At 36.6% G+C, this 60,948-nt stretch overlaps 9 protein-coding genes and 1 non-coding gene across 12 annotated transcripts; 7 read left to right on the forward strand and 3 right to left on the reverse strand.

Moving 5' to 3' along the window:
- Positions 1-1,791: 1,791 nt before the first annotated feature.
- On the forward strand, positions 1,792-2,444 carry LOC130715764 (classical arabinogalactan protein 1-like). Its single transcript, XM_057565885.1, has one exon. The coding sequence runs from the start codon at positions 1,883-1,885 to the stop codon at positions 2,300-2,302; it is 420 nt and encodes a 139-aa protein (XP_057421868.1). The 5' UTR covers positions 1,792-1,882; the 3' UTR covers positions 2,303-2,444.
- Positions 2,445-5,669: 3,225 nt separating this feature from the next.
- LOC130715830 (classical arabinogalactan protein 1-like) lies at positions 5,670-6,319 on the forward strand. Its single transcript, XM_057565956.1, has one exon. The coding sequence runs from the start codon at positions 5,758-5,760 to the stop codon at positions 6,148-6,150; it is 393 nt and encodes a 130-aa protein (XP_057421939.1). The 5' UTR covers positions 5,670-5,757; the 3' UTR covers positions 6,151-6,319.
- Positions 6,320-7,921: 1,602 nt separating this feature from the next.
- Positions 7,922-9,835, reverse strand: LOC130716254 (uncharacterized). The gene is made up of 5 exons (XM_057566462.1): positions 9,485-9,835; positions 9,319-9,387; positions 8,636-8,715; positions 8,358-8,560; positions 7,922-8,246 (listed from the first exon to the last, which is right to left on the reverse strand). Exons 1-5 carry the CDS (start codon positions 9,685-9,687, stop codon positions 8,154-8,156), a joined length of 648 nt encoding a protein of 215 aa, XP_057422445.1. The 5' UTR covers positions 9,688-9,835; the 3' UTR covers positions 7,922-8,153.
- Positions 9,836-14,228: 4,393 nt separating this feature from the next.
- LOC130714895 (RING-H2 finger protein ATL52-like) lies at positions 14,229-15,819 on the forward strand. The gene has a single exon (XM_057564868.1). It carries the CDS (start codon positions 14,386-14,388, stop codon positions 15,463-15,465), a length of 1,080 nt encoding a protein of 359 aa, XP_057420851.1. The 5' UTR covers positions 14,229-14,385; the 3' UTR covers positions 15,466-15,819.
- Positions 15,820-18,469: 2,650 nt separating this feature from the next.
- Positions 18,470-21,355, forward strand: LOC130715580 (2-oxoglutarate-dependent dioxygenase 19-like). The gene is made up of 3 exons (XM_057565697.1): positions 18,470-19,166; positions 20,184-20,511; positions 20,919-21,355. The coding sequence occupies exons 1-3, from the start codon at positions 18,661-18,663 to the stop codon at positions 21,162-21,164; spliced, it is 1,080 nt and encodes a 359-aa protein (XP_057421680.1). The 5' UTR covers positions 18,470-18,660; the 3' UTR covers positions 21,165-21,355.
- Positions 21,356-29,829: 8,474 nt separating this feature from the next.
- Positions 29,830-33,726, forward strand: LOC130716246 (root phototropism protein 3). Its single transcript, XM_057566452.1, has 4 exons — positions 29,830-30,322; positions 30,499-30,568; positions 30,695-32,005; positions 32,898-33,726. Exons 1-4 carry the CDS (start codon positions 30,210-30,212, stop codon positions 33,447-33,449), a joined length of 2,046 nt encoding a protein of 681 aa, XP_057422435.1. The 5' UTR covers positions 29,830-30,209; the 3' UTR covers positions 33,450-33,726.
- A 1,372-nt stretch (positions 33,727-35,098) lies between these two features.
- Positions 35,099-39,081, reverse strand: LOC130716249 (transcription factor bHLH143-like). Of its 2 annotated transcripts, XM_057566455.1 has the most exons (5): positions 38,915-39,081; positions 38,045-38,260; positions 37,685-37,843; positions 37,304-37,460; positions 35,099-37,071 (listed from the first exon to the last, which is right to left on the reverse strand). In XM_057566455.1, exon 5 carries the CDS (start codon positions 37,055-37,057, stop codon positions 35,999-36,001), a length of 1,059 nt encoding a protein of 352 aa, XP_057422438.1. In that variant the 5' UTR covers positions 37,058-37,071; positions 37,304-37,460; positions 37,685-37,843; positions 38,045-38,260; positions 38,915-39,081; the 3' UTR covers positions 35,099-35,998. The 2 variants fall into 2 exon arrangements, with proteins under 2 accessions (XP_057422438.1, XP_057422437.1); XM_057566454.1 differs by having other exon boundaries at positions 37,685-38,260.
- A 1,871-nt stretch (positions 39,082-40,952) lies between these two features.
- On the forward strand, positions 40,953-43,003 carry LOC130716248 (uncharacterized). The gene has a single exon (XM_057566453.1). The coding sequence runs from the start codon at positions 41,425-41,427 to the stop codon at positions 42,577-42,579; it is 1,155 nt and encodes a 384-aa protein (XP_057422436.1). The 5' UTR covers positions 40,953-41,424; the 3' UTR covers positions 42,580-43,003.
- Positions 43,004-43,371: 368 nt separating this feature from the next.
- LOC130716245 (5-oxoprolinase 1) lies at positions 43,372-48,117 on the reverse strand. 2 transcript variants are annotated; one of them, XM_057566450.1, is made up of 2 exons: positions 48,024-48,117; positions 43,372-47,404 (listed from the first exon to the last, which is right to left on the reverse strand). In XM_057566450.1, the coding sequence occupies exon 2, from the start codon at positions 47,377-47,379 to the stop codon at positions 43,579-43,581; it is 3,801 nt and encodes a 1,266-aa protein (XP_057422433.1). In that variant the 5' UTR covers positions 47,380-47,404; positions 48,024-48,117; the 3' UTR covers positions 43,372-43,578. The 2 variants fall into 2 exon arrangements, with proteins under 2 accessions (XP_057422433.1, XP_057422434.1); XM_057566451.1 differs by having other exon boundaries at positions 47,995-48,114.
- Positions 48,118-49,797: 1,680 nt separating this feature from the next.
- TRNAH-GUG (transfer RNA histidin (anticodon GUG)) lies at positions 49,798-49,869 on the forward strand. Its single transcript has one exon. It is a non-coding gene; the product is annotated as a tRNA-His (tRNA).
- The last annotated feature ends 11,079 nt before the right edge of the window (positions 49,870-60,948 follow it).

Below are 60,948 nucleotides of genomic sequence, written 5' to 3' on the forward strand. Positions count from 1 at the left end.
TATTTTCTATTATTATTTATATGGAAATTGCTTGCTGTTAATATATATTTTCTATGCATTTTTTTAAAAAAAAATTGAATCTTTTATTAATTGATATTTAGATTTTTAAAAAGAGTTTAATGGATATGCACTGACAGTGTAAAATAGTTTTACATAGACATCCAATTGAATTCCTGCAAATCAGAAAATATCTTATTCTTTTAATTAAAATTAAAGTCAAATGTAATTATCTCTTCTATGTGGCATGCTTTGATTGGATGACTGTGTAAAACTATTTTACACTGTCAGTACATATCCATTAAACTCTTTTAAAAACTTATATCTTAAGAAAACAATCGTTTTGTCAACAAGATATTATATTTTGTTAATTTTTAGGCTTAATTGCACTTTTCGTCCCTCATCTATACCTCTTGTGCAAATTTGGTCCCCTTTGTTTAAAATGAGCAATTTTGGTACATCAAAGAATAGGATGTGACAATTAGGTCCGCCGTTAGCTTCCGTCCAATTTTAAACGGAATATTCTTATTGAGATTTTTTTTATTACACCACCATAACACATCAGCAAATAAAATAAAATAAAATAAAATAAAATAAAATAAATAAAACAAATTAAATAAAGAATGAAATTAAACGTATTGAACCCTAATCCCAATTTTCCCCAGCCACCATCACTCTCAACTCCCTTGAATCCTCCATCATCCACAACCAACATTTTCCTCCACCTTCGAGCATCTTCATCGTCCTCCCCTTCATCTTCACACACGTAGAGAGACAAATCCAGATCGAGAGAATCGGTGGTGCGTCTCCAAATAGAGAGAAAATGTCGGTGCTTCTCCAGATCGAGAGAAAGGGAAGCGGGGAAAGGGTGGACGCACAACAAGGAGAGAGACTTGATGCGAGCTTTGATGGTGTTGGTGAAGATGGTGCGGTGCGTGATGCCATGGCCAAGGAGCGGTTCTGTCAACGACGACCATGGTCTGAACCTCGACTGTGGGCTGGATCGAGGTTGCGCGGCGGTGACAAAAGTATGCTCTGCGGCGAAAGTTGGTGGCTGAGATGAGATTAGGGCCTCTGTTCTTTATGGTATGTTGGAATTTATGTTGTGGTTCCAGAATTTATGTTATGGGTTTGAATCAGATGCAATTTCAGATTGGAATTTGTGGTGGTGAAAAGTTTTGCAGCAGGGCTTAGTGGTGGAGAAGAAAGAGGTGATATGCAGAGGATTGCTTTGGGTTTATTGTTTGGATCAGCAAGGATAAGTTGAAAGGTTTTTGTTGTTGATTAATTCCAGATGAAGATGGAGGTTTTTTTTTTTGAACGTATGAAGATGGAGGTTGATTAGATTAATAATTTGATTACGATTAAAGTTAAATAAATTTTGATTTTTTTGATTTTTAAATTTTAATTACTTTTATGTTGTATTACGTGGAGTCCTAGTGGCATCTAAGTGGCAAAATGTGTCAGGGCCACGTTATGAATGAGCGCCACGTATGAAAAATCTGTTAGGAATTGAACGGAATCTAACGGAAGGATCAAATTGTCACAAATTGATCTTTGATGTACCAAAATTGCTCCTTTTAAATAAAAGGGACCAAAATTGCACAAGAGGCATAGATGAGGGACGAAAAGTGCAATTAAGCCTAATTTTTAAAAAGTAATTGATATACGAAAATTACACCGTTGGATTCACCCAAGAATATTACTTTCAACCATCAACGGCTCTTAACAACTCATCATTGTACCTGGAAATCTCATCTTCACGCGGTTATGCTTCTTCTATAAATACCCTTCCAAACCCTCTCTTTCTCTTCACCACTGCAACATATTCTCAAATCCCAAACCCTAACAATTCACTATACTTCTCACTTTCTCTCAATCTACAATGGCTAGATCCAGCGCTGTTTTCATGCTATTGGCCGCATTGTTGGTGAGCTCCGCCGTGGCTCAATCTCCGGCCTCTTCACCGGCTTCGTCTCCGACCAAGACACCCGTTGCCGCTTCCCCGAGGAAATCCCTGTCTCCCTCGCCAGCAGTTTCTCCATCCGCTCAGACACCGTCTGCATCTCCTCCTACTCCGGTTGAGAGCGGTCCTTCTCCTTCTCCGGCCACCGTCGACTCTCCTCCATCTCCTCCTCCGGCTTCCTCTGAGTCACCCGCTGATGCTCCTGCTGTCACTCCCTCATCCATCTCATCTCCTCCATCTGAAGCACCAGCACCGTCTCAAAACGGCGCCGCTTTGAATAGATTCAGTGTCGCTGGATCTGCTGCTGTCGTTGTTTTCGCTGCGGCTTTGTTGATGTAGAGAGAATTGCGGGATCTCGATTCTACTTTTTTGTTTTGTTGCTATTTAATTTCTGGTTGTGATTATTCATTCATTCGATTATTTTGTGTATTCTGATTATCATTATTATTATGAGTGAGATGATACATTTTGGTTCCGATTATTCTTGTCTTTGAAATTATTCTGCCTTACTCTTTGAGTCCTGAAAGCGGATGAATTTTTGATGTTTGGTTTGGTGGAAAATTGAAGGGGACAATTTTGATACAACGGTAGACTAGTTCATAGATTGTTTGTTTCCAGTTACCTAATATCATTCATACTAGTAATAAATTTATTGTAATATTATAATAAGAATATTATTTCCAGGTATTATTTAATGTAGATGATAATGATTGTGAAATTGAGAAGATTATTAATTTAATTAGAGTTGGAAAAATCTTTTACAACTGAAATTAGAAATGGTGAGTGCAAATAGGCAAAGCCCGTGGGAATTCAAGGAGGTATCTTCTAGGGTTGTCCCTTTGTTGGATTTGGTCGGCCCGGGGCAAAATACACGGTTTTATCGGGTGAACATAAAAATATACAAAGGGTCCAGCACTACGTGGACTCCTCAACCTGTTTGCATAACGGGCAAAACACCTCTTTCCCATCTTGGATCACATGTCTTCTCCTGGGGGGAATAGACTTATAGAATGGTAGAGACAAATAGAGCTTTTGCACATTTTCATTAATCCATGAACAGGATCTATATAGACGCAAAGTCTTGATCCTATCAACTTGGAAAACATGTTTTCTTTAGGTCCTGCCACCACACCCGAAGCCTTTGAGGAGAATTATTTTGCTCCACAAATCCTCTCCCAACTGATCCAAGCAATCTTTGCATTCACATGCTCTCCATAAGAAGTTTCCCATAATCTAGGGACAATTCTATATAAATCCTACCAGAGTTTTGAAGATAGAGAGAAAGAAAAGAGGAATGGTGGAGAGGACGCTCTTGACAAGGCAGATTCTAGGGTCCGGCTATTGTGCACAAGTGAAATGGTTAGGTACGGTGCATAAGGAAAAAGGAATGTAAGCATTGTAAAATTGCATAATTCGTTTGTAGTCCCTATGGGCTTTAAAGGTTTTAATATGGACCCAAGTCTTTGTATCTTTTAATTTCAAGGTGCCTGACAAAGAATCAAAGTGTAGGTATTAAACCTGTGTAGAGACTGGAGCTTTAACACCATCTACCACCGTATAATTCTGGGTAATGAACAATTTCTGGGTAATGAATAAATAATGGGTAATGATTAAATCCCGGTTAGTGAATAGTTTCTGGTAAATAATTAATGGGTCATGATTAATTTGTAGTTGTTTATTGTGAAGGTTGGCCCAATAGGGTGATTGTTGACCTTAGAGTGCTTGACTTGAGGTCTCAGATGAAGGTTATTGCGTCTCTAAGCTTCGTGGTGGCGTAATCTAGGGACAATTCTATATAAATCCTACCAGAGTTTTGAAGATAGAGAGAAAGAAAAGAGGAATGGTGGAGAGGACGCTCTTGACAAGGCAGATTCTATCCTCGAAGGAAAGGTTTTTGTTTTTTCTTGTTGCAAGTCTTCTCTTAACTCTACGAAAGACATGTTCCCAAAAGGATACTCAGTGTGGATTGCGTCCATTCTCTCAAGATAAGTGAAAGGGATAAATGTGATTCTACAGTCCAATATGGAAGCAAAACTCTGAGATTGACATCCTCCACAACCACTTAAATTAATTTTCTCTTGAAGAAATTCAATTTCAAACTTGACTTCAATTTGAAGGATCTTAGAATACATTTCAAAGTTACAACATTTTGCACATAAGCTTCCTTGATAAAAAGTGTACGTATCATCCGCAAAGTGAAGCATAGAGACCCCACTTCCCCTTCCCTTCCAACTCTGAAACATGTGAATTTATTGAGATCCATCACCCTCTTAAGAAGACCATTGAAGCCCTCAACCGCAACAAGGAAAAGAAAAGGTGTCATAAGGTCTACTTGCCGAAGGCCTTTCCACATTTTGAATTTTGGGCTTGGACTACAATTGATTAAGACAAAAACAAAATTAGACTCCAAACAACCCCTAATCCAACTAACCCATTTGTTTTAGAAGTTCATCATTTGGAGCATGTAGATGAGGAAGTCCCACTTGACGGAATCTAAAGCATTCTCATAATCCACCTTGAAGACTAACAACTATTGAAGATAGAGGTAGGCAAGTAGCAGATGAATTCTAAGAAGTTTGTCTTCTATCTTTTTGCAAAGCCAATCTTAACAACTTTCCTTAAAAAAAAAACGTATTTTATAGATGTTGTTGAAACATAAAGTGCTAGAACAAGACGTATAAATATAATATACTACGGGTGGCAATATAAGTTGGCGGTGTGGGGCGGACCCAACCCGCCAAAATGAAGGTTGGGTTGGGCTAGCCCACTTTTAACATTTGGATTCAGAGTCTCAACCCAACCCATATTTTGGCGGACCGGCGGGTTGGCGGGCTAACCCACAGAGAAAATATAGTGAAATAAAATAGGTTGTGCAATGAACAATGTTTAGAAATATTTTACGTTTTGTATGTTGACACATGTAGAAATTAGAATCATTAGAATTTTGTACTTATTATTTATCTCTAAAGGTTTTGAGCTCAACAAGAAAGTCTCACCAATAGCAATATTGAACAAATATTTGCCATGAGTTGCTATTAAAAACGGTAATTATAATCTTAGTATTAACTATCAAGTATAAGTGTCAATGACGTTCACCAAATTATTGGTAAATGCCCAATAAAAATAAACTTAATTGGAAATCATGGGTAGTAAATGGTAAAGTAGAAAAAAAAATTCAACTTCTCGTGTGTTGTCGTGGCCATCATCTCGTGCCATACATCATTAATTATTGTATTTCTAAGTATATATCATTTGAAAATTTTCAAACTTTTTTATGAGCACTCTTTTTTAAAGGACGATTAAAAACCTAAGTTGTATGTCCCCGAATGATAGTTCAAATGGTAAAAAATATGAGAGATATGAATTGGGTGATGAGATCTAGAGATCAATCATTAGAGAGCACAATTTATCTTTCTAAAGTAAAAAAAACCTAAGTTGTATTTGTTTTTTTTTTTTTTAAGATTTAATAAACGCGTACAAGATATGCTATCTAGATTATATGATAAGTTTTGTACCAGAGGAATATTATGATTATTATATTTTTCTCTCTATAGTATACGCGTATCATTGATAGAACAAATCTCTACCGTTTGATTGACCCCTGATAACACTTTCAACACATCAACGGCTCGTAACAACTCATGATGGTCCCTGGAAACCTCGTCGTTTTCTTCACGCGGTTACGCCTTCTTCTATAAATACCCTTCCAAACCCTCAACTTTTCATCACCGCTTCCTCATTCTCAATTCATAAACCCTAACAATTCATTACTTCTCACTTTCTCTCAATCCACAATGGCTTCCTCCACCGCTGTTTTCATGCTATTGGCCGCATTGTTGGTCAGCTCCGCCGTTGCTCAATCTCCGGCGTCTTCACCGGCTTTGTCTCCGACCAAGACACCTGTGGCTGCTTCCCCGAGGAAATCTCTATCTCCCTCGCCAGCGGTTTCTCCATCTGCTCAGACACCGGCGGCATCTCCTCCTACTCCGGTGGAGAGCGGTCCTTCTCCTTCTCCGGCCACCGTCAACTCTCCTCCGGCTTCCTCTGATGCTCCTGCTGTTACTCCCTCATCTATCTCATCTCCTCCATCTGAAGCCCAATCACCGTCTCAAAACGGCGCCGCTTTGAACAGATTCTCTGTTGCTGGATCTGCTGCCGTGGTTTTCGCTGCTGTTTTGTTGATGTAGAGAGAGAGAGAGAATTATGCAGGGTTTTTTCTTCTTTAGTTGATAGGGATCCTTAACTTTTTGTTGCTACTTTCTGCGGTTTGATAATGATTCATTCATTCTATTATTTTGTGTATTCTGATTATTATTATCATTTTTATGAATGAGATACATTTTGTTTCTTTTTAAATTCTGTTAGTTTTTTTCCTTAATTCCAGTTATTAGGTTTTTGTTTTTAATTTTCTCTTACTATTTCTGGACATTGAAATTGTTCCCATGGAGATCCCAATTTTGTGAAATTCATAAGATTATTAATTTAATGATTTAGAAAATTCGTATCTTGAGTCAAAGTAACAATTGTACATGGGGTAATCCTGGTATTCTCGTATCTTGAGCTTACTTTTGAGTTCAGACTTCAGAGTTCTCACAAATGGTTATATGTTGTTGGAGACTTTTCATTATAACCCTTATTATAAGTGGAATATATGGGCAATGCTTACCTTTTAAGGTTGCTTTTGAATTGAGGGTTTGAGTTAAGGTCTTACAAATTTTAATATGAAATTTATTTTTAGGTAAATTTTATGGTACCTGCATTTCTTTAGGGTGTGATACCCACAATAGATTAATGACATGTTTGAATTGAAAGTATAATTCTAATGGGAGATTCCCTAATACCTATCTAATCGACACCATTAATTTTAAAGTACATTATTGAGAAAATACAATTGCTGACTCATGTGATACACGATTAATCTGAAGTAAGGTATCATTGATTTTATATGAGAACATAATCCTCACCTACTTGATTGCTTTTGGTTGAATTAATTTAGGTTTCACTGAGCAAAATGTGTTGAAACTAAATGGGGACAATTTATACAATTTGAAGGCTAGTTCTTAAGGTTTCTTTCTTTATCGGTGTGACGGTGTGAATTTTAATTTCTCATCACCTTTACTATTGTACAATAAAGTATTAGATGAATTATTGATGTTAGGTTTAGGGTTATAGGCTTGCAGTACAAAGCCTAACAAAAGCTTAAGAGCACATGTCTAAAGCTAAGTGCAAGGCACGACATGTGCTGCTACCATCATAACGAAAGGGCTGTCCCTCGCTTTACGCCAGACACCCCAGGTTCCTTTGCAAATTTTGCCCCATACCCGTTGGGTGCTTTTGTGAAATAAAATAAAACTAGATAACTATTTTAAAGTATTTACAACTGTATTTTTCGAAGCATAAAATAAAATATTTACAGCTGTTAATTTCAAAAATTTATTTAGATGATAGAGAAAAAATTTAAAAATAATGATTGGTTAAAGAAATTTGCATTAACAAGAAAAAAATGTTGGTTATGTTCTGATTTTTAGATGAGACATTTTCTTTATTTTTTTTTACCAATGATATATACACACCTCATTTTCTAAACACTTCATTTCCACTCATTTTTATTTCTATCTCTCTCCTTTTATCATCCCCTCTAGGCGTCGAGACTTGTAAAAGTCATCGAGAATCTTTGTGAATCTCGAGGGGATCTCTTCTAGGAGAGTAGAGAGGAGAGATCCCTGAAAGATGTCTAGACTTGTAAAGGTCGTTGCTAGATCTTTGTTAGATCTCGATGTGATCTCTGCTAAGAAATTCTTGGAAGACGTCGAGACTTATAAAAGTTATTACGAGATTGTTGTCATGTCTCAAGGGGATCTATACAACCATTCAATAAAAAACAAAAAAAATAGACAATGGCATAAATGTGAGAGAATAAAAACAAAAATAACGAAAGAAAAAATTGAAAGAAGGAAATAAAAAATAAAAAATCCTTTACAATTACAAGTTTCGTACAAAAGTCAAAAGGTATCTATTGCTTTTCTTTTTTATCTATTGCTTTGAGTAGTCAACACTAAATTAAAACAATCTGGCAAACAATTTACAAGCAACACAGATTGACACTACAGAAAATTAACACGCATTGTAAGTACAGAAATACAATCAATCAATGAATGACGTACAAGAAAAGTAATTGTATTTTTTGGCATCAGTTCTTTCCATGTTGTTTCTTCACAATCTTCTCAATTACAGGTTCAACAAAGGATTCTAAACCATCCAGGTCATTCTTGAGCTCTTCAACCTGTGATTCATTGATCAAGTCAATCAAAATAGAAGCAAACATTAATCTGCTATGACTTGGTAATTAGTAGAGGTAAATGGTAATTAATTCATTAGTAGTAATGTTCAGTACCTTGTGTATAAACTCTTCTGTTTGTTGTGCACCATGAGCAGCATGTTCTGATGCACGTTCTAGCACCAAAGCTGCATTATGTAGATTACTATCTTTTGGAAACATCTCTGCCACATCTTCAGATACCTTCTCTGCTACCATTGCCACTTTTTCTACTACTTTTGCCACTTCTTCAACCTCTTCAACCACAACCTCTGCCTCTTCTGAAAAAAAGTTTTGATCCCAGTTAAGAAAGTAGCCATTTTTTTTAAGAAAAAAAGATTGTGTATGCAATGTACCTTCTATCATCTGAAATTTTTGCCAATATTTCCAGAAAGGTAGCACGAGAGAAAGTACCGAGCCCAAAACCCATCTTAGCCTGGATGTTAGTCATGATTAAATTCTCTTTAAATGTTTTCATAGTTATAACTTCCATTAATTAATTTAATGATATTCTCAACTGTCCAAGGTCCATTATTTGTAAGTGAATTTTGCAAAGAGTCTTGCATCAATGACTTAGTGTGTGTTTGGATACTAGTTGAACAATGTGAACTGACTTTTATTTTAACCATAAAGATCTATGTTCATTGGTTTTGATGTGCATGCTAAGCTAACATATCGGATTTTACAATTGTGTCAAAGAATTTCCAAACATAGCGTGAATGAATGTTTGAGCTTTGGAGCCTTAGATTTCAAATAAGCAAAACTTGGAAGGAAGATTTTTAGCTCCATTTTGTTTAAGGGAGTGCAATTTGAAATCTAATTTAGGCTATGTTTTGGCATCTGTTGGCATCGGTGCAAACAGACGTTAGCACTCACTTTAAGATAAAAGTGAACATAACTCTTTTTATGGATTGTGACGAAAGTCAGCTCACGTTTCAAATGGAAAGATCAGATTGTTTCTCAAATGTTGTGTTTGATTAATCCACATTAGTAAATGCAACCTCCAATAATAAAAGTAGTAAAGGATGTTCTTTCATACCAAGAAGGGAATGTGAACATTGTAGAAGCAGGGCCTTCAGGTTGAACCTTGGCATTCTTTACTCCACAACTACATATTGAAAACAATTTTCAGCATGTAAACTCACTAATCAAATTGGAATTGATTGAAGATCATGATCGAATATCAAATGAATGTACATAGTTACCTATTTGCGTTAGTGCTCTTATTGCTATTGGTGCTAAATAATTGCATTCTAGGATACATCCAATAACGACGTTCCACCCTAGCTGCTGACACAATTGGACTATTTCTTTTTAGTCCACCATAGCTTGATTGGAATCTGCTGACTCGAACTACATCAACAACAGTTCTGAATTTCATAGTTAGCCATGAACCTCTAGTTGGCATATTGAATAGATTTTCAATTTAATTCCTCACAAAGCTGGAATGACAAAAGAGATGATCGATCCTTGCCAGAGTTGCATTTTAATTTAAAAGAACAAGTTCAATTATATAGATTCCTCAACTTCCAATTGACATTAACGTGTGGGATTTGGTTACACTTGTTGGCTTATAACACCCGGAAGAAAGCACTGAAATGAATAAAAAAAGTAGGCCAAAGTGTGGAAAATAATAACAGGGCAATACTTTGGATATGAATTTGGTTACTCCAAGCAAAATCATGACCTAAACATAGCAAGCGTATGCTTAGTGTAGGAAAAGTTATGCGTGTTCCTTGAAAGTTAAACCATATAGCTTTGAAGGCAAAGCTTGTGGGATTTCTTTCTCCTTTCTGACTTATTTTGCTTGCTGAAAGTTTGCTTTTTTATTTGGTTAAGCCTTTTTGGTCATCTTGATCCTTAAATATGCAATAAAAACATGATAGAGGGTTCAATACATGTTTTGAGCTTGGAAAGAAATATAGCAAGCCTTGATTTGGAGTTTGCATCATCTACTTCCTCTGCAACACACAAATAACTATAATTTTTTAAACTTAATAATGTGTTTTTTTATTTTGATTGATCTTAACCACTATTGTAAAAATAATAACTGTGATTGTGCACGAGAGAGCTGTAGATTGTAGAGAACATGTGCTGTAGAGGAACCAAATTCCTTGACTTGTGGAATGTAAGTGTCACTCTTTCCTTGTCATTTATTTGAACAATTTGTAGTTAAATTTGAACTTTCAACCTAAAATAGAACATTGAGAAAAAGATATTTTCTTGGTGATTTTCATCAATTCTGGATTGGGCTAAGTTCTATAGGAATTATGAAGATAATGTGGTATTGATGTAAAGCACTTTTGTTTTACAATTAAACTCCATTTCTCTTCTTGTTTTCCAAAAAAAGTAAGTTCTATAGGAATTATGAAAATAATGGTATTGTAAGTTTTCTTCACTATATATACCTATTTTCAGGGCAACCAACTTTTCATGTTTGGTCAAAGGTGATTTGATTCATGCACTAAGGCAGCCAAATGTCATTTACAACAACTAAACTAAATAGAGGAAGATAAAGTTCACAAAAATACAATACTATAATGCTTACAAATAAATCACTACAATAAAAAACATGCTTACTCACGAATTATTACTATTAGAAAAGATATACCACATTAAAAGACCTCTTTAATCTGATTTGGCATCAGATTAATGTCTCTAGAGAATTTTCTCGTATCAAGTCCAATGCCTTTTCTTCACTATATCCATTTCCAAGGCATTGTCAATACTGTTAGATCTATTGCGGTAGAGGTAAACTGAGATCACGAGAGATGTTTTCTCAACTTATAAAACTTAAACCCAAATCAAAAGGATAAAACATATATGTGCAAGGTTGTTAATCTCTAGAGATTACCTAATCACGAGGAGAGGATGTAATCTCGTAACGTAACGTAATCTCGTAAGAGATTACCCCATGCAAAATTAATACTTTTAAACTCATAATAATGACGAAGTCACACTAATAGGACTAAAAATTATCCAAATTATCCAACAACCACAGTTAAAACCATGCATAAAATTATCAAATATCCAAATCTAAGGTACGTAAGTCGTAACAAACTGACAAACATCAATACAAATTATGATAAATGTAAAACAAGAACAAATAGGTTACTAGAAGTTATGTGAGTGGAACGAACAGTGATTGTGAATGCAAGAATGAGGATTGATTTTGTTAAAAACCTTAAATTGGTGGGTCAAATGTCCGAAATGCCCATGTACTACTCATTTTTTGATATTTCAGATCAAGTAAACTAATCTCGTAATCTCGTGGTAATCTCGTGATATTACAAGAGATTAAGAGATATATCTCTAGAGATCACCTGAGAGATGAAAAAATAGTTATTATCCCTTGCTGATCTCGTTTTTTGTACCTGATATCGTAATCTCGTAAGAGATTAAGAGATATTTCTAGAAATTAACAACAATGTATATGTGATCAGTTAATTAAGTTTATTAAATACATTATATTTTTATTCTTAACTGATATACAACTACGTTATTATTCTTTACTCATAAAGTTGCATATCTTTCTCATGTTGTGACAAGTATGAGCTTCCAAATCAAATGAAATCAACAAGTCCTCTTTTATTATTTTTTTCATTTTTCAAATCAACCCTACCTCGAATTGTAATTTGTTTGGCTTAGCAAGGCCTGATAAGTTAACAACCTTAATTATCATTTTAAGATGGTCGATTCCTGCCTTTTTCTGGATAATAAGTTGGGCTGGCGACGTGAGCCCAAATACACCGACACTGGCCGCCACGAAAGTGACATGGAAGCCAAACAATCGTAAAAGTCAAAACACCAACACGTAGAAGATTAGGATAACACAAAAAATAATCAATTGTTTAACGAACCATGGAATTAAATAACACTAGCTGTGCGAACCACTAACCTTATAAACGTATGATTAAGTAAATTAGTTTAGATTTTTGTGTTTGCTGCTATGAGCAAAATTGACAAATAAAAAAAAGCTAAGCTAGACTTCTTCTATTTCTACCCGAATGATAGCTTAATACCTGGTAATTAAGAACTATGGGACATATGAGTTGGGTATGGGAAGTCCAGAGATCAATTTCTAGATGACAATTTATATTTCAGATATACCAAAAAATAGACTCATATATGAAGCAAGCAATAACAACAAATCTTGAAAAATAAGAGACCATTGAAAGAAACCTACTGGTGAATCAAACATTGTTGGCCAGGCCATACAGAGCGAAGCTCTGGCTTCAATTGGGCCCCCCGCAAGTGGTCGGTGGGATTGGTCCCCCAGGATTAGTCAGTCCAATGGGCTGGATTACCTGAGTTATCAAAAAAAAAAAGAGACCATTGAAAGAAACAATATGCCTGTGTAATCACAAAGCAACTAAAAAATTAGCATAGAATTTTGTCTCCCAACGAATGTGCTTGAAGGAAATACGTCAGGTGCGCATAGCTATATAAGTAACATCTTCCAAAACATCAAACAAGGGCGAAGACATGGCTGACGCCTCAAGCAAACAAATGACTTCCAATGAAACACTCTCATATATCACCCTACGAGAGTTGTCCCAAGCCAACATCAACACATGCTTTAAGGCCAAAAGGTTAGCATGAAGAGGGTAAGTCCATGAAAAAAGTTGAAAAACCCACCACCCAATCACAAGAGGAATTGCGAATAACGCCACCAATACCCATCAAGCTTGAGCAAATGCAATCACCAACATTTAGCTTAACAAGAGCCCTAGTGGGGACCAAACAAGGTGTAAAAGCCAACTAGAAGGAGTAACATGTACTATTCGGGAAAGTTTCACATTCCTTCATCGAAGAAGAAATGTTGTGCAAACAACATCAACCAACCACAAGGAATCAACAAAGATGGCATTGTTTCTTTAACGCCAAATCTATCAAATAATGAGCACACACCTCCGATGCTCTAAATGATGAATTAGAAAGGCAAGCCAAGTTCGCAGGTTACAATGCAAAGATGTTGCAGATGTAGGAACACTACACCTGGACCGGATTTTGCAGGCATGAGAGCAATCATGAGTAATGGAGAGCTGTTTCATGGTTTCCCGAGCACCGATTGCATAAGGGAGAAGCGACATGAGATCATACATGTCTGTGATTATTTGTAGGAAGCGCATCATGAAAGAGCAACAAAAGAAGCAATTTAATTTTCTTACCCTTTAAGATGTCAAACCTGCTCAAAACATACTGGCTTAGATATGATATTGCTATATTGCTTATTCACTTGAAGATAGTTAGATAATCTAAATAAAGTAACAAAGATGGATAGATGAAAAGAAAACACACAAAAAATGTGATAGTTAATGTAAACAACATAAAATGAAAGCGAATGTGACAAAAATTACCAAGGATGTTCAAGAGTTCAATTGATTCAGGCTTACGTAAAATGTAATTCGAGATGATCAAATTTAATTGGTTTGGTTCAGTTACTCAACAAATTTTAGACCAAATCAAATTGATAAAGTTGAAAATCGATTTGATTTGGTTCGAGTTACCATATCATTTTTGTATATAAAGTTTTGAATTTTATATCACTACAAGTAGAGAGTTCATTGTTGTTTATCAAATGAATTAAAGAGAGTTCATTGTTGTTTATCAAATGAATTAAAGGGATATGCACCGTCAGTATTTTACACAGTCATCAAATTGAATTCCGCCACATCGTAAAATATATCTTTATTTAAATTGAAATTTAAAATGAAAGTTATTATTCTTCATACGTAACATGTTATGATTGGTTGTCAGTGTAAAACTGTTTTACACTGACCGTGCATATCCATTAAACTCAAATCAAAATTCAACCGATTAATCAAACAAACGTGAACCAACCAATTACATTAATCTGGTATGGATCATAGGCTCAACCCATTGTCTCCTCTAAAAATCACTATTTACATGCCCAACAAATCATGATTAAGAAAATGAAACATACTTTTCCTACCCCTTCATCTTCACCATGGTACAAAGTCAAACTCTCAACCTCACCTCACCTACCCAAATATTCATCCAATCCCCACCTCTTACTTCTTCAACTCCCATGCTCTTTTGATCATTCCCCTCTTCCCCTTCACCCCCTTCACCCTTCTCCGATATGGGACTTCATCACAGAAGGCTGTTGTCACCTAACGACAACTGTGAACTCATCTGCAATGAGGAAGAAAAGTCTTGTTCATCAAACTGCCAAGATTGCATCAAAAACTGCCTTGAACTTTCATCTTCTCTGAGTCAAACCAAGCACAAAACCTCCACCTACTTGATCATCGGTTTCTCAATCGTGGCTGCAGTTTTCTTCGCCATGTGCTGCTATGCTATCTACGTCAAGTTCATCTCCCCATGGAACAGGAGGAGGAGGAGGAGAAGAACAACAACCTTAGCACTGCAACAAACAGAGGAATCTTTCACCGACGAGGAACATGGTCCTGTGGTTGACCAGGATCACCATATCTGGTTCATACGCACCACCGGTCTGCAACAATCGATTATCAGTGCAATCACGGTTTGTGAGTACAAGAAAGGTGAGGGGTTGGTTGAAGGAACTGATTGCTCTGTTTGCTTGAGCGAGTTTGAAGAAGGTGAGAATCTCAGGCTTTTGCCTAAGTGTAACCATGCTTTTCATTTGATTTGTATTGATACTTGGCTGAGATCGCATACCAATTGCCCCATGTGTCGTGCTCCGATTGTTGCAAATCCTGCTATGGTTTCATCTATGGAGGTTGATATTTTGGGTGAGAATTCTGTGGAAAGTGGTGTTCATGGGGGAGAGAACAGTGGTGGTGGTGGTGGTGGTGGTGAGAGGTTGAGGAATGTTGGAAATGAGGAAGAAGAAGAAGGGGAAGGTGGTGGAGATGGGAGGAGGAGGAGGAGCAGGGTATGTGAAAGTGGGAGGTTAGGTTCTGAGCTGGTGAATGTGCTGCCTAGGAGATCAGTGTCTCTTGATTCTGCTTCTGCTGCTAAGATCAATCTTGCTCTTACTAATGTTTTATCAGTGCAATCTCGTGGGAATTCAAAGAGGGTTTCTGGGAATGGGAATTCTTCTTCTTCTAGGGGAAGTAATCTGCAGCAGAGTGCGCCTTGTTCGATGAAGAGGTCGCGATCCTACAATGGTAAGCATCTGCTATCCTGGTATAGCCGCAGCCAGAAAAAGCCAAATGCTCCTCCAAGAAGCTTTTGAGATTCCTCTTGGCTCTTTATGTAGAGCCAGTTTGGATGCGGATCAAAGAACACTCATTGGAGCTTATTCAGTGCTTCTTTGCTAGTAGATAAACTTCAATAAGTATTGTTTAGTCCTTATCCAATCAGGATGGTAATGTATTTCTAACTCTCTACAAGTTGAGGGTTTGAAAGATTTCTGTTTGAATCAAATAAGTTATGCGATGATGAAGTTTATCTAGCAAAGTAAAAGTTCACACTTCACAAACACACTGAAGATTGCCCTTGATAAGTTTTGCTCAGAAGGTGCCATAGCATCAAAATGCATGTATAGCTTTTCCTCATCTTAAGTCAATGGATTGCTGAATTTATGTTATGGGCACCTACCTTCTATATATTTTTAGGGGCTTCTTATCTAAACTACTGATAGTTTGTTTGAATCAGGAGTGAAGAACACTTATTATAGCTTATCTTCTAAAATAACACTAGATAAGTTCCAATAAATGTTCATTGCTCTGCATCCAAATGAGTTCTTGATCACACATTCTATATTATTATCCACTTGTTAATCTTTGTGTGGAATTTTATTTACTGTTTTTTATCATAGACCAGAGCTCTAATTAGAATTATCAGCAGAACGTGCCTATTTTAGTTAAAAGGGTATAAAATCCAAGTGTTCCTCTAGAAAGCTTTAGTTTGTCTTATTATGTCAGGTTATAATTACATGTGAACTGAATTAGAAATGGTTTAAATGTCTCTAATGGCTTTATGTTGCCTCTGTAACTATATTTAGAAAGTCGAGAGTTTCAGAGTTTTCTGTTATGTGAAGTGTTGTGGTAAGAGACTACTTAACCTGAGTAAGGACTTATGGATGTATTAAAGGGATGCTTGTTGGACCACTTCTATGTGGAAGGACTCTGTCTTCTTGTCTGAGTAGGTACTAGAGGTGGGTACTTAGATACTCAAGTCAATAAAACTAAAGGAGACATAAAATTTAGGGTTAGAATGTAGTGTGAATCAGAGGAGTGCCGAGGAGTGCCTTCTGATGTGTACTTATACACTAATGGTGTAACAAACCTAGAATGAGTCATGCAAAGATATGATAGAGGTATGTTAAAATATAACATATACTTTCCGGTAATAGTAGATAACACATTGATTTAGGAATCCTATTATCATAAGCGTAGGACGTTGTCAATATTGGACTAAAGTTTATGGACTAATCATTTTATTCCATAACAATTGTCCTCCGGTCCAAGTATCCTAGGCATTAGGATGCTAGGAATGTCAAAATCTGAGTAGTTTCCACTCCAAAGAAATTAGATGCTTGGTCTTCCCCATGTCGTATACTCATGATTCGAGATGAGTTTAAGAGCTTCAAGGCATGTGTCATGATGATATGAGACGAACTCACACTGCATGAGGTTGTTCCTTTTGTATTGACGCCTTGTCTGAGATCACCTAGGATGGGAAGATGTGTGTCTTGTCATGGTTTGATCGCTGATTGAGTAAGCAAGCGTTGTGAACTTTGGATTAGTGATGATTGATTCGATGTGATTCTCTCAAGGTGGCGCAACGATGAGTTGCAGAGTGCGAAATATCGTCTTTGCCCTCACTTGGAAAGTGAACTACTGCTTTTGTCCCTGTCTCGTTGCCTTTAAATCACGAATTTGGGCGTCATTTTGCCTTCTTATTTTTGCCTTCTTGGACAAGGATCTGCCTCAAGAGACCTCTGATGCAGGACGCGTGAATCGCTTCTTGCTAAGAATTTAATTTTTTTTTTAATTTGGTAAGTTCTCCATTCTTCTCGTTGTTTTCCTTTTTTATTGCATACTTGCATGTTAGGATGCAGCGAAAGTTGGGAACTTTACATTGTGCCTCATGGGTTGTTTCACTGTCGCGTCACACTACAAAAAAAACATTGATTGCCAATGGCGAGAAGCCGTCGATAATCACTTAAAATAGTCGATAAGAAAAATTTACCGACGACTGACCGGTGACAAAAAAATCGAGTGATATTGAGTTCGTCGATAGTTTTGGAAAACAGTCGGTTACCAACGACCAATACGGTTGTCAATGATGTCAATAATCTTAGTATATTTTTTATTGAAAGAAAGTAACGTCTTATGTTGGGAATGATATGTTAGTTTACTGAAATGGTCTACATGTATGACAATATGGAAAAAAAAAACTTAAAATGTGATCAAATATATTTGCAAGGGAATACTAACCGAGTCTATCAAAAGAGATTCATGCTCCATAAGTCATGGATGAGATATTTCATGATGACGAAAGTATTTCATCATTCATAAGTGTTGTTTGAACCTCAAGCCTAAAAAATCAGTGTAGCATGTAAGAAAAAGTGCATAATTGGATATATGGTAGAAAGTTGAACGAAGTTCAAATCATAGTGGATGGTTATACAAAATTACTTAGGCTTAATTGCAACTTTGGTCCCTAACGTTTACCAATTCCACGATTTTAGTCCCCCCACCTAATTTAATTACACGGATAGTCCCTGACTTAGTTGGTCATCTGCAACGTTGGTCCTACCATTTATTTGTTAATGGAGAAGGTTTACGTGGATGGTCACTTAGCTGATGTGGAAGTCGAATTGGAGAGAGAAAGAGAATAGCAACTGATTCAATCTTCTTCCTTGTCTCCAGGGACTCATTCATTCTTTATCTCTTCCCTTTTCGCTTAATCTGAAGCTTCGAAACATTTTTCTCACGGTGCTCTGTTTTTTAAGGAGGAAGAGGGTAGAAGATGACCGTTGCAGGTCTCACGTGCAACTCGCATGCTTCCCTCTCTCTTCAGTCCTTCTTTCTCTCCAATTGGACATCCACGTAGGCCTCCTCCGTTAACAAATAAACGACAGGACCAACGTTGCAGACAACCAGCAAAGTCAGGGACCATCCGTGTAATTAAATTAGGTGGGGGACTAAAATTGTGAAATTGGTAAATGTCAGGACCAAAGTTGCAATTAAGCCAATTAGTTATGTCCATTTGCCTCATAGTCTATCCCAACATTCACAAAGTTATCAAATCTAACTCGCACTCTTCATTTTCACTAACCAATGAAGAGATAGCTGGTGGCTATCTTGACTGTAGACACCTTTCAGATAATCATGAACCGAGTAAGGAACAGAGCACAAAAGAAGAGGCACTTACTTATATTGTTCACTCCCCCCTCTCTTTTCATTGCACACTTTCTCTAATGGCTTCAACCGTTGGCCAAAACTCCAACATGAGAATCAAATTCACAAGCGTGAAAGCACTAGCTGAATCACCAGACCTCACCTCAATTCCACCTTCATACACCTTCACCACCAACCGTGATGATGAAACAGTGGCAGCAGACCCAGGTGATGATGATCCAATCCCAGCCATTGATTATTCCCTTCTGGTCCACGGAACACCAGATCAACGGCTCAGGACCATCCATGATATGGGCAAGGCTTGTGAGAAATGGGGACTCTTCATGCTGGTAAATCATTCTGTGTCAAAGAGCCTTGTGGAGAAGATGGTTGATGAGGTTTTTGCTTTTTTCAATCTTAGAGAGGAGGAGAAGCAGGAGTATGCAGGTAATAAGGATGTGATGGAGCCTATAAGGTATGGCACCAGCTTCAATGTTGCAATGGACAAAGTCTTGTTCTGGAGGGATTTCCTTAAGATTGTGGTGCATCCAGAATTTCACTCACCAGACAAACCACTTGGGTTCAGGTTTTTGCTGCTTCTCCTACACTTTTTCATGTGTCTCTAAAAATTTGTTTTGACAAGTTAATATAAAATTTGAAAGGTTTTCATATTCATATAAATTAAATTAGTGGTGATTCATAGACCGCTCTACAATGCCAAAGCCCAATCACTCTCAACATCCATTTTTAAGATGACATTTGACCGTCCTTAACTTTTCACGGTGTGACAAATAGAAAAAACTATCATAAAAGTGAGTGTTAGGAGTGGTCGCCACTAATGAGTGGTAGATCAATCTTTTTCAAAATTAAATTGAGGGCATTCTAATAAGTACTAGTTGTTTGGATAAATTTAGGAAAACTTGGAGAAGTTTAATAATTATACTTTTATAATGTGACACTAATCATCAAATAAAGTTTTATATCTTGTAGAACTAAATGCTTAGAGTTTTTTTAAACATAAATGCTTAGATCAATTGATGTAAGATTGGGCTATACTAATTTAAACAGATGTCTTATACTCGGATCTCTATAAATCCAATTGTATATTTTATAGTGAGAGTTTTGCAAGAATAGAAATGCATGCGCTAGGTAAATTTGTACTAATTATATTTGACTTTAAAATTCATGTGATAAAGGGGAATTTGAAACTTGATTTTATATTAAAAACTACCTATTCAACGGGTGCTGATTGCAGTGGTAAAAGGTGAATGTTTGAATCCTAGGTCGAGAGTTCGATTTGGGAGACTTTTAACCTTTACCGCACTCGGGTCGGAATTGCTAGAGCAATTTAACAAAAACAAAAACTACAAAGTGAAATAAACTAGTATTTTCAGAATTTTTAACTTTATACTCAACTCAATAAATACATTGCCCATTAAACTTTACCCAAACATAGGCTAAAGGTTCATGTGCTAGATTTATGGCTGTTAGTGGTAGTTAAAGGTAGAGAGAAACAAACAAAAAGTGTATGAAGTGTTAATTAACTAACCATTAGGCCTACATATTTTGTATGCTAAGTACTTTACTTGTTTTATTGTTGAAGGGAAACATCAGTAGAGTACTGCAGAAGAACATGGAAAGTGGGAAAGGAACTACTCAGAGGAATATCAGAAAGCTTAGGATTGGAAGTCAACTACATAGACAGAAAAATGAACCTGGATTCTGGTTTGCAAATGCTGGCAGCAAATTTGTACCCCCCTTGTCCTCAGCCTGAGCTTGCAATGGGAATGCCCCCACATTCTGATCACGGCCTCTTGAACCTCTTCATTCAGAACGGAGTTAGTGGCCTTCAAGTTCTTCACAATGGCAAGTGGATCAATGTTAGTTCCACTCCAAACTGCTTCTTAGTTCTTGTATCTGATCACCTTGAGGTACACAACAATTCCTTGTTGCTTATCCATTTTGTTTCTTTTCTAACCGGTACAAGTTAAAAGAAGTCTCACATGAGTGGGATGAAGAGTAAAGCTATAATTTATAACTGTGAAGGGTTGGAAGCCCAATTTCCACAAGGTATTTGACTATTTGGACTACACCACACCATCCAGCACCTACAATATCATTTTGGGCCCACAGGCTTCCGGCCCAACACTAACTACAAATGGTGATCTGATTTCTATTGTATAAAATTTTTTAACCAGCTTATTTTTTCTTAAAATCAATGTCACCTATAAACTATTCATATAAATTTCTCCTAAGAATTGATTTGGACTTTAAAATCAATTATAGAAGGATTTATGAACATGTCAATAACCCTGTGCCCTCCTTGTTTCTGCAATAGATTGTGAGCAATGGAAAGTACAAAAGTGTGATGCATCGAGCACTTGTTAGCAACAAAGCTACAAGAATGTCTTTGGCAACAGTTATTGCACCATCCTTGGACACTGTAATTGAACCAGCTTCAGAGCTGCTAGACAATCAGAGCAATCCAGCAGCATATGTTGGCATGAGACATAGAGATTACATGGAACTTCAACGAAGCAACCAGCTTTATGGGAAGTCTGTGCTGAACAAAGTTAAAATATGAATGATCATCTTAAGTGTGGCCTTTGAGTAGTTATATGCAAGGAACTTAAGGTTGGTGACAAAGTAAAATAAAGTTAGTTTGGGATTAAGCCTTCTTCGAAAATAAAAACTTCAAAACTTTGTAAAATACAGTTAACTTACAAAGTTTTCTGCTAGCAATACGCATCTAATATGCATCTTACAGTTTTCTGCCCTCTCTCTAAAATTAAACTTTTTTTTTTTCGAAAAAGCTCTCTAAATTAAACTTATATAGTTGATTTTTTTTTGGTCAATTATATAGTTGAATTTGAATGAGAACTTGTGTCATGGTTCAATTTATCAGCCATGGTCTCATTTGTGGCTCGGTATAAGATGAACAATATCAAGTTTCTCTCAAGGTGGGTTTTGCATCATTGGTGTGAGTTCAGGGCCACCAATCATTGAGAGGTTTCATGGGCTTTAGGAAGATGGGCCGGTTTGCTTTGAGGAGGCTGTGGTTATGAGGCACAATGAGGGTGACATGTCAAGGATGGAGTGCTGTTTCCGTTCGGCTATCTCTATTGAATGAACTTTGAACCTTTGACCAAAAAAAAAAAATTGGAAATTAATGTTTTCACTTAGAAGTCAGTTGGGTGAGCTGTGAAGTTTTAGGTGTCTCATGATTTTGGGGGTTTTTACTTCATGTTTTAGGGCGTGTTTGTTTCTCAGTTCGGGCATTCAAAAATATTTTCGGGTCTTATGTAACTTTGTGCCACTATGTTTGGCAAATTAAAAACCACATTCACCCAACCCACTTTTAGCCTCAAACCAACTTTCATCTCAACTCTCCAAAGTGTCACTTATACATTCATCCAACATACTTTCAAACTCAAACTCTATTTTGAAATAAAAGTATCCAAACATAAATCACATTTACAACCAACTCACTTTGATTCAAACTTTGTTTTGCAAACCCACATTCACTCAAACTCTGTTTTGCAAACTGAAATTCAAACACACTTAGCTGTTTGTATCAGCTTGAATGTGCATATGCTTTGTACTTAATTGTTTTATCTGGTTGCATTGCGATATTGCACTTTTGAGATTTATTCCCGACCGCATGATGTAAGTGCCGCTAGGTGAACCCTAAGATATTAGTCCAATCATCCTTGACAAATAAAAGGGCAGAGAAATGATAGAGAAATAATGGAGATGTATATGATCTAATTAGGTGCAAGTTAGTTGTTAAGTTTGTTGTTGGACTTTAAAACTACCCCTACAGTTCTTGATTGTGTAAAATGTCGGTTAAGTTAGTCACTGCAATGAGACATAAAATTGGTCAAGGACTAACTTAACAAACATTTTACACAATCAAGTACTGAAAAAACTATTTTCTTTTTCTTAGAAATGAACTTGCCAGCGTCCAACACTTTCAGAGATCAACTTGACCATTCACTTAAATACAATTGTGATCACTCAGAAACTTTTGATGTTATGGGCGCAATAATTATTGTTCTCAACAGCAAATATCCTTCTATTTTTCAATGCTGATTTAGACCACGTCAAGAAAAAAAAGCTGGCCAAATCTTTTTAGTCCTTTATGTGTTCGTCACACAATGGCAACCATTTATCCGATGCAATGATTCCTAAGCAAAGGCAGCCTCACATAGGTTAATTTCTTGAGATGACTCCATCTTACAAAGAATTTGGTTGCTTTCATTTTCAGTTATTTCATGTGTACGTGTAGTGTAGCAGAGTGATGCACCCTTTTCAAAACTAAATGCATGTGCAACTCTTTTTTGGTGCCTCAGGAAAGAGCAGAACATAAAAGGGAAGTCCATTAATATCCATCCCAATGCTGCTATATATAAATACAAATTTCAGTAATTGGAGTGTGAATCTTCGACAGAAAAGTGAGTACAACGCATTGAAATGGGTTTGTCTAACTCCTACATTCTTTTGTGTCTTTGATCTTTTCAGAATCCACCACCACCAAAGATGGACCCAAATAATTCATTGCGAATTGAATGATTGATGAACTATTATTCGAATTTCACACCAATTCATGATATCTAGAGAGTACAGTGTGTGCATTATATTGGATGGGCCTTGAGTGAATAAACAAGAAATGGAGAGGACACGTTCCAATTTGGAGGTTGCAGTGAAGGGATCAATGCATCATGCTTGGCCAATCCCCAACACCCAATGGGCATAGGCACGTGCGGAAAAAGTTGGAGCCTGCGAGGCATAAGTTGTTGGTTTGAGTCCCTCTCTCCATGTTAGTTTGAGTCCCTCTCTCGATCTCGTAATTTTACAATGGTCAAGGGTAATATTAATTCTTAATTTTGTAAGCGAGTTTAACTTTAATCCTTAGACGGAAAAGTGATGTCAAACGGTAGTTATTTTTTTATTTATTGGCTATTTTTTTACCTTCATTAGACGTTATTTTTTCGCCGAATGACTAAAATCAAACGTGCTTATAAAATTATGGTATAATTAGACCATTACCCTTTTACAAATTTAGACCCATGTTTTTAAATTTTTATAAAGCAAAATTAATTTTCAGTTTTACAAATGCAATTTTAGTTTTTTGTGGTTTTCAATTTGAAAAAAGTTGATGTCAACTTTGTAATTCCACAATTATCAACTTTATTAATTCACGACAGTGGGGGGTAGAGACGACATAATAATGGAGGGGCCAGGTAGCAGTGGCGGTAGATGTCGATGTTAACTAGTGGCGACGACAGTGGCAATGAAAAGTGGTGGCAACGACGACAGTGGTGGTGGTAGTGGAGGTGGTGGAGCGAGTGATGGTGAAAGTGGTTGTGGTGACGATGAAGATGGTGGTGGTGAATGTTACCTGGTGGCGACAACGATCGTGGCAAGGGCAACAACGATGGTGGAGGTGATAATGACAATTGTGAAAGGGTGGTGTTGGCGGTGGTGCAGGTGGAAGTGATGGTGTAAAATGGTGGTGGTGGTTGTGGTGGCAGTGGAAGTGGTAGCAGACTAGTAGTAGTGTTGGTGGTAGTGGCGTTAGTGGAGATGGTGGGGTGGTGTCAGAGGTGATGATAGTGGTGGAGGGTGGTGCTTGCAAGTGGACGCGGGAGGTGAAGTTGGTGGCGGTGGTGGAGGCGACAGTGATGGTGAAGGGTGGTGGTGATTTTACATGTTATTGAAACTAAAAATCATAATCACAAAACCACATTTTGTGATTTTAAATATTGGGCTAAAATCGTTTTGAAATACAAAAAAAAAAAATTCAACTTCATTTTTGTCGAACACGTTTTGTTTTCAAATTTACATTTTAAATCCCAAATTATCCACCCCGAACAAGACCTGAACTATCCATCATGATGAGATGCTTTTATGTGAGAACATGAGAATAAATTACGACCGTTAAATCTAATCATGAATGGTCAAGATTAAAACATCAAATAAGATCTAACGGCCATAATTTATTCTCACACTCTCATATAAAGATCATTTTTCTCAAGATAAATTCCATACCTTTGGGTTATCTATTGTGAGAGAAATTTAATGCAATATCAAGTTTCACCATTCAAATGTGATTTTTAAGAAAGGATATATGTATCTCCAAAGAATACATACGTTTTGGGATTTGCCTCTATAAATATAGGAAGGGTCATTTGTACAAACACAACACAATCGATCATTCAATCAAACTACAAATTTTTCACATTTATCTTTATCTTTTACATTCATGCCTTTACCTTTTAGCTTTTAAGTTTCTTTATAGTCTTTCATCCATTTATCATTTCAGCCATTTATTTATACAACTTTTTGCCATTTGCTTTTAGTCGTTTAAGCTTTTATCTATATGTTTCCCCTTACTTTAGTTTAATATCCTTTGCAACCGATACAAACTTCTCAATGACGATCACTAAAGGCTTTTTAGAGTTTCTTAAAAACCTGCATTGAGGAACAAAGTCTCTTTCCTCAAGTAATCACTTGATTATAGAATCGTTCTGTTGATTCCTCTCAGCAACCCACACCACTACCTAATCTAATTTATTTTTAAACAAACACATCACATTGCATATGACATATATCCCTTATGATCGAGTTATCTCTTCACATTTTTCTCTAGTAATCTACACTCGTAAAAGCAATCAAGCAAGCTATATACAAGATACATGGGACCCGAAATAGATTTGACATCAATGTAGTGTTTTTATTTTTAATTAATGAGAATACGTCCAACCTCTAGGATAGGTCGAAGGACCTCAATTATGTCTGCACTGAATGCCAGTAGACCACAATCCTTCATAAGATAGATAGTACAAGCTCATCAATCTCACAGCTACCATTTTGTTTGTTCTTCTGATCGTAGTTAGTGCCATGGATAATATTTTTCGTTAAAAATAACAGTTGCATAAATTAAGAAAAAAAAATTATAAAACTGTAAAGGTGTGTAGTTTTTAGTTTCCCAAATTTTCCCACAATTGGCGATGATGAAACTAATACCCTCAATGCTTGGAAATTATATTAAGTAGATATACATTTGCTAAAAAATATTTATATTTTACTATATATAAAGGTATGTATTAATATGTATACATATGATTAGTAGAAGTAGAACTCATATTCTTAATATTTCTCACATAAATTTCAATTAATTAACAAAAAATTGTTGAATAAAAATTGACTCTTGCTAGTTTTTTTCAGAGATAAAAGTGTCTAACATCGATCCTTTGATTCCTTTCCACATACTAAAAAATAATAATAAATCAATCATTTTTGTGTGTGAAGCCTGATTTCTTTATCGAAAAAATGCTATTAGCTACTCATTTAGTAGAAATCAATGAGTCCACTAGAATATAAAAAATAATCCGCTATAACTTGATTTATTTATATGGTTTCATTTTCAATTAGGTAGGAACTACATCATACATAATTTCAACTAAAAAAAGTAATGTTGGAAAAAACAATATTATGAGTGTTGGTATCTTCCTCTTGTAAAAAAAAAATTGATGGTAGTCCTTCTATTTTTTTTATTAAATTCCCTCTTAGTAAAGTGTTTTAAAGGCATTTGTTTTTCTTTTAATCAATGAAATACAAATTACACAACAATGCAAGTAAGAAACGAATTCAACTCAGCATGCGATAAACGCCATCTGTGAAGATCAATCAGGCAACCTAAACTCAATAGAGGTAATTTATCAGCACACACATTAGCTTCTCTCCGGATATAGTGAAAAAAGACAAGCCAAGAACGGACAGAAATATCCAAAAACATTTGTTTAAACAAAGAAATATAGTATAAAATATAATATTTAATTATTAAATATGTTATTGGTCCTTGAAAAAAAGGGATGAATTGGATTTAATCCTTTTAAACTTTTTTTTAGCTTTTAGTCCCAACATTAGTGAAATGGGTGAAATTAGTCCTCGACTCATTTTTTGGTGGTTTAAACTGCCACTAAAATTTGAAATAAAGAATTTGTAACGGTTAAAAATCGTCGCTAATACAAAAAAAACACCACAAATAATACGACAATGACTAACTCCACATATTTCAATAATATGGGGATTAAAAGCTTTAATTTTTTTAAAGAGACCAAATTCAATTCACCCTATTTTAGAAGGTTTAAAAACATATTTACCCCTTAATTTTTTATTCTTAAATCTTCAAAAAGTGTTCTAATTAAACACATTTCTACATTACAAAGGACATAGGCAGCACGCGTATGCTGTATAGAGCATTATATTCTTTCCTGAAATATCAGTGAGCTAGAAAGAAATTGCATTGTTCTCTGGGAGGAGGGGGTGGGAAGTGGGGGCAGAGAGCACTAAGGACAACAACCAGGTAGAATACAAACGTAAGGAGACAAATTCAGAACTGTTTTGCTGGGATTTGGAACAACAAATTAACATTCAAGTACAGTAGTATTAGACCCAAAAGAGACATGCATGTATAGTGATTCATCCATCGTTTTCAGAAGGATAAGATTTGAAGCTTGCTTTGTTGGACGTCCCAGATTTGTACAAAGATTATATAACTTTTGTTGTAATAAAGTTCAACAATTTCTTTTGCTAAAAGGTAACAAATTTGAAACCTCAACTTTTCCTTATAACTTCTACTGTAAGTCAGCTTAAAAAAAAACTTCTACTGTAAGTCTAACACTCCATTACCACGAGTCTGTTTGGATACGGATTTAATGAAGGTTTATCTATTAAAAAATGCACAAAATTAATCTTAATAAGTGTTGTTTAGTTTTAGCCCTTAAATGCAAAATAATAGTGTGTGATTTTGGTCCCTATTGTCAAGGTCAACAAATGGACTAAAACAACCAAAAGACTATTACTTTATAGGGACTGAAACAACAAATTAACCCATAAAAACTCTTCTCCTTCATCTTCCAATCACATAAAAAAAAAATCATTCTCCTTCTTCATCATCATCATCTTCTTCTTCCTATCGTCATCACACCAAACCAACAAAACCCTCACTCAAACAACCAACATCAATGCAATACCATCACCCAAATAGTGAACCACCAAGTTTCGGTATCAAATCCGTACCATATGTCTCTATCCTCATCGACCCAATTGTTCCCCATGCCAGCAATCTGAGGCCCCAATTGGCCGCACACGGTTAAATATTCACTCCTTTCAATATTGTTGCGACTGAATTTCCTTCCGTTTGTCTTTCTCCTTTACGCTCAATTTTTTTCTTCTATTTTAATTTCTATGTGACGGCACCACAAGTCCAAAGAGATTGGAGGAGAAGACATCGCTCATTCGTTTGATTTCTTTCTCAAATATGGTGTTAAAGTCCCTTCTTTTGCTTTGTGATTTGTAAATTTATCTATTCAGTAATTTCACTTCCATCTTCATGGGTTTTGGTATACATGTTGAGATAGATTTGTGCTAAGCTTAAACTTCTCAAACGACACATATTTCACAATTTAACATGTTGTTTGATGATGGTAGTGCATTGATGTTGGTCGTTTGGGTGAGGGTTTTGTGGTGGTTTAGTGTGATGATGATCGGAAGAAGATGAAGGTAAAGAATTTTTCTGGGTGTGATTGAAAGAAAAAGATGAAGGAGAATAGTTTTTTCTAGGTTAATTAATTTATTCAACCTAATTCAACTATATTTGATTATAATTTGTTGATAAAATATGACATGACACCTAAGAGTTTTCAATCCCTATAAATAAAAGGATTTTTTTGGTTTTTGTCCCTCCATTAGTCACATCAGTGTTTTTGTATGAACCTTAATGGTATGGACCAAAGTCATTCTATTATTTTATATTTAAAGGCTAAAAAAAAGAAAAACTTATAGGGCCAAAACCTAAAAAAAAAAAAAACCACTATTTTATAGGAATTTCAAACATTTTTTAATACTGAGCCTATTAATTGGTTTGAGTTGTTCATACTTAAATAAATGTCCAGTGAAAATATCATTGTCAAAGAAAGCACTTTTCAATCATCAATTTCCGTTACATGGTGAACCTTTATTCAAAATCCCATAATCCTACTCCAATTATTCATTTGCTCTCTCCAAGTGTACCCTGCAATGGATACAGGCTCATACAGCATGTGCAAGAGTTTGGTATAAGCTGAAGGCTGTGAAAGTGCCAATTGTATACGTTAGTTATATAATCAGAGGAGAGAACACGTAGCAACTCATTTTACCTCCCATCCACTGGCCCCATATTTTCCTTTTCAAGGGGTAAAATCCCATTTTTCTCCCTCCCACTTGTTTTCAGAACATGGTTATAGGATGTGTTTCAGTAAAGTGAACACTAGTTGAATCAAGCGCTTATGTCGATAAGCACTTGACATGAACGCTTATTCATAAATCAATTAAAAAAATTTATTGATATAAATTGTAAATACGTCGTAGATAAGCACAAATTTATCTTAATAATTTATAACAATAAACTCAAAACATGTTACAAATAAATATAAGCTCTTATAAACTCTTACATAAACACTTATGTTATTAGATAAACTCATTCAAACGGTGCTAAGATTAGTGAGAGACACCAATTTAAAAAGGAAAAATAGGGATTTGGATTTTCTACTCTAAAACCCCCTAAATTCATTGGATTTATAGTTTTATATTAGTTGAATTCTGATCCGACAATTCGAATTTAGAGTAATTAATTTTATGTTTGTGATTTTCATTTTAAATCTAAACTATCTAATCCTGATTCAATGACCTTCTAAATTATGGCTGCAGTAACTTTAAGAAATTTTGACTGCAAGAAATCCATTGTGCCTGGTTGAATATAAACAATTCAATATGTAGTTACTTTGAAAATTTAGATCCCCTTTGTATTAGTTTTTTTGTCACACTCAACTTTCTAACAATTTTTTGCTACAAATTTGACAAGTACTAGAATACCACTGTGGATTGAAAAATCAAACATTTAACATCATCTAACTAGTGTCAATTGAGCTAAAAAAAGAAAAAGAAAAAACTACTTAAGCTGGTATCTCCTTTCACTTTCTGAATTGAACAGCTAAAAAGTTGACTGGTTAAGTTCATGGATGATAATGAGATGGCAATTTGGTAACTATGAGTTTGCATGCAAATAGTACCCCAAGGTCCATTCTTGGAAATGGTCCTATTGGTTCATTCTCATCAATGAAAGGAATGTTTTTTGGGATTGTAATAAATTCAGTAACACACATGAATGAAAGAATAAAATAATAAGCTGAAAAGGAAGAGACATGTATGGTCAGGGATAAAGAAAAATGGTAACTACCTGTCTTGTAGTACTAATGGATGAATGCTATTCTGAAATCCAAAAGCTGAAAGAAATAGAAACTCTTATGATCATTCTCAACAACAGTCCCTGATCATGCCCATTTCAGCACAGCCTGTGAGATTTCCTTGAAAATGTTATCAATCTGAAGAAAGCGACAATATTTTGAGATAACTCCAAGCATCCCATGTGGGTTCTCCCTCCTTTCCATAAACCTTGTTTGTTTTGATCATTTTGCTCTATATCACTGCTCATTTCACTTTCTGACTCTGACTTAAAAAGACACTTTCCTTGGAAAAAGAAAAACAATCTAGCTCAAATTTTTGTGTGAATCTGGTTTTGATCATGTGGGAATCAGAGAGTGAGTTAGCAGCAGGAAGGGAATATGGGGGCGGAGTTCTCAGCTCAAGCAAACATGGTGTCAAGATTGAAGGGTTTCAGCAAAGAGGCAACTCTTGGTATGTTAAATGCAGACACAGTGCCTGTGAAAATGTCATAGCTACTAATTTTCTGTGCTAATGCTAGTTATTTCAAAATTTAAAGCACATGGAAGATTGAAAATTCTGATAGTGTTGTTTTAGAGTTTGAAAGTATGTTTCAGCTGCTTTAACATTTTTCTCTCTTTCACATTCAGGTATGTTTCAGCTGATATTCCTAGTGATCTTCTGGTTCAAATTGGAGAAGCCACCTTCCACTTGCACAAGGTAACTTGGAAGTTCTTTTCCTTCTTTTCTTTCCCATCAGTATGACTTTTTATCTTGAGATTAGAGATAGTAATGAATTGTATTGTGCTGAATTTGATGAACTTTTCTACCCTTTTCATGTGAAAGTACCCTTTGCTGTCTCGAAGCGGAAAGCTGAACAGGATCCTATATGATTCTCGCGACCCTGACTTGAATAAGCTAGTTTTGGATGATCTCCCTGGTGGACCTGAGGCTTTGGAGCTTGCAGTCAAGTTCTGCTACGGAATCGCGATTGATTTAACAGCAGGCAACATCTCTGGCCTGAGATGTGCTGCTGAGTATCTTGAAATGACAGAGGACCTAGAAGAAGGAAATCTCATATTCAAGACTGAGGCGTTTCTCAGCTATGTGGTTTTGTCTTCATGGAGAGACTCCATAGTGGTGTTGAAAAGCTGTGAGAAGCTGTCACCGTGGGCGGAGAATCTTCAAATCGTGCGGCGATGCAGCGAGTCCATTGCTTGGAAGGCTTGCGCGAATCCGAAAGGGATAAGGTGGTCATATACTGGAAGAGCAGCAGTACAAGTTTCCAGCCCCAAATGGAATAATGACATGAAAGATTCAAGCCCCAGCAGGAACCAGCTTGTTCCTCCTGATTGGTGGTTTGAAGATGTTTCAATCCTTAGGATTGATCACTTTGTTAGAGTCATTACTGCAATTAAGGTGAAGGGAATGAGATATGAATTGATTGGTGCTGGCATAATGCATTATGCAACTAAGTGGTTACCAGGATTGATAATAATAAATGACACTGCAACACCAGTTAAAGATGAAGCAAGCTACATGAGTTACACTAGTTCTGGAAGTAGTGGAGGTGGTGGAAATAGCTGGAAAGGTGAACTACATATGATTGTGGCTGGAAATGGAACTAAAGATGAAAAAAAATCAAGTATTCAATCTAAGGATCAAAGGATGATCATTGAGAGCCTCATCAGCATAGTTCCTCCCCAGAAGGACAGTGTCTCATGCAACTTCCTTCTCAGGCTTCTGAGGATGGCAAACATGTTAAAAGTTGCTCCTGCATTGATCACTGAATTGGAGAAAAGGGTGGGAATGCAGCTTGAGCAAGCTACACTTGCTGATCTTCTGATCCCTTGTTATGATAAAAGTGAGACTATGTATGATGTGGATCTTGTTCAGAGGTTGTTGGAGCATTTTCTTGTTCAGGAGCAGACTGAAAGTTCTAGTCCTAGCAGACAATCCATTTCTGACAAGCATGTTGGGGGAACTAACCAAAATGCTAAGGCAAGAGTGGCAAGACTTGTGGACAGTTATCTTACAGAAGTATCCAGAGATAGGAACCTTTCCTTGACAAAGTTTCAGGTTCTTGCTGAAGCTTTGCCTGAGTCAACTAGAACTTGTGATGATGGACTATACAGAGCAATTGATTCCTATCTTAAGGTAAATTGATAGTTCCTAGGAAAAATTAGAACAACAAAATTTCATGTGATTTTAAATTACTCTAGGATGTATGAAATTTAAGTAAAACTGCTTGTTAGATTTTGAGTTAGAACTTCAGGCACACACTAACTTGGTATGTTTATTTCCATCATAATAAAAGCAATGCTTTTTGGGTTTCAGCTTCTTTGCTGAAGAGAAGATGTGCATTTTCTAAAATATGAATAAATGCTTTATTACATGTTTGGATCCAAAAAAAAAATCTCATAATCAATTCTGTCACTCAGAAGGTACTCATATAAACTTCTCCCCAAAAATAATTTTGACTTCAGATTCCATAATTAGTTGCAGTTGAATTTATGTACTTCTATGTGATAATAACCCAAGAGAGTTGGAAGGTCAAGCCTTCTATCTCAAATACTTCACTGTGACGAAAGATTACAAAAATGCTCAATTTTTTGTTGTTTGGTTCTTTCACATGAAAAAGATTTTCTGGTTATTTCCAGTGGAAATATATTTGGGATACATAGTAAATTGTTATAATTTTCTCAAAAACAAAATTTGGGATACATGGTGTAATGTATTATGTGCATGTTCGGAAACTCGTTTGAAAAACATGGTGAAGCCAAAATTATTGTGGACTTCGCTAGAAGTTGCATCTGTCCATCACGATTTTAGATTTATCGTGATTTTCGAACGAGTTTCGAAACATGCACTATATCACATATATGATATCAGCAAACATAGAATCAAATTCAATCATTTCTGAGGCAAAATGGTTTCTTTATAGACCGGGTTAGTTGCATATTCATTAGTCTGAAACAATAAATATGAGAAACTACATCAATTTGTGTTTTTCTCTACTTCTGTACTTAACTGTGAAACTAATTATCAGGCACATCCATCACTGACTGAGCATGAAAGGAAGCGGCTCTGCCGCGTGATGGATTGTCAGAAACTCTCCATTGATGCCTGCATGCATGCAGCCCAAAATGAAAGGCTTCCATTAAGGGTGGTGGTGCAAGTTCTATTTTCTGAACAGGTAAAGATAAGCAATGCACTAGCCACCAGTTCTCTGAAAGAAGGTGTTGAATCTCAGTACCAGCCAATGGTTACGAACCGGAAAACTCTACTAGAAGGGACACCACAATCGTTCCAAGAAGGGTGGGCGACGGCTAAGAAAGACATTAACACACTGAAGTTTGAGCTTGAGAGTGTGAAAACCAAGTACCTAGAGCTTCAAAATGACATGGAAAATCTGCAGAGACAATTTGATAAGGTGATGAAGCAGAAGCACACATCCGCGTGGAGCAGCGGTTGGAAGAAATTGGGCAAACTCGCGAAAATGACAAATGTAGAACATCATCATGGCATTTCACCTCAGGTTCCCAATTCAGAGGAACAGAACAGGAAGACAACTAGAAGGTGGAGAAACTCAATATCCTGAGTGATAATAAACTCTCAATTGGCAAGATTCTGATAGTGATACCTCTCAAATTAATTTCTGTGTTCAAGAGTTTTTGTCCTTTTTGTCATATTTCTTTCCTTTTTCTTCTTTTGGACAGTAAATGGGGCTTCTCTTTGTTTATTTCTTTTTTTTTTACTTTATGAAATTGCCATGAAATTCAAACTACATTGTAATTTGTCACCAAATCTAATCATGATTTTCTTGTGTGAATTCTACAGCTCTGCTGAAATGTATACTTTTTACAAAATTATACTCAGTTTTCATAAGTTCTTCTGTCTCTTCTGAATTCTTATACACTAAATTACCAAACAAAATAGAAGATAAAATGGAGGCAGATCATATTAAAACAAATATCAACTGCCACTAGACCAATTAAAGTGATCTGGACTTACAGAAATCCTAATTTCCTAGGTGTAAAAATCTTTTAATTAAGAAATGCTGACTGAACCAGACCCTGTTATGCGATTAGGAAAAGAATTCCTGAGTCCTGACAATGAAATATGTGTACATAAATGTATTCTACATTATTGGAAATAATAATAAGCTTTTGTGATAGTTTTCTTATGGCACACGCACCAACCTCCAAAACTAAACATTGTAGCCAGTATGCAGAAAGCGTGGTCAATTTACAATTTCTTATATACATAGCAAAGCTCAGAATACAGTAAGTATTACATTTGGACTAAATTTAGACGCGAAATCTGCAATGAACTGAGAGAGAGTTCATTAGTTCCCTAAGGCTTCTGGTTCTTCTCATTCTTCTGGGAAAAGTTGGGATGGTTTCTCCATCCAGGATTATACCAGGTAGAGTATTAATCATTCATCTGAAAAATGTTCATGGCATTGGCAGCAACTTGCTCCTCACCAAGATTCTTGTTCATCAAAGCTCCTCGAGACTCGAGCAGCAGAGTCCAGTTAGACCTTAATAAAATGTGTGGACAATAAGCCACCCCTGGGAGCCATGGTCAGGGAACATCTGAATAAGTCCCTTATACAGAGCAATTGCTTCCTATCTTTGAAGAATTATTGTCTTCTCTAAATCAAGAATTTGTTCTTTCCAATGGAGCACAAGAGATGGAAGAGAAGAAATAAAACTTGGTTGGGCTCAGGCCCTAATAATTCTCTGTATAGATTGATGTATCCAAGTGCAGAAAACATGAATCCATTTCTGCTCTTAATAATACTACAAACCTAATCTAACAAATTGAAAATCCTAAAAAGATAAAAGGTGATTCAGAGATGACAACCGCATGGGGCGAGGGCAGGGAATGCCTCCCCACTTCCTAACCCTTCGCAGCATCCCTTTGTCCTCGCCCTCATTCCAAATCCCAACGACCGGTGAATTTTTACCTCATCCTTGTTTCTCACCTTCCCATGGGGACCTCAAACATGGTAATAAATTTTTTTGAAAATTAGATATATAAAATACACAATTTTATACAATAGATTTAAAAACCACAAAATTAACACAACTAGATTACATTATTTTTGTACATCGGAAAGATAAATTACATTCTACGCTTCAGGATTTGATACCTGCACTAATCCCCTACCTACGTTTTTCTTAATATTTTTATGTAGAAGGCATGCAAAAAAGGTACAAGTAACAGGACATGAGGAATCACAGATTGATCAAAGATGATATTCAATTATTCAAGATGCACAAACATGAAGCACATCAGATAATAACTGAAAAGATGTGCAGGTTAAACCAAAACATGTGCAGAGCATTCACACTTCAATTGTTCATAGTTTCATACAATCACACAGCCGACAGATGCATGATAGCATCATGAAAAAGAGACCCACAATACACAAACCACCTATGAATTACAAAGTAGAAACTAGAATTGCACATCATCATTCATTCCTCCCTCATCAACATGTAAAACAAAGTAATCTTTTCTATATCCATTCAAAGGGCCCCAGCAACTTATGATGAAACACTATACTCCCCCTTTCAGGCTTTCTGCCAGAAATCAGGAAACTTTCTTGGCACTTTAGAGCTCATATCTTGAAAGAGAGGACAAAAGCATTAACTCAAGAATGAAAAGGAGGGTGGAAAGTGGGACCTCAGTTGCCTAATGCGCATGCATTCAATTCAATCACCAAGAGAGTGCAACACTTGAGGGAAAAGTGTCCTCATTTACATAATACCCCACCACTAGCATCTCCATCCAAAAAAGCTACAGGGTAATCATTTTGGTCAACAAGTTGAAACCCCATCCTGCATTTTTCTCCAACTACAGTGGCATAGTGTAGTAGTATCTTTTTCTTTAAACCTCAGGTAGCCGAGGCAATCCAGTTCGAGCCGGGTAGGGTCTCTTTTCGCTGCAAACACACTTGTGTTTCCCAGGGATAGTGTAACACTATTACCTTTATTTCCCAACCATATATACACCTCAAGAAAGAGGATATTTTTGAGAGAAACAAACTTACTACGATAAGCAAATCAACTAGCATAGCTAAGAATACAAAGAACTGTACATCTTTTCACCTTGCATGTGTCCTTCAATGACAATGAGTACTTAGTCATATTTCACTCCAAGATTACTACTAGTTTGGGACATCAAAAATTTCAAGTACTCAATAGCTCCATCAATGACTGAAAGTGGTTCTTTTCCTTTTTCACCAGGAATTAAATTCTCAAGAGCTCGCAATGATTCACGGATCTTTAACTTTTTCGACTTGATACCATCCACCATTGAACTATCTACCTTAGTTTTCTCAACAGAATGTCCCCAGCCACTAGAATTCTTTGATTCAGCATCACTAACACACTCAGAGGTTTCATTTAGTCTTACCAAACTAGCATTGTCCACAAGTGCGGACGATCCGTTGTAGCCATCATCAATCAATTTCAGTCTTTTGTTAGGACAATCAGAAGATTCAGAACTAGCAACCTTATCTTTTGCATCTCCATATTGTTCTTGCATCACATAAGTCCTTTTGGTTGCCAGAGGGGAACGGTCTGTACTTGTTACCTCATCATCATCATCTCCATCGAAGTCATCATCAGAATAAAGCAATGCATTGATTTCTTCTGTGTCTTCATGATATTCACTTTCTTCAATAACTATATGATCCTTAACAGACTCTTCTGGTAAACTGTAACCAGCGACATATTTTTGGCCCATATTACTTGCCTGTCTCTCCCCATTTACATTACGACTTTGAGCAAATTTAGTAGCGGTAACAATTGGACTCTGGACAGGAGGGAGAACTGGACCATAAAACATCCTTGTCTTATTACCAGAATGGTCAAAGATCAGTAACTTCTGCTGCAAGGATGTAGGATTTACATTTTGAAATGCTCCTACAGTATGTGTTTCTTTGAAACCTGTTTCGACACTGGGGTAGTGAAGGAACCCTTTCGCTTCATTTGTAAGCTCAGACTTCAGACTTGGGATAGCAGGAGCTGCAAGTCTGGGAAGTGTACCGACCGTGGGAAAATTGCAAGTGCTAGAATTTAGATATGCTGGAACACCAAGTAAGGTAGGGTTCGGCAGCACACTTGAGAAATTCGAATAAGGTGATTGCCAAGCCACATGATGTGGACGAGGCAAAGACCTGCCAGCCTTAACCATTCAATAAAACTGACCTACAGAACAGTGGAACCACATAGTTAATATGAGACCCTTTCGTGCATGATTGGAAACACGTTAAAAAACCACAGTGAAGTCAAAATCATGGTAAACAGAGAAGCAACTTCCCTAGCTTTAGCTTCTGTCAACCATGACTTTGGCTACACTGTGGTTTTCAAACTAATTTACAAACATGCACTTCAGGAAAAGAGGAACAATTTTTGAAAAAGTGCATTTAAAAATATGTACCAGTAGATGCTATGGTGCTCTTATGAGATCTTTGGTAACTTACTGCTTCTCTCAGGAAAAGAGGAATGAAAAGGAAAACTAAAAACTCCAACTTAGTATGAAAGAACTGTGAATCAATCTACGTGACAGGCTTAAGCAATTGACGGAAGTACTCAGCCTGCGAAGAATCAGAAGATAGCATCCATTCAATCGTTGAGCTCGTAAAACTTTACAATAACTAATAACATTAGCTATAGTGTTTAATGGTCTTGTGTATGTTTTATGCATAATACAGACACTGAAGGAAAATTTCCATCAATCAACTAGTTTCATAATCATGGATCTAGTTATAGAAAAGAAATGCAATTGGAAAATACAGACAATCAATAACATGTTACTAACCTGACAAGAGTGCAAGGGTTGAAAGCATGCTATCACTTTAACAATAATTGTTGGTTCACCTTCAATGCCATTCTCATGTTTCAATGCTCGGAATTTCGTTTGGCTTGCTGCTTGGCTTACCATAACTTCTTTTGATCCTCACCACACTACTCAATCAGTCTAAACGTACACAGTAAATTCTCAATAGAATATGACAATTAAGATACCAATCAAAATACAAAAACAGTAGAACTAGAGAACAATATGAGATTAGGACAAACTAAAAACACAAACAGAATCAGCTTTCGCTTCCTATCTTTTAGCCAATTCTATACTTATCAGAAGAAATAAACACACAACGGTTGGCTTCCATGTCAGTACCTGAGAACAACGAACCGAAGGTAACAAACGATAGGATTTATGGGAACTGTGAGCTACAGAATAACTTTACAATGCAGGTTCAACCTCACAACTCGGCGGAACACATCAACAGAAAGACCCAACCAACGCATGTTGGTTTTGCCCTGGGAGTCTTTGGATACCAAGAATTGCTTAGAGCTGGAGGCAGATGTTATGCACTCAAAATCACCAATATCCCTGAAACAAGATTTATATCATATAATATATCATATAATAAACATCAAAATTTCATTTTACCATACATCAGAAAAAAAAATTATAAATCAAATCGTCAATTTACAGAAAAAAAAAAAAGAGAGGCCTCAAATGAGAAAGTATCAAAAAGCACTGTGACAGTGGACAGGCACACTGGAACTTTTAACTTAATGATTCCTCTATACAAAATAACCCTGTAGTAACCCCATCTTTCTCTTATATTTCTTGTCCAAATGGAAGAAAGATTCATTGCAACTACAAGGGACATCATAAAATAGAAAAAGAAAATGAATGTAATCACACTGCTTACTGTTCTCATCTAACATATAAGGACTTGAAGCAAACTTACCCTTGTCAAAAAATCTTTCAATTAAATGAGTTTCTTAAAATTTTATTCTACAACACATATAACATGAGAAAAAATCAAACTGCTATAGTCCTTTAATTTCTCAACAACAAGAGTCTGTTAATTTAACATGCACATGACCCAACAAAGTAAATATACACACCCTTATAAGATTTAGTTCTAAAATAAAGTTCCATCAAGGAGATCGCTCCCCCCCCCCCCCCCCCCAATATTATCCACTAACCAGAGCAAAGAATATAGAAAACTCACAAAGCGTTTGAAATACTTACAGAGGTGAATGAGGGAGAAAACAATGTCCTTCAGCAGGGTCAGAGAAGAGAGAGATGAATGACAGTGAACAGGGAAGAGTGATGAAGGAAGCAGTTACAACGAGAAAATGTCCAAAGAGGAGACTGCTGAATTTGGATGCCAGCACTATATAGCAACCAAATGTCACTTTTGTGTAATAATGTGTTCACACTTCACTTTCTCATATATTTCAATTCATTTGTGTTTTTACTTGATAGTCTAAGGTGTATTGAGTCCGAAAATAATTTTCTGAAATTCCCCGGACATCAACTCACAATAGCTTATCCTCCTCAAAGTGCTTTGGACACTAACACATCTTATTGCGGTTAAAAATATCCACAAATGCGTTAAAAACCGTCACAAATGAAACAAGGATGACTAACTTCACGTTTTATTAATATTGGAGAATAAAAATTAAGAATTTCTTTAAGGGACCAAATTCAATTCATATCTATGGGAAAAAACATATTTAATTAAGTACAAAATAAGTTTCAGGTGTACATATTACTCAAATCGAAATCTTATTTAATTGAAATCAAGCATGATTGACCTGAAATTGGTGATTGTGAAGTAAGTAAGCTATAGAAATTATGTAAGATTGTTACTTTATTGAACTTTTTAATCCGGTTTTTATAAGCCTATACCACCCAATAATTTTTATATAATTCTGTAAATTATAATGTGGTCCACTCTTTCGGTTACACATACACCAGTGTGGTTGGATTTAGGACAATGCATGCTAGAATTCAGGAATTCCCCTTATCCTTTATTTCAGTATTCACTAAAGGACTTCCATGGAATTGATTGCTTTCTGCTTTTTGTTCTTAAAAGGCACAAATGCATATATGATATACCCTTTACTCCTTTAGACTTAACAAAGTTTTTCCTCTGCAAATGGTGTTCAATGAGCTTTTATCAGAATCATTGATGGCTGCAGGTAGACTTAAAGTATGGTTTGAGAGCAATTAGGCATGGCAAGGGGAAGCGACGAGCGAGTTTGGACAAGTGGGGATAAAATATGACACTCAACCTCATTCCTATCACGTTTAGAGAAACTTGCGGGATCTCAAGTCTTCATTATTTTATTTAATATATTCAATAGCAAAACCATCAACTCTCTCCTTATTGGATCTGCATCAATGTCAGCGTCTTTAGCTACCGCAATCCCACTGGAGCACTCAGCAAGTTCCTTCATCTTTCTTCCTCTTTTTTCAACTTTCTTAGGAAGCATTAACCATAGGGGTTTTCACTTGATCCTGGGGTAAAGGCACGCAAGGAGTAACCTCTAAAGGAGACCTCGCGGCACTAGGTGACCTCGCGATCACAATACCGACAAGACGACAAAACCTCACCTTCTAGCTCCAAAAGAGCATTAGACGTACAACCAGCTAGAGAGAAAGACATCACTTGTCAATCCTCAGCTACCTTGCTGACACAAGAAACCCTAAAAAACTCAAACGAACCCAAATCGGCAAACCCATGCCGCAAAAATCTTTCCAAAGCCATCGATACATTCACTCCACCCAATCGAAACCCATTGAGGAGGCTAATCGTCTGAGACAACCTCCATCGAAGCAAATCGCACAAACTCAAACTGATATAATCTCCCAATCTTCCTTTGCCTTTGAACGAACAGGTTCACAAACCCTTGCAATTTGGGTAAAAAGCCCTCAGACCCGGTGGTAATTGACGCGATTTGAGATGTCGTCGATAAAGAGGGTGAAAACCGATCGAATGAGGCGCGCGCCTTCCTCCTATCTCCAAACGATCCGAACCCTCGCTTTCCATTTCCTCACCATCTCCATTACTTGCCTCTTGATTTGCGCCGCCATCAACCCTAGCGAAGCATGTTTGGGAAGAGGAATGAGACATAATTCAATACAATAGTACTTTTTTTTATACAATAAATTATTAAGAAATAAAATAATTTTTTGCTAAAAAAGGAAACTAATCCAATCATAGATTCATATTTCCAATCAAACATTGAAGAATCCTAAATTTAACAAAAACGAAGCAAAGTGTTTGTTGTCACATTTCACAACAACAATCAACACTGTTCTAACGCGGCACCAAAATCAAAATCGAAGTTCTAAATTAAGCATGATCCCTCACCATAAATTCTCATTCCCAATTCACAATCACATTCATTCATCAATTTCCCAAATCCTCTGAGCATTCTTCAATTGTCTTCTCCCTCTGGTGGTGCCGTGTTGGCCATGGCAGCAGCAAAAACCGGGTGAAGAAGAACCTCTCAAACGACGCCGTTTCCAGAGGACCAACCATGGAGGCGGAGAGGATGAGGCAATTGGTGCTCCTATGTTCTAGAAATCAAACTTCTCGTGTCGCTCTTGTGGGTGGAAATCACACCGCTGCAAGGTTCTGCAGTCGCTAAACTTCCAACCTGTGTTGTTGTTTTCTCGCTCTCAGCTATTTTCTTCGGTTTTCTGCATCTGGGTCATCTCCATTTTTGCGGAAAAGGTAGTTTTGCAAAATGGGTATGCAGCATTTGCACGGTGGAAGTAGGGTTGCATTGAATTCTGAGGCTGTTTTGGTGATCAAGGTTCCTGATGCGCAGGTTTTGAGAATTGTGTCACGGTCTTTGTTTCTGGCTCTGGTTTTTGCCACCTTGCCTTTCTTGGGGTCCTTTTTGAATGGTTCAGTTGTTTCTGAATTTGCTGCTAAATCTGGGTCATCTATCAATGTTGAGGTATTGGGTTTGATTCTCCATGATTTGGGTGAGGAAGGCCTTCTCAGAAAGGAGGATAAGGCTCTTATTTTGAACACGCCGCGCGGGTTTAAGGGTGGTGTTGCTTTGTTGAACTGGGACAATGAAGTTAATGTGGTTATGGATGAGTCATATGATTTTGTGATCACCCCTAGCTTTGAGGATGCTGTATTTGCTGATAGTGTTTTGAAAGTTAATGGCATTGTAGCTTTCCCATTGAGCGATAACGCTTCGGGTTCTGGTTTTAGAAAACAATCTCATTATAAAGTTGTGTATCTTAGGAGGTATGGAGAAATCTTTGTAGCATTAAGGAAAATTGGTCTGGCCAATAAGAACTTGGTGGATTCTTCACCAAAGAGGAAGCTTTGCCAGTTTACAACAGAGACCAAGGAAGCTGCTTTAAAGGGTCTTGAAGGTCCCCTCCTTGAGCCCCCAAGAGAGGCTGTTGACAATTCAAACAAGAACTTGAAGATCAAGTACCTACCTGAGTTATTGGATGATTCTCTTGAAGGGTACAAGCGAAGAGTCTTCATTGGTGTTGGCTTGCGTGAGGAAAATAAAGCTGCAGTTGAATGGTTTGAGAGGAACTACCCAAAGAAGGGTACAAAGTTCCAGATTCACAGTCTCCTGGTTGCACCAGAAGAAGACCTGCCTGTGCCTCACAGCGCCGATTTTTCGGATTGGTTATCTAAGCATGTGAAGGAGGAAGAGTATGTTGTGATGAAGGCAGAAGCAGCTGTGGTTGAGGAGATGATGAAGAAAAGGACAATCTACTTAGTGGATGAACTGTTCCTCGAGTGCAACAATGAATGGTGGCAAACTGGGAAGCAAAAGAAAAGTAGGAGAGCTTATTGGGAGTGCTTGGCTTTGTATGGAAGGTTGAGGGATGAGGGAGTTGCAGTACATCAATGGTGGGGTTGAATGAAGCAGACATGGCACTTTGATAGTGATAGCTACTAGCTGTGTGTGTTTGGAAAACTTCTGCAGATCCACGTTTGGCCCTGATCCACGTTTGTAGAAGCAAGAAATAGTTGCTTTTGGATTTCTGGATCCACGTTTGGCCTCTCCAGATTTGAAACCAAACACACACTAGCTTGATGTTGCTGTCATGTACTCTGTAGTATTATATGCTTGACTTCTTCAGTTTTCTTCTGGTTTGATATGTTTCTACTGTTTGAGTTTGTGCCTAGGTGAGAACTGAGTGCGCCACTGATGTATCTATTTATTTTTCTTTTGCACAATGCTAACATAATAACAATGTATCCTAGTTATTTTTTCTTTTTTGTTATTATGTTTTTGTGTTGATGTAATGTAACTAGTTGTATTATACCTGCACCTTCAACTATGAATATGAGACACCATCGGAACCTTCAAAAAGTTTCCATGGACCAATAGACAACCAAAAGATATGAGAATAGGAAGAATAACATAACATGATCACTATGTTGCTTTTGAAATAATATTTACCTTGAATTACAAATTTTACAGCACTCATTATGCTCAGCTCAGAGAGATGCACACCTTTGCATTGTGTTTTATGTACTTCAAATTCAATGTAAAAGCATTGCTTTTGGATTCTCATTTAGCCATTTTCAAAGCAAGATTTTACTGATATTGGCAAACTAACTCCACCTTTTTCTGATTTTCAACCTAACAACAACAACAACCAAACAGTTAACATTCATCCACAGATTAGGCATATGACCCCTGTCATAAAGACTCCTCAAATATTTGTTTTATTTAAAGAAAGGTGAAAGAAATTGGGTTCAAATTATGTGTGAGTCATTTATTTGAATATTGTTTATTTGCATCTAAGTGTGGATAGTACATCAATCCATAACATCACAGTTTTGACGCCACATTAGCAGAACATCAAACATGAAGCTGTTTCCTTGACTTCTGGCAGAAAAGAAAGAAACTTTACAAGGGAGAACCCCATCCACCACCACCAGGAGTCAAAATCTGAAGAATTTCCCCTGGAAGAACCTGCACAGTATTCTTCCCGCCAAGATAAATCTTCCGTTTATCTTTCTTTATAAGGTAGTTACCGCCACGAGCGCCGTCTTTCCCTCCCTTCAGCCCTCTTGGCGCATGGACACGTCTCTCAGAAAGAATGCTAACAGTAACTGGGCGCCTAAACTCTATTTCTCTGAGAAGGCCATCACCACCTCTGTGAACTCCATCTCCTCCACTGTTTTCTCTTAGTCCAAACTTGTGCAGAATCACTGGATATCTTTGCTCAAATATCTCAGGGTCAGTCATTCTTGTGTTTGTCATGTGGCACTGTACCCCACTTGTTCCATCCCATGAAGGACCAGCCCCACTCCCACCTCCAATAGTTTCATAGTACCCAAAAGTATCATCTCCAAATGTGAGATTATTCATACAACCCTGTGAACAAGCACAGGCCTGAAATGCAGTAAATACAACGTCAGTGATCCTCTGAGATGTAAGGACGTTACCTCCTACTACAGCAGCACTATCACTAGGAGAGAGAAATGAGCCTTCTGGAATAAGAATCTTCACTGGAGCCAGACAACCTTGATTGAGAGGAATATCAACATCCACTAAACAGCGAAGACAATATATGACTGCTGCAGCCGTTACAGCTTCTGGTGCATTCCAGTTACCATAAACTTCTGAGCTCGTCCCACCAAAATCAAAAACTGCTTCTCCTTTTATAGAGTCAATGCTGAGTTTCACATGGATAACAGATCCATCATCCATATAGTCCTCTTCTTCAACAGTCACAGAGTTTTCATTTGACTCAGACGAAATTCTATGACCAACTGACTTCAGCATCTCTCTTACTGCTTCTTCTGCATTCATCTGCACGTAATTCATGTAAGCCTGAACAGTTTCCAGACCATACTGCTCAATAAGCTCTTGCACCAGAGAAATTCCTCTTTGATTTGCTGCTACTTGTGCTCGCAGATCTGATAAGTTATCTTGAATCTTGCGAGTTCCTGGGACCTTATTTCCCCGGTCATCAGAGCTTGGGAACTGGAGAAGTTTAATGATCCCTTCTTCTTGAAAGACACCTTTCTCAACAAGCTTAAATGTCTTAATCGCAGCTCCTTCCTCCAATATGGACTTTGAAAACGGAGGCATGCTTCCTGGAGTAATACCCCCGATCTCTGCATGATGTCCTCTGTTTGCCACAAAAAATACCAACTTCCCATTGAAGAAAACAGGTGTAATAACAGTTATATCAGGAAGATGGCTACCACCGGCTGAAGGATGATTTGTAACCAAGACATCCCCTTCGTTTAAATTATCACCCCAGTAATTGAGCTGCCACTGAACTGTACTAGACATGGCTCCTAGATGGACAGGAACATGAGGTGCATTTGCAACTAGGCCCCCATTAGGACCAAACAGAGCACAAGAAAAATCAAGCCGTTCTTTGATATTTGTCGAAATTGAAGTTCTTTGCAGAGTCCTTCCCATCTGCTCAGCTATACCCATAAACCTGTGATTAAAGATGGAGAGCTGCACAACATCTGCAACTTTATCTGATATTTTGACACTGCTCAAAGGTGAATCAATTTCAATCTTAATGTTTCCATATTTGGTTATAATGGCTCTACAGTTGGGTTCTACAATCACAGTACTATTTCCATTCATGATGACTGCTGGGCCAGACACCATATGACCATACCCCAACTTTTCAAGCTTATAGAGAGGTGTTTCCTGCCAACCGTTCCCGAAGTAAACCTTATAGTAGGCTTCAACTTTAGGGCTGCCAGATGCAGATTCTATGGCTTGTGGCCTCAATATATTGGTAACTCCTACACCGCGAACTCTAACATCACAAATCATGATATTTCTGTTCTGGAGTTTAAAGCCATACTCCTGCTGAAACAGTCTCAGAAACTCAGTAGCGAAGTCAGATAAGTTTCCATCTTCAGCTATTTGTCTTTTGACCATAATGGCAGTGTCTGTACCATCATATCTCAAGTTTAAATATGTCTCCAATGAAATATTTTCCTCTTTAAATCCTTGATTTTGCAACTTCTGCTTTACCTGTCTCAGTAACACAGCTTCTCTTTGCGAGACCTCAATTGTAGATTCAGCTCCATATACTGCAGAATAAGGCTCCTGTGCCTCTTCTACGACATTTGCCAATCCCATGCCATATGCACTTAGGATCCCACAAAATTTATGAATGAGCACTTCTTTCATACCTAATGACCTAGCTATAGCACAAGCATGCTGAGGTCCAGCACCTCCAAAGCAAGCAAGTGCATGGTTCTTTGTCTCATGACCCTTCATTTCAGTCAACTGCCTTATTGGACGACACATTGCCTCATTAGCAACATCCACAAAACCAAGTGCAATCTCTTCCACTGTCATGTCTTTTGTAGATGGGTCATGGTTCTTCCGGTAAGAATTTATTTGCCTGGCAAGCTTCTCGAACTCTACTCTTGTTAACCCGACATCAAGAGGCTGGTCTTCGTTAGGCCCAAATATGGATGGGAAATAATCAGGAATGACATATCCCAGAATTAGATTAGCATCTGTAATTGCTAATTCTCCACCTTTCCGATAACATACAGGACCCGGGTGTGCTCCAACTGATTCTGGTCCAACTTTAAAAGCACCAAATTGGAACTTCAACTTAGAACCACCGCCAGCAGCCACAGTGTTTATGTCAAGTTGAGGTGCTTGAATTATGGAACCAGCAATCTGAGTTTCCAGAACTTGCTCATAACTCCCAGCATATCGACTCACATCTGTAGATGTACCCCCCATATCAAAGCCAATTAATGGCTTCTCCGTTTCAAGTCCAAAAAGAGTTTGCGAGTAACCAACAACTCCACCAGCAGGACCAGACAAAATTGCTTTGTGTCCTGAGAAGGTACTTTCTGGTGCAAGTCCTCCATCTGATTGCATAAACAAGACATTCAATTTTCCAAGTCCCTCGTCAAATTTGGAGATGAACCCTGACAGGTATTCTTTAATAACTGGGGTCAGATAAGCATCTACACTAGCTGTTAGACCACGAGGAACAGCACGGACCATGGGAGTCAAAGCAGATGATATAGAAACATGTTTGAATCCCAGACTCAAAGCTAACTTCTCAACCTGTTGTTCATGCTGTGGATAAGTGTATGAGTGCATCAAAACAACAGCCAAACAACTGATACCTTTATCCAATAAATTTTTCAGTACAGGCTTCAGCGCTTCTTCGTTAAGAGGCTTTACAATCCTGACAAGCTCACCAGAAATTCCTTTAACCAGTGATGAAGAAGCACCCTGGTTGTCTCCTTCTTCCTTAGCCTGAGCAAGCAGAACTCTCTCTTCCACCTCTACAACCTCTTCATAGAGATTCGACGGCTTTGACACAGTGAGATCAAATATGTTGGGGCGAGCCTGGTTACCGATTTGGAGCAAATCACGAAAGCCTTGAGTCACACACACAGCAATCCTTTCTCCCTTGCGCTCTAGAAGAGCATTTGTTGCCACAGTTGTACCCATCCTTATCCACTCAATCTTCTCAGTGGGTATCTTCGAGCTGCGTGGAATTTTCTCACCACCGAATTCCTCAAGTATCCTCCGTATCCCTTCAACCGGCGCATCATCATAGTTCAAAGGGTCAACAGAAAGAAGCTTCAAAACTCGCCCATCAGCCTGACCTGGGATTTCTGCATAAACATCAGTAAACGTGCCACCTCTGTCGATACAAAACCTTAACTTCCCTTCACTAACACTCCCCATCCTCTTCAAGCACAATTAGATGACCCTGCAAATTCACATAAATTGCCATCCAATTATCACATTAAGTAAAAACACCCAGGAATTTTTTTTTATCAAAAATTGCTTTTCACCATACTAAGGTTACAAAAATAAGATATTCTGAAGGGTCCATACCATACCACTATATACATTACAGAGTAAAATCAAAGTAAAAACTATATTCAAGGATTCAGTTTCCTTTGGAACTGCATGAACTAGCTGCATAGATCCATCCAACAATACCCAAAATTTCATTTTCCCTAAAGATTAAGAATTTATATCTGTATTTCATAACTAAGCTAAAAGTTGCAGATGGGTCAATCAGCTAAGCTTGCATCCATCATTGACTGAAATTTCTATCAACACTCATTGACAATCGATTAGTAAAAGAAAATCTATGAATGAATCACAAGTGGGTATCTTGATTCCATGAAGAGTGATATTACATATCATTCACATTTCTAGTGAATCAAGAAGAGTGATATTATATATCATTCACATTTCTTGATTCCATGAAGTAAGAACACAGAAAGAAAAATGAATCAATGGATTGGAAGAAGAAGCCAAGGAGAAGAGAATTGAACGCAGCAATCTTACAGGGTAGGATGAGAACTGAGAAGGATTACCAGTTGGGATGCGTCGCGTTGCTGCTGCTGCTGCTGCTAGCGCCTGTGTTGTGTATATTTGTAGAACTGTGGTTGGTAAGTTTCCAACTTCTAATTTTCCTCCCTTTTATTTTCTGAATATGTATAAAATTATAAAAATGAGATATTTTATGAAAAACTATATTTTCACATCACTAACACAGGAAGAGAAAAGAGAAAAAATGAGTAATATGATTGATGATGTGATGAGAAAATAAAAGGTAAAAGAATACATGCAACAATTTGTTGTTACATCACTGTTACGCAAAAGTTGACAAAGATTGAGAGGATTCCCCTACTTTAACCTAATGACAAAACAACGGTGTTGAGTGTCTTGTGTTCATTTATTAATTCGAACCGTTTGATATAATCCAAACACACAAGACTTTTGTATGAAAGAGATGGAGAGAACATTCGTCGAAGCGAATCCGGATCCCATTAGTGAATGACAACACATCTTTCACCAAAAGCCTTACCACTTTGTTTGGTAGAGGGAGGTTTGGATAGAGAGAGATGGAGAAGAGAGAGTTAGGGGGAGGAATGATGAAGTATGTGTGTTTGGTAGGTGAGAGGAGGGAGATAGAGGGGAGAAAAAGTGGTGGGACCCACCACATTTTTGGTCTCTCCAAATTGAAGAGAGATTGAAGAGAGATGAGTGAAGGTTTGATTTATTATACCAAACAACCTATAAATCTACTCTATTTCTCGCATATTTCTCTCTACTCAACTTCTCTCTTCTCTACTCTCTCTTCTCTATCTCTCTCTTCTCTACCAACAGAGTGTACATTATTTCTTACATATTTCTCTCTACTCAACTTCTCTCTTCTCTACTCTCTCTTCTTTATCTCTCTCTATCCTACCAAACAAAGTGTAAGGTAATGAGAGTATGAGTCATTTCACTTATATATTATTCAAACTCTCATTTTTATCCAATATGAGACTTCTTTGTTTATTTATTATTTCTTACTCGCAGTTGAGAAATTACCAACAATTTGTAGTTAAATAGTGTGTAGACATTCTTCTTTTTTTAATGATGACAGGAGACGCTTTACTAATCTCAAAGAGAAATCGTGAACAAATAGATTATGTGAAGAGAAAACTAAATAAATCCTAATGTGAAAGTAATTATAAGTCATAACTATTCAGATGAGGGCAAGGTCAGACACCTTTCAACGGACTATAAGTGAATGATTCAACTCATCACAAATCATTCATAAAAAAACGCAATTGTCATATCCATCTAGTGGTTAAACACTATAATTAATTAATTTTTACAAATTGATGTATAAATATTTCAAACACCATACATTCTAATTAAGGATTAATGCTAATCCACATAATATAAGGAAAAAATGAAGAGCTTCCAAACTCTCCTCGATTTATTTTGTGGAGCGCCCGAAAATTGGGAGTAGCTAGTAGCTAACCCTCATTCTTCTCTCTCAAACCTTCTTACCCCCCCCCCCTCAATTTTTTTTTTCCAGTATTTATGAGTCAAAGAGTCATCGATCTACTTTCACTCACATTACGACACCTGTTGTTTAATTATCCATACTTTTCATTTTTTGAAAACTTATCACTTTTACACTAGGGAAATACTCAGTCTTCACTTCTACGGGAGCACTCAAGATTTTCTCATAAAAATCTCACAAAAACACCTTACAACAAACGAACAAAACCAAGTAATCTGGTGCAAAAAGGTAACCAATTTTGATTTTTATATGTATATATATAATTTATTTCCAAAGTAAATACAACAGTGGCTGTAGTTTAGTGGTGAGAATTCCACGTTGTGGCCGTGGAGACCTGGGCTCGAATCCCAGCAGCCACACTGTTAGTTTTTTTTCCTCGTTTATTTTGCGGACTTTTATTTCTCATTCATGAGAAATAAATTTGTATTGTTTTTCACCACTATTTCTGTATTCATCATCATATACGGATACTATATTCTTGTTTTATTATCATTTTTCGATGTGATCGTATTATACCAATGACAAAGTAATTTGAATATACAAATAGTTATTCCATAAATCACTATTTTCATCATGTGAAGAGATAATGAGGTGAATTTCTGGAGTTAATTTTGGTATCATCCCTTTTAATATTCATGTCACCCCTTAATATTTTATTTCTCAAAATACTCCTCTCTCTCATATTTAAATGGTCCTTTTTTTTTTTATCTCTACCATCCTACAACCCATTGACCATCTCCTTCCCTTTCATCTCTCTCATTTTTCTCACTCCATCTTCCTCACAAGTGTTTTTACAATATTCATAAATCCCCGAGCATCCGCGATAGTCAATGGAAACACACATTTTCTGAGCATTTAAAACTGCATGTAATGTGCATTGCCACAAAAACATTTAGAATTAAATTTTGAAATGCATTTTGAAAAAATAAAATCCATAAATTAAAACTTGTCATGTTAATGCATTATGGAATTTAATTTTCGGTAGGTGCTCTTATAATTTTACACATTACTAACAATTTTAGACTGCTAAAAATTGCATATGTCGATTGAATGTCAATGACGAAGTAATTTTAATATGCAAATAGCTATTCCATAAATCACTTTTGTTCATCATGTGAAGAGATAATGAGGTGAATTTTTGGAGTTAATTTTGGTGTTATCCCCTCGATTGAATGTCAAACATCTTGTAAGAGATTTTGAAATCCTTTTTCCTTCCTTGACACTCAATAAATGTCGGTCGTAGTGATTAAAATGATTATTTGAACCAATAGATTAAAAGCACAATCCTTAACTCTCCGCACTATAAGGAGAAAATTATAACAAACATAAAAAACAAGTAGATATTAATTTCACTCATACATATCAAACATTGTGGCACTTAACATGGAGAAACCATGTGTTACAACCAACAAGGCTCTAGGTGACTAACAATTCAAGTTCCTCCAATCTATGGGACGCAAACGAAAAAGAAAACATGGTAATTAGAAGGCTTAGGCATGGCCATGAACCTTTTATTTGACATTTTAACTACTCATACATGTAAATTAAGAGAATGCCGCACATTAAGTTACCAAATTGTCCTTCAAGGCTTGGTAGCAGTAGTTGTGGAAGCTGGTGGGGAGAAGAAGAAAGGAGGCAGCCTGTACTCTGGCCACTCAGTCACTGGAGGAAAAGGAGGAAACTTGAGGCCATGAATGTTGCCCAAATCAGGAAACGATGGTGCCAAAAGTTTTCTACTTGCTTGAACATTTCCAATGATGGAAAGTGACAAAGCAATGAAAAGAGCCAAGAAAATCAAACGGTTAGAGGCCATTTTGAGTATGTTGTTGGAGCCAAGAAGCAGAGAGCAACTAAGAATAGTAACCCAAAGGGTGAGTAAGAGGGTTTGTGGTGGTGTGGTGATAACATAAAGGCATGCCCTTTAGGCTTTTTATAGTCAATGGGGTCTGTGTTTAGAATAGAAAAATATTTGAACTTTGATTCGCCTAAATGATGGTTCATGAATGGGAGGTACACAAATGGGATCAATTTTTGTTTTAAATGTTGTCAAATGTTGGTGTGCATTGCAAATATGTTAGGACTGATGTGAATCCAAAAGTGACCCAGTTAATGTCTTCTCAATGGTCCACCATCTTTGTAGTTAGCTATCTTTTTCTTAATGCGATTCTTGGGTCAAAGGTGGTTTTTCCACACAAGTGTTATTGGTAAGCACGGTTAGTTGGTTCTGGTTTATGATTGTGTTTTTTAATTAAATCACATATATCTTCCATTAAAATAATTCTGCTCGAAGTGAGAAAGATTATTGTGGACGGTTAAACTTTTTATACAAAAGTATTTAATAATACATGTGCATTTACATCAACTCGAACCTTCCATTTAAAATAGAACAATTTCATATCAATTAATTTACACACACGTTTCATGGTAGCATATAATATTTGTGTTTAATGTTAATATAAGTAATAATATTACTTACACACCTCTTTTTTAAGGTGGAAGAGGTGAATGAGGAGAGAGATAGGAAGAAAATAAAAAATAAAAGAGAGAAAATATGAGATATGATATAGATGATAAGAGAAGAGAAAATAAAAACAAAAATATGTGAAATGAAGTGCTTAAAAAATAATGTGTGTATATATCATCGTTGTAATATAAGTGGTATAAGAATAACGACAACACTTTTCTCATTGATTTGTCTTTTCTTGTTACTCAATAAACAACATATATGTTATGTTCTGTTCATTTCAATCAATAATTTCATATGCAAATTGTTAAGGGACAAGAATGACACCAGAGCACAACTTCGGTGAGTGTCCAACTCGATTTTTTGTTAACAAAACAGTTGATTAACACATAATGTGATGAAATAGGAAAAATACTATACTGACGCTTCGAGAAGGCTGTAACTAGATATGTTGAGGCAGGTTTTTATTTTTATCTATCTTTTACTGGAGTTAAACTATCTGTTCAATCTGGAACATCAACATTTGGGAAGCACTAGCTTTTCTAACAGATTTTTTTCCATGTAAAAAACTCGATTGCTTAAAGAAAATCAAGCATCTACCATATAAACCAACTACTCATGAGCTAGCATGATTAGTTTGAAGCCTAGTATAAGCATTAAGTATGACTGATTGTCATAGAAGACCAAAATCTCAATTTAGCAGTTGAACATTGTTGATAACTTTTGTCGGTGCATTATCTGACCAAAAGTTTCCATAGCCTTAAAAAACAGAGAAAAATCTGTGTATTTTCATTATGTAACTAAGGTGAGTCCAGGTGGTAGAAACTATACACTTTTCATGACATTTCTTTATGTAATCAAACAGGAAAAATTGTGCAATGTGCGTGAGAGCTTGTTGATAACATTTTCACACAGGAACACAAGTACACATCTAATGTTAGCATAGTAATAGTGTAGCACTTTAATTTTACTCATATAGAATTTTCTACCTTTTATCCCTATGACTAGAATATGATCCTTTTAAGTCTTCAAGCCATTATTCACTTGGTCCCTTAAATCTGTTTGGTAGGTAGCATTGAGTGCATTATAGCCAGGCTAGCGAAACATACGGCCTAATACATTGAATGAATATCAGTTTATTTGTAATCACCATTGATAGATAGAATTGAGTAAGTTTTCAAATCAACAACTTTTTCTGTGGGATTAATGTTCTCAAAATTAGATGGCTAGCTAGTTAGGTGGGGATATAAACAAGAGTAACAAAGAACAACAGCAAAAAACTTATACAGGAATGCATTGTGGATTTTACTTTTTACCTCAAACAAACAAATACCCAATAATCATATACTTCATGATTTTATTTTATTTTATATGTTCTTAAAATGTCTCTGTTATTACAAACTGCTGAATCAATAATACTGCTAAAGCAAGCAAGTCCATGTATGCTTAGCACTTAAGAGTGATATACTTGGTAAGAAGCTAGAGTTTCAGCTCACACAAAAGGATGAAAAAAGACTAGAGATAATGGTACTTAGGCGCTGAAAATGTCAACTTTCAAGTGACCAATGGTAGGAAAGTTTCACAAGAAAGTTTTAATATAATTGACAGGAAACATTTTTGAAGAAAAAGTTTGTTTGAAAATTCGCAGGAAACCAACTTTATAGGGTTTAAACAACCAGATAAAAATATTTTAAATTAATAAAATTGTGAGAAAGGTATTTACTATTAACTATAACTATAACATGTGTGAATTTTTTTTATCTATCATATATTAATAAAAATAAATTGAGGAAACATAATAAAGGAAATAAATATGTTTTCAAGCGGTAGAAGTTGAGAGACATATGGGTTGGGTAGGGGAGGTCCAGGGATTGATTCCCGACGGGTGCAATTTATCTTTCTAATGTAGAATCTAACAAAACAGAATCCAATATTCAGTTATTCAAACCTGAAGAATGAAGCAATTCAAGTTAATCGAAAATCACATACAAAATCAAAAACAAAAATCTCATGAAAAATTAGAACCAGCATTACATATTGGATGTGTTCCATCCTTCATGTCCAATACTTTTGTCTGGCTATCGACGAATGGACAATAAAGGATATATGAGTGTTGTTCTTTCACGTTAGTACTAGGTTGGGACTCGATGGAATTTTCGTCATCCTGCAGAAATAGGTTGGGTTGTGTATGATTTAGGTCTAAAAAATCTGATCCAACCAAAATATACCACATACATACCGCCTCCAGCCAAATAAGTTTATGGATAGATCGAGTCGGGATGGATAAATGGGTTTGAAGGGTTTTATGCAAACACTAGCAAAGAATAGATGAGAAGTGGATCACAATAAGAGAGAAGAAGAACTATGTCTCTAGAAAACAAGTTCTTAAATTTTTCAGTTTGTAAAAACATAAAACAGTTTTCAAATTCCGTAATCATACAGTAAACAATTTTTAAAAACTGTAATCAAACAGAAAACAGTTTTCAAAAGCTTTTATCAAACAAGTTTTTGTTTTTAACTGTTTTCTATCCATTGTTGAAGAGCTTCGTTTATTTTTCTAGATAGAAATACATCTTACAACAAATATTTGTATAGAATTGAATTCAAGGTTCGCAAAATTAATACATGGCGAGTGAGATTAAAAATATTGAATAATATTTTTTACCAATTCACCTATATTAAAATAACATTATTAACTCATCTTCAAGATTAATAATTCACATCATACATTATAGTAGTATTAATTATTAAAATCAACTTAACAAAATAGAATTAGAATAATACATAAAAGTTGAATCAACCACAACATGTAGTATTAATTCCAGGTCTTCACATCATAATTGTATTAATTCACATCATAATTATTTTAAAATTTAAATTGGTATTAAAGATTAAATCAACCAAAAAGGGATAGGATTGTGCTGGATTTATAGTCACGCCCATGCTGTTGAAATTTACTAATTTAGACATTCACTAGAGTGTTTATACTTCATTTTTTACAATTTTTCATAGTGACACATCATTTAAACCACTTACTAATTTTTTACTTCTACCCTTAAACTCTTAAAAGTTTCTCTTGTAGACCCCATAATCAACTACATACTTTGAGTGATTAAATGATAAGCAAATATAATAATATTTTATATGAACATATTTATGAAAGAGAAGTGTCTACACTACCACACCCAAATTAGACATGGTGGAAGAACAGATTCTCTCCAATGGTGTGAGACACTAGTGGGAGAGTCTCTTTAGTGTGAGACACTCTCATTGGAGATGCTCTAAGAGCATATTTATCCATCACACTCACTAGAGTGTCTACACTTCATTCTTTACAATTCCTCATAGTGCCACGTCATTTAAACCATTTTACTAACTTTTTACTCTAACCCAAAAACTCTTAAAAGTTTCTCTAGTAGACCCACATTCAACTACACACTTTATATGATAAAATGATAAGCAAATATAATAATATTTTATAATAACATATTTATATTTATGAGAGGCACCACACCTAAATTAGACATGGTGGAAGAACCATTTTCCCTCAATGATATGAGACACTAATGAGAGAATCTCTTTGGTGTGAGACACTCTCATTGGAGATGCTCTAAGAGGCTTCAATATAATACAATCTAGACTTGATGTGAAGACCTTGGAATGTTGTGGAGGCAGAGGAACTAGGAAAACACTTCTCAGGAATATCAAATATGAAGAGAGCCCCATTATTGGTTTATTTCTTCTTCTTTTATCTGAGATGTTAGAGCATCTACATCTATCATACTCACTAAAATATCTAAATTTCATTCTTTATAGTTCCTCATAATGTCACATCATCTACACCACTTTACTAACTTTTTACTTCAACCCAACAACTCTTAAAAGTTTCTATAGTGGATCCCACCATTAATATCACATTTGTATATTTTATTATCCCCATTTTAATTAATGGTAAGTACTTGTAATAAATACAAGCTCACTTTTCAAGTCTAGGGTAGAGTATCTATTCCCACATACTCATATTTGTCATGTTGGAATTGAATATGTACTACCATTGAAGATGCTCTTAGCCATGATTAGGATTTCTATGTTGATTAAACATCTTTCTCGAGGTTGTGATATAATTGATGATATGAACCCCATTTATTTATCCTATAGTTTAGTTTTTCCATTCATGTATGGTATTTCTTATTTGTGATAAATATATATATGAAGTAGTTAATCATAATTTATAGTAGTTAATTCTTTCTTGGAATAGAGGTTGATTTAACTAAACCGAGAAGGAATCGAGCATAGAAAATTAGTAATAACTCACTCCTGGCGAAGGTTTTAGAATTAGTTTTATATACTTTCAACTAGCCTATTATTAGATAATGAAATATCTAGCTCTTAGGTAGCATCTTTACCCTTCATGCTTATCTATTTGATCATGTCTGCATGATGGTTACTTATTAGGTAGTGCAGTTGGCTAGAACAATCCATATAGCTTGAGTTGTTGCTTCAGCAGCCCCCACGTATTCTTCTCACATAAAAACTTCTCCTCCTGAAACAATCATCTTCACCACATGTGCTTGCTCTGCACAATGAGTAAAAGCCACACGGCTTAATTTCACAACCTCTAATACTTTCTCATTTCTAACATGTCCAATCTATTTAAAATTCCAACAACAACTTTTTATCCTAGGTAAGGAGAAAGAACCAGCGCATGCTGTAAACCAATTAAACACAGGTCACGCCAAACTTTTCTATCTGTCAATTACCTTTTGTTTCAAGAAAGTAAAAAAAAGAATATAAAGATGTGAAAGTTTATGCAAAGTATGCAACAATGAAAAGGGAAATACAATGTTAGTAACAGACCCCGTAAGACCCCCAACCGCAATGTGCTTCATGTTCCAATCCTCTCTAATAACCTTATCTCAAATCACACACTAACTAGATATTTAAAATTTACAATGACATATTTCATTCACCTAATCATGTGAAATAAAAAGGAAAAGAGCAAGAGTGGCCAACTAACCTGCAAGGATCAACTAATCCATAGGCATATTACATTATTCCAGCCTCTAAGTGAAGCATGGAGACAGTGGCCAAGCTCTCCCCATTGAAACGCCCTGACTTTCAGGGATCACAAATAGTAATCTACTAAATAAAATGAAATGATTGATTTTTCAAAAGGATTTACAAATATGGGTATCTTTTTTTCATTTTTTTCTCTTCAAAACATTTCCAAATCAGATATGCATACTCCTGCCACAAACCCATGCATCCGGCCTTGTCAAGGCAAGCACCTGTGAGTGACGACAGATGTTCAAATCATATGAAATACAATAAAGTAAGGTTTTACTCTACAACAGAGTTCAAAATGCGATAACATCCTAAGTCCAATATACTTCCTACAGTCCCCGCACTAGAGAATTGCAGAAGAGCAATGCATCGGAACCTACCCAAAACTCAAGTAAATTGTACAACCATCCTTGTAAGCTTAAGTCAATAACGGTAAGCTCATCTACCCATGGCTCTAGCCTTACATCTAAGCATTACTTTCATAAGCCTTCGGTTGGTCCACTCACTCCAAAGAAGTCTTTTCGTCAATCAATCCAATCACCTTCTCTCAGCGACCAACCGCTATTCGCAACACCACCTGTTATAGCCTGATGACAGGTTGTCGGCCGCCCAAGCACAAACAAAACATACAAGGCAAGAAAGAGCCTGTAAGGCCCTAAACTCATTTTGTACTATTCAAGTGGAAAATTGAATAAAAATGAAGGTTTGGACAAGGTTTGAGTTTTGACAGATTCTGGCTGTCATTTTGTACGAATTTTTAGAGGGTCTTAACGATCTCATTTGGGAAAACTTCCTTCAATATATTTGTATCCCTTTAAGTTAAGAAAATTATCCAAGTGGTTTCAGGTCATTCCGATCTCTGTAGCTCGAGATATCCTAGTTTTAGTGACGATGGTTTTGGCTGTACAGTGCAAGCGGATTAATTGGTTAATTTTTCTTTTAATTCCGATTTTACTTTTATTTTTAATGAAAAGGGATTAAGTTTCCATTTAGTTCAGACCTGCTTAAGTGTGTGATTAGTGGTCTAGGGCTTGCCTTGTTTTGGGCTTAAAAAGAAGAAAAATCAAACCCTAGCCCATCTATAGTGTAGCTGCATGTTGACAAGGGGTGAAGGGGGGGGAAGAAACCCTTATTTATCCTCCTCATGCAGAAATAGAAGTGCTGCACTCACGTAAGAAAAACAGAAGAGAAGAAAAGAAAAGAAAGAAGAGAGAAAGAAGGGAGAGGCCGAGAGAGAGAATCGAGTAAGAGAGGGAGAAGAAGAGAGGGAGCAGTTGAGAGAGAGGGAAAGGAAAGGAGAGGAGAATTGAAGAGAAGGCAGCAGCAGCCCTAGAGTTTAATCTAGAGCCTTCGCCACCTCCTTGCACCCTAGCATCGCCGGCCGCCGCACGTACGAGGAAGGGAAGCTGCGCGAGAGAGAGAGAGATCGAGGGAACGAGAGGGAGAGATCGAGTGGAGAAGAAAGAAAGGGACTGGACAACAGCTTCTCTTCTACAGCAAAGAATCCTTATTCTCATCAAGGTTTTAGCAAGGTAAGGGCTGGTCTTAGGAACGGGTAGATGCCTAGGATGTTGCCATGAATTTTTATGAGGAAAAGTGATGATCTTGAAGGTTTTCGCATGATGTTTTGTGTATATAATTGTTTCTGGAATTTTTGTGCAGTGAATACATGCTTATTAATCTATATTTGATGTACTTGCCATGGATCTATGATTTTATGTGAAACTCACATGATAACTTGCTAGTTTTGGCTTACTTTTCATTTGTTTCCAACATGACGTTTGATGATTGATCAGATCTGGATATTTTGGGTAATTAGATTGATGTTTGAGGGCTGATCTAAGGCTAGTGCACTTGAAAAGGAAGAAGGAAATGTTTTTGAAAAACCCTAGAGCCATGTACATGGTTCGACCGAGCCTAGTTTTAGGGTTCAGGCCATTCCTCTTCTTCGTTTTCATGCACCGTTGTTAGACATCTCGTTTGGTTAACTTGCCATGTTTATGTGTTTGAGGAGCATGCGAGTATGGTTAGGGATATTTATGTGTTATGAATATTGCCCGACTGAGGAACCATGGGTCGCTCATCTAGCCGTAATTCCCATTGGTGTTGTGAATATCTATTGTCGTTATTATTATTATTTGTCGTTAAAGTTGATAAGACTCTAGGACTGACTTTAGAGCCTTAAAAACAAAGAGAATGAGACTTGACTCGCTTACAAGTAAATGTGATTAATCGGTCATAGGTCTAGTGAAGATTATGGACCATGAGAACGATGGTGCCGTTAGAGACAAACGGTAGCTTGCACGCGAGGGAGATTTTGTGGATCGGTGGATCCTTGTGATTTGGTTGACTGCGGTCACCGTGAGAATTGTGGATCATTGCGTATCCATGTGATTGTATATCTGCGGATGTATGTGATTGGCCAAGATGTTTTGGTGGGTTGTGTGATGTGAGGATGCGCTAGTCTAACTGACTAACGGTCATAAAACTTAAATTTCATAAGCGAATGATTATTGTGCTTTAAGATATGGATTATGATTATGTTTCCTTCTTTGTTGTGACCTGACCTTTGCGCTACTTGTTTATTTGTTATTTGTGGGGGGGGGGTAGATGGTCGTGAAGATAACGGCGACGACCCATTCTTGGGAGCTGATACTCCGTGACGAGCCACTACCGGATGACGACTACACTTCCGATGAAGAGGAAGAAGATAAAGAGGAAGAGGCCAATAAATAGGGTTGGGTTGAGAAACATCCATTTTCTATTTGGGTTGAGAGTACCGAGTTCGGAAAGCATTAAGCAATTATTTTGCTTTCATTTGGATAAATAAAGTTGATGTAATTTACTTTGATTTTAGATGTATATTTCATACTTATTTTATTTAATTCAAAAGTTTTGGGATGATGTTCACTTCCGCAAGATTTGTAAAGATTAATCTTTCAAGAGTTTCGCAATTAATGAACCTTTGTCATTAATTAAAGATTAATAATTGAATCGACGAAAGTTCTTTACGAAAATACACGTGATTAGTTACTGTGTGACACTCGAGAAATCGGGGCGTTACATAGTCAACTTCATAGAATAATGTAATATAAGTCATAACGAGATTCAACATAGTTATAAGCAGCATATAAATAATTATTAAGGACGACGTATGTCCATCTCTAGCATCTGAACGTCAAGCTATCAGTCCATCGCTCGTCGCACGCACATAAGTGTATCCCCACCCCCTCGCCAGGGCAGCACCAAGTGTCACTAATGTAATTGCAAGACCTAAGAGTCAATCATCTAACACGATGAGGGTATATATTCTTTACTCAAACAGACGGATAACATGATCAAGAACTAGCCCCTTAATCAATAGCAAACAAAGGATTTAAGGTCCATCCTCTTAATCCAGTAACAAATATCATGATTAAGGTCTAACCTCTTAATCAAATAACAAATAATATGATTAAGGTCCATCTTCTTAATCAAATAACAAGTAATATGATTTAGATTACATCTTCTTAATCAAATAACAAATAATATGATTAAGGTTCATCCTCTTAATCAAAAAATAATGGGATTAAGGACCATCCCCTTAAATGTGCAATAAAGAATAGGATTAAAGATCGTTCCCTTAATCAAGGAATAAAAGGATTAAAGACTAGCCCCTTAATAAAATAACAAGGAAAAGGATTAAGGACAATCCATCATCTAATGTGGAGTCTGCTCTTTCGATTGTCTTCCTTCAAGTTATGTACGCATGCAAAAGCTAGAAAACAACGATTCGTCCTTATCCGGATACGTGTCTAGCTATGGTTCATTGTCTCTATCATTTTTCCATAAGGTAAACGCCGGTCCATTGACCAATTGATTCACAAACAAGGAAGTGTCGCCTGTACTTGATGGTTGCTCTAGTCACGAC

The sequence above is a fragment of the Lotus japonicus genome, chromosome 4 (genome assembly GCF_012489685.1).
Source record: "Lotus japonicus ecotype B-129 chromosome 4, LjGifu_v1.2".
Taxonomy (NCBI): Eukaryota; Viridiplantae; Streptophyta; class Magnoliopsida; order Fabales; family Fabaceae; genus Lotus; species Lotus japonicus.

Bases quoted from the DNA above. Each gene is read 5' to 3' on its own strand.
- LOC130715764 (XM_057565885.1), top strand. From the start codon at position 1,883: ATGGCTAGATCCAGCGCTGTTTTCATGCTATTGGCCGCATTGTTGGTG.
- LOC130715830 (XM_057565956.1), top strand. From the start codon at position 5,758: ATGGCTTCCTCCACCGCTGTTTTCATGCTATTGGCCGCATTGTTGGTC.
- LOC130716254 (XM_057566462.1), bottom strand. From the start codon at position 9,687: ATGCCAACTAGAGGTTCATGGCTAACTATGAAATTCAGAACTGTTGTT. The intron at 8,716-9,318 runs GTATGAAAGAAC...ACTAACATCCAG, and splicing joins ATGTTCACATTCCCTTCTTG to GCTAAGATGGGTTTTGGGCT. The intron at 8,561-8,635 runs GTACATTGCATA...ACTTTTTTTCAG, and splicing joins AAAATTTCAGATGATAGAAG to AAGAGGCAGAGGTTGTGGTT.
- LOC130714895 (XM_057564868.1), top strand. From the start codon at position 14,386: ATGGGACTTCATCACAGAAGGCTGTTGTCACCTAACGACAACTGTGAA.
- LOC130715580 (XM_057565697.1), top strand. From the start codon at position 18,661: ATGGCTTCAACCGTTGGCCAAAACTCCAACATGAGAATCAAATTCACA. The intron at 19,167-20,183 runs GTTTTTGCTGCT...TTATTGTTGAAG, and splicing joins GACAAACCACTTGGGTTCAG to GGAAACATCAGTAGAGTACT. The intron at 20,512-20,918 runs GTACACAACAAT...TTTCTGCAATAG, and splicing joins TTGTATCTGATCACCTTGAG to ATTGTGAGCAATGGAAAGTA.
- LOC130716246 (XM_057566452.1), top strand. From the start codon at position 30,210: ATGTGGGAATCAGAGAGTGAGTTAGCAGCAGGAAGGGAATATGGGGGC. The intron at 30,569-30,694 runs GTAACTTGGAAG...TTCATGTGAAAG, and splicing joins CCACCTTCCACTTGCACAAG to TACCCTTTGCTGTCTCGAAG. The intron at 32,006-32,897 runs GTAAATTGATAG...ACTAATTATCAG, and splicing joins CAATTGATTCCTATCTTAAG to GCACATCCATCACTGACTGA.
- LOC130716249 (XM_057566455.1), bottom strand. From the start codon at position 37,057: ATGGTTAAGGCTGGCAGGTCTTTGCCTCGTCCACATCATGTGGCTTGG.
- LOC130716248 (XM_057566453.1), top strand. From the start codon at position 41,425: ATGGGTATGCAGCATTTGCACGGTGGAAGTAGGGTTGCATTGAATTCT.
- LOC130716245 (XM_057566450.1), bottom strand. From the start codon at position 47,379: ATGGGGAGTGTTAGTGAAGGGAAGTTAAGGTTTTGTATCGACAGAGGT.